Here is a 51,807-nt window from a genome sequence, read left to right on the forward strand (position 1 = left end):
TTGGTGCTTCACCTGTAATTCCAGTCCTTGAAAGACTGCAGCAGGAGGATTGTGAAGAGTTAGAAGCCAGCCTGGGCTACAGAGTGAGTTCTAGGCCAGTAGAGGTCATAGAGTGAGTTCCAGGCCCACCTGGACTGTAGAGTAAGACCCTGCCTCAAAACACCAAATAAATGGGGCTGGGGGTGCTGCTCATTGTTAGAGTGCTCACCCAGCATGAACAAAGCTGTGTGGTCAGCTCCCTAGAACTGTACAGTAAATAACCAGATTGTTGATACCTGTAAATCTGAAAGCTGCCATCCTAATAACCATTCTGCCTACTTCTGTGTATTTTCTAGAGGTTTCATTAAGTTGTGTGCTCGAACATTACAGTTAAGTGTGCTTCCAAAAGTAGTGCACTTGTAAGATTGTGGTAAAGCCAGGCAACTCTTAGCCTACAAGGTATGAACAAAGAGGAAGTACAACCACCCCAGATGTTGTGTGCCCAATTACCCTAGTGTGTCCCACAAGGATGTCGGGGTTATTTACTGGGTAATTTAGTGACAGGAATAAGAATGTTATTCCAGTAGAAAACGGAAAGTTATAAATGAGCTTCCCTCTTATGTGGGGCTGTGAGAGGCTGGTCCAGGGCAGCGGAGCTGGCCTGGTGTCCCAGCCATGAGATGCTGGAATGTGACCCTCAAGGAACTGTAGCAGCTGAATCTTTTGATAGTGTCCAAAATCATCTTTGATGATGCCTGGGTTCCACACTAGCCCTTTTCAGCATACCCAAGAGCTGCTGTGATTGGTCTTAAACTGTCTTGGATTTTGCTCAGCTAAGATCCATGAAGAATTGAAGTCCATTTGATCCCAGGTCAGACAGGATCAAATATCGTTTTTTTCTCCTTGTGTTAGTTTATGAGCTTGAGTAAAGTAATTGTCTTGATGAGTCATGTACCTCTTATCAGTCAGATAAAAGGACAGAACTGGCGGTTTGTAAAATTTTTAAAAATAGTTATGTCAGGTAGGGGTTTTGAGCATAACTGCTACTTAAAGAAAATGTTGTAAAATATCAAATACTGAGTTTTATAATTGAGCAGGCAGTCACATCCCACATCAAGCATGAGCAATTGGGGGGGTGATACTTTTTGATAGTCTGTCCTTATGTTCAGAGCCTCTGAGCCAATGTGGACAGAGCAGAGGTCATCCTGTGAAATGATCCCTCCTCATGTTATTCTTAACCACAGACTGGAAGAAGCTCTGACTGACTCAGGCTGACAGGCTGTTTGTGTGACGGGGTCCAGGAGCTGCACTCAGCTTTATTTCTTGGAATGGCATCACTGAAGCTACATTTGAACTTCAGTGTGATAACTTGAGTAACGGCCACAAGAGGTGGTCTCATGGAGGGATGGGATGGGGTCCAGAGACCTGAGCTCTCCACCAAAAGCCCACTTCCAATCATTCTAACTTTATAGTCTGGGACAGTAAGGCATAAAGCAATTCCTATCATGAAGCCTTGAAAATGTACAGAGAGAAAGCTGGGAAACCAGTATGTAAATGTCTGTTGGTATCTTGGGGTAAAGATCACCAGGCTAAACAGTTGCATCAGTTAGTGTTGTTTTAGTTATCTCCACTTGAAATTCTAAGCATTGTGGGGCTGTTTCTTAGAACCTCAGTTAATGCTTGGTGGAAGGAAATTTTAATCCACCTGTTGAGGATAATATTCAAACTGTCATGTGCTAATGTTTTCTCTATATCAGGTCAATATTCTTCATAGGTTGATCTTCAAAAGTGGTATAGCACTGACCTGTTTCTCACAGAAGAGTCAATGTGTTACAATGTTAACAGTGTTAGACAATCCTTCAACTTGAAGATGTTCCCATCTCTATAAGCTTTCGGCTCTCTTTACCCGGAGCCTGCTTTCTGCTATGTTCAGACATTGAGCCAAAGACAAATTCTGTGGCTCTCATCAGTTAGAGCAAAAGCACTGGCACTTTGGGCTAGAGCATCAGCTCAGGTTGGGGAAGCCCATGCCTGGTGTGCACAAGGCCCTGGGTTTAGCCCTGCTGTTTACGTTTGCTGATTGGCCATCACAGTGGCAAAACAATAACCCTTCTGCTGGTAGTGGTCTTCAGATAGGTTGAACTGCCAGTTACTAGCCAAGCAAAGTCAAATGTCCCTGTGTTCTCCTCCTGCTGTGTCTTGGGCTGTATGGCACACACTCAAAACAGCCAGCCTGGAGCATGCGCGGTGCCTTCTGGGGTGGGTGTGAACTGTCCCTCTTTCTCCCCTGTGGGTCGTCTCAGTGGAGTCCTTTCTCTGATGGTCCCTTCCTCATCCTCTGCAGAAGGTTTTCTCTCTGGCTGGTACTGTCACCCATTTCCTTCTGCTTTTGATATCATTTCCCAGGGTTAGAAGGAACAATATCTCCCTTGGCTGACACAGTACCAGCCAGTCACTGTTAGTAGGTCTAAGTGCTGGTGAATTTCTCCTGAAGCCACACTGGGGATGGAGCACAGAATCCACCCTAAAGAATGGGCCAAGAACAAGCGAAGCCACAGCCCACCTGCCACTGGGTTCCTCACTGGTCCCTTACAGTCACCCTGGGCTCAGGCCACACTCCTTCCTGTTCTGTTGATGGCGCCGGCAGCCTAGCACAGCAAAGCCTCCACCCCTCCTGTGAGACTTAACCACACTGGTGAGACAGCCAGCCCCACAGACCTGTGTGAGGCACGCACGAGATGGCTCATTTCTGTGGTCACTGAGGAAGGGCCAGGGTGTGGGCCCCGCGCCCCATGCCGTTCTCTGTTCTCCCCACGGTGTTTTCACTGTGTACTGTGCCGTCAGTATGACAAAATGCCCACGAGAAACAGCTTCTAAAGAGGAAATGTTTATTTTGGCTCACAGTTTCAGCCATGTTAGCTCCAGGGTGCTTTTACCCTGTTGCTTTGGGGCTGGGGAAGAAGCAGTGCATCATGGCAGAGGAGAGCTGTTCATTTCATGGCAGCTGGGAAACAGAGACAAGGAAGGAAGGACTTGGGGTCCTGATACACCCCAATGGCATAACTTCCTCCAACAAGGTCCCACTCCAAAATTTCCACCCTCCTTCAGTTGGGGGCCAAGCCTTCAACATGGGAATTTTGAGGCACATTTAAGATCCAAATAGGACCAGCCATCACTAACAAGGATTTTTAAAAGATCAATTATATAGAGACTGTGTTGAGAGCTAACTGCACCCTTTCTAGGCAAGAGAGAGATGAGTATTTGTTACAGTTCCAAGCACAGGCAGGAAGCTCAGAGAAGATGCAAAAGCGTTTTTTAGAAGATGCAAAGTGCCTGCCGCTCCCCATCCGGTGTCCACACATAGCTGACCATATTTCCAAATAACTTGGCTGTCAGTATGTCTGTCCCAGGAGCCCCACCTCTGTCAGGTTTCGCCACAACTCCACTGGAGGGATACTTTGTCCACCCTGGAGCTGACTTGGGCCAAGAGAGGAGGGGCGGAATAGGAGAGTGGAGTGACCTCTTCAGTCTGAGCCGAGGCTGTAGACGTGAAGTGCCCCGGAGAGCCGGGCTCCCCAAGAACTTCTTCCAGCAGCGACAACTACTTGGTTCTGTAGAAGATACAACATAGACAGCATTCATGACAAATTCCCACCCTGAAGCAGACATGCCGTGCTCTGGAGATTCCTAGGAAAGCAATGCTCGCCAGACCCCCATAGCTCCGACTTAGGCCTTTCCCTTTGCTCATACACCACTTTCTTGATTTGTAAGTTCTGAAAACCACAGTTGTGGAAGTTGACCCCAGCCTCTGCCACTTGTAATTAAAAACAAACAAACAACGGGAAATACATGAGTGCGTGCTTATTCCAGAACCTCATGTGGTACAATGTAGACCATGCATCTGGAGTGGTAAGGACTTGCAAGGGGTTACAATCACACAGCATCCCTGCTGCCTAATGTTTTCAGGCCTGTCTTCCAGAATTTTTTTCAAAATCTGCTGCAGGTTGTGAAACATTTTAGTAAAGGCAAAATCTTCACAGTTTGCAGTTAAATTTGATTTGGGAGAGTTGCCAAAAGTTACTTTAAATCATTACTGGTAAGTGAAGTGTGGCTGGTCATGCTGGCGGCTAGCCTTTTAGACAGAGCAGGCTATGGCATTGATCTTGTTGGTTTCATTTTAACAACAACTAACAATCCCAGAATGCTGATAATGGCAGCAATGTACTGAGCCCTTACCATGTGTCAGATTCTAGGTGGAGCTCTTCCTGGCACATCCTAATACCCCAGTGTTGGCAAAAGAGAAAATCTTTGCTGTAACAAATGGTCATAGGTTCTGCAAGGCCTTCTAGACCTAGCCAGCATAGACAGCCACTGTCTTTAGCCCTGGGTCATTGTACATTGATGCCAAAGGTCTTGGCTGCTTTTTGTCCTTCTACCTACACTGTGAGCGGGAGACGAGGCCATGTCTCACTGTTCCATCTACCTCTCGGCTGCCCAGGGAAGCACCACAGTTAAAGGTTCTGCTGAGGCTCACCACATGACATGGGCAGTCTTAAGAAAGCACAGAGACAGTGTTTGTTCCTTAAGTATGTCTCCAGACTGCCAATCCCACAAGGTTCATGAGTCCTAGGAAGGAAATCTGACTTGAGAGTCCTAATTCAGGTCTCAGGGAAAGGCCACTCTGATGTTTTATGCTCACTGAGCCTTAATGCCCTGTCTCAGGGTGAGTCAGAAAAGTGGGAGGGGGTGGGGGGGGTGGGGGGGTGTTAGTACTGACACAGGTGAACTGCAATTAGGCTAATTTGTAGAGATGCACAGACCAGAATTAACTGTGAAGTACTTTCATCTGGCCTCTATCACCACTACCCTTGGTCGGTGTTCTTGATAATGTCTTAATTTTTTGAAGATGCATAAAATTGTAAATAAAAGCCCCATGTATCCTCTGGAGAATCCTCCCATAAGTTTAGTAATTGCTGTTTCTAGTAGCTAACCGTATTCATCAGCCTTGCTGTGCCAGCGGGAACACTTGCCAGCAGAGGGCAGTTTCACCATGAGTCTCAAGCAGGCCCTGCATCCCAGCACTTCCCAAGCCTTCCCAGACTGCTGTCTTCCAACACTTAGGACTCCTGCTCATTCTGCCTGTAGTCCTATGCCAGTCTCACGGACCTGCCTTCCCTGTGTGTCTTCAGGAACAGTGACTGTCTCATCTCTGTATTTTATAACCTAGCACAATGCTGTGACACCAAATCCTGAAGTGAATGAACCGTTTAGTGGTTTAGTTTGGTTTCTTTGTTTTGAGGCAGGGTCTCATTCTAACCCAGGCTAGCCTGGCCTCAAACTCCTACCTCAGCTTCTCGTGCTGGGATTACAGGCATGAGCTACCTACCACACCTGGCTCTGTAGAGTTATATATTAAGGTAAATTTCTTAATTCTATATTTATTAAAATGTAATGTTAAATGTATGTATCCTCTAGCAGTCCCACTGCTGTGTTTCTCACAAGGATATTTGCACAATTATGTAAAAAAATACATAGTTATAAGAATGCTCAAAACAGCATTGTCTGTAATAGTTTTAAAAAATGGAAATAATGTAAGTATGGGAATGTAATTGAACTGAATTATGGAATGTCCAGAGAATAAAATATTGTGTGACTCCTGGGAAGGATTAAATGGTGCTGTGTGCTTATTGATAAGAAGTGAAGGTGCATAAAAAGGCAGCCATGGCATGTGTGTCTGTCTAGACTCATTTGAAGACTTGACAGGGCAGCCCAGGATGTTGCTCATCAAGTCAAGGTGCTTGCTGCCCAGCCTGCCACCCTTCATTCAGTCTGTGGGACCTGCATGGTGGGAAAAGAGAACCAAAGTTCTCATGTGGTCCTGAGTACCACAAGTAAGTGTACTGTGGCACATAAACATACATGTAACACACAGAAAACAAACATTTAAAAACCCAGCAGTCTGGACAGAGACAGCAGAATCTTAACAGTGGCTGTCATAGAGGGCGACAATCAGCAAAGGTCAGGAAGGGCCAGATGCTCTCTGAGGCTAGAGAGAACTCAGTCTCTTTAGCTAGAGTTGCAGTGTTAACAGCCACAGCCAGATCAGGAACGGAAGTGCCAGGCTGGGCCCTCGGCACCACGTAATGAACACCCTTGAGTCATGGACCCTAAAACTGGAACTTCGTAAAAATGCCATGTCAGGAAAAATTCTCTTTTTTTCACTATTTAAATATGACAGCCATATTTAAAAGTCAGATATAGTTGGTCCACAGGCTACACTCTGTAGAGTAGGAGTGAAGGGGGGCACTGAGAAGTGGAGGTGAGTTCAAGTGTTACTTTTTTCCCCTAAAACTGAAGAAGTGAGATTATCAGATCTGGTGAAAGCATGGGTCCTTTACTCACCCTTTCCTTGGACCTCACAGAGACCAGCGAGCTCCCAAACCTTGAACTTGCCTGTAAAACACACACAGCATGGTTGTTCAGCAGTTGAAGTAAGTACAAGGAGCTGGGGTTGGAGGGGTGGTCAGACTTTGGGGGTGGACTACTTACCTCAGGAGAAATCAATACATACTGTGCCTGGAAAAAAGAAGAGCAGGGAGGAGACTGTTAGCAAGACTTTGTGATCACCGTTCATTAAGAGTCCATCTGACTGCTCGTGCTCACATTTCAGTGTTTCCACATTCTCCTTACAAGTATGCATGCCCTTAAACCCTAGAAATTCCAATTACAGGAGCTTAGATCCTAAAACATAAGCTATTGTATGAAATCATTTATTTACATGGGAATGTTTGCCCTGTGGATTGTAATAGAATCAGCCAAAGTGACTAATGATTACCACTTTAGGAAGGTCAGTTAAATGGATTTATTCCAAGATAAAATAGTTGGCAGATAATAGAGCCCCAGCCCCACCCCATCTCAGCAGGCTCCCCTGTAATCCAGGCTTCCTAATCCTCCTGCCTCTCCCTCTGGGGTGCTAGGATTACAGGATTACCACGATACCCCATACCGCTCTAGAACAATGTGAACTTTTTTCCCATAAGGTGCTATCTGGTTTTTGGTTTTGTGCGTACACATGTGCCAAGGCATGCATGTGGAGGTCAGAGGGCAACTTTGGTGAGTAGGCTCCCTCCTACCATGTGGGTTCTAGACCCTCAGGCTTGGCAGCAGGCTCCTTTACCCACTGAGCCACCTCACTGGCCCAGCAATGGTCTCCATATATAATGAATACTCCTTATCCAGAATGCCTGGGTCCAGAAGTTTGGATTTGGGATCTTTCTGATTCTGGAGTATCTATAGATACATAGCGAGATCTTCAGAGATGGGCCTGAGACTAAACAGAGGAAATATCTTACACCCATAGCCTGACAGTTCTGTACAGTATGCTAATGACTTTATACATAAGACCAGCCTTCTATTGTACAATTTCCACTGGTAACATGTCGGCTCTCAGGAAGCCTAAGCTTTTGCAGCATCTCAGATTTCAAACTGGGGATGCTCAACATGCATACTGTTTGATGAAAACCCAGCACTTGGGAGGGAAAGGTGGGAAGATCAGGAGTTTGAGGCCAGCCTGGACTCTACTTTAAAAAAAAAAAAATTAAGTTAAAAATTGTGAAAATTATCACACATGATGTGATCACATTGGTTAACAAGTTTGAGAAATGGGCCTTAGGTCAGGTCCCGCCCTGGCTGCCATTTGCTGTGTGACTTGAACAGAAGCCCTCTGTCCTTCAGGCTCTTTGTCACTGGCATCAAAGTAGCTTCATAGCTTTGAGGTGGATTCAGCTACACAGGGTGCTTATTGTGTGCACACTCAGTAGGACAAAGCACTGCTAGCCTGTAATCTGTACCAGTGAAACCGAGGCAGGGGGACTACCACAAGTTCCAGGCCAGATACGTCTACATAGCAAGGTCCTGCTGTTTAGGTTCAGCCCCAGCCCCCACAACGGTCACATTTCAAAGTGTAGAAAATACTAGAATATGTACTCCGGCTAACAGGAAGGTGCTGTAGAACAGAAGTCTAATTAGGTTCGTTTTAATGCTTTTGCTTGTGTTTCTCTATTTTCTACATTCTTCACACTAAACTTTAACTCATTTTGCAATTTAAAAAATATTTTTTTGTTGTTTATTTTTGAGATAGGGTCTCACTTTGTAGCCCTGACAGGGAACCATGCTGGCCTCAAATTCAGAGATCCAACTGCCTCTACCTCCTAGGTGCTGGGATCAAAGGCATGTACCACTACACCTTAATTTTTAAATTTCAGACAGTAACTATCATAGCCAAGCTAAATGCTTGGAAATATAGGAAAGCCATCAGAGAAAGGAGTAACACAAAGCAATAAACAAGAAAAGGTGTAGGTTTTGATGAGACTCCAATGGCCAGAACCCGCTTTTAGTCCCACATTCCCTGGGCACCTAATCAGGCCATGGCCAGCTGTGAACAAGTCCAACTGGGCTCCAGCTCCAGAGGCCCAGCACAGCTGTAAGCACATGGGCAGCTAGGCAGCACACCCTTGGCAGATGACTGAGCCCAGGACTTGCCAGCCACATCTGGACCTCCCTCATCATGGAGTGGAATCCATAGACCTTCTCCTTTACCTTCTCCTCTGGACATGGAGTCATCCAGGATTTGCATTTGCCTGTCATGTCACCCAGGGTGGTGTGCTTGCCATTATAAATGTAAACTCGCCCATCTTCTCCTCCTAGCAGTCCAGAAGTAACGTCTGTTATCCTCAGTGGGGCAGCCATGATGATTTCATCTGTAAACCACAAGTGGGCCGAGGCATTAGCCTGCTGGATCCTGAGCCTACCTCCCACAAGTCATCAGCATGCCCTTCAGTCTGCATGGCTTCCTCCAAAGTCAGGTAGAGGCCTATGTTCCCTCTTCGTCATCCATCAATAGTGGACCTGGTGACTCTCCCGCCAAGTCTTTAGGAAATGCAGACTGCTCTTGTGCATCCAAGTTCAGATCTATCAGAAGCCCTTGAACCCAGCTGTGGCATACACATGTAGTGCCAGCACTTGGGAGATGAAGGCAGGAGGATCAGTAATTGAAAAATAGCCTTGACTACATGAGGAGCTGGAAGCACACCTGGACTATGTGAGACTTTGTATTTAAAAAAAAAAAATTGCCAGGCATTGGTGGCGCACACCTTTAATCCCAGCACTTGGGAGGCAGAGGTAGGCGGATCTCTGTGAGCTCAAGACAGCCTGGTCTACAGAGCGAGATCTAGAACAAGCACCAAAACTCAGAATCCTGTCTTGGGGGGAAAAAAAGTAAAAAAAAAAAAAAAAAAAAAAAGCCCCTTGGGCCACTGGACTGTCAATCAGAGGGCAGAACCTTGGCCATCTAACTGGGACACAGGTCCACTGGGTATGAAGGGAGTGACTTTAGCTAAAGACACTATTCACACCTTACCTAAGCCATCATCATCCAGGTCAGTCAGGTGTAGAACGCTACCAAACCGAGAAAAGCGCCGGTCTCCGCTGAAGGTGCTGAGCAGAGCAGGCTGTGTCCTCTCCAGGGCTAGCTCGTACATCCGAGTGGCTCCACCCTGGTGCAGGGTCATGGTTAGGAATGCCATTTTAGACACGTCATCTGAAACAAGCCACAGCGTCTCCTAGTGTCATAGAGTAAAGGTAGGATCCCCCCAGTATCCCATTTGTCCCTCAGGCACGTGCACTTTCAGGGGACACAGGACAGTGAGTGTTTCCTGGGGTGGTTTGCTCCAGCAGGTTGGAAGATGTGACTAGCAATGCATGGGCACTGAGGTACATGCAGGCAGCTGGGTGATCCTGGCACAGAGCTCCTGTGATCCGCTCCACCACTCAAGTACATTATTGTCTACCAGACCAGCTTGTCATCTTTTCCTACCTTCCTTTTTTATTTCCTTTGAGACAGGCCAACCTCAAACTATCTCGCTGAGGATGACCTTGACCTTGACCTCCTGATCCTCCTGCCCCTCCCAAGCTCTGCGATTATAGGTGTGCATCGCCTATAATGAGAATTTTTTGCTTTCTATTGTGTTTCTTTTGTTTGTTTGTTTGTTTTGTTTTTTCGAGACAGAGTTTCTCTGTGTAGTTTTGGTGACTGTCCTGGATCTCGCTGTCCTGGATCTCGCTCTGTAGACCAGGCTGGCCTTAAACTCACAGAGAGAGATCCACCTGGCTTTGCTTCCCAAGTGCTGGGATTAAAGGCGTGTGCCACAACCACCCGGCCTCTATTGTATTTCTTACTAAAAGCAATTTACCAGAAAAGTCTTGGAACCTTTAACTCTCAGCATCTAATAGAATCATAAGAAAAATAAAATGAGGGGCTGGAGGGATGGCTCAGTGGTTAAGAGCACTGGCTGTTCTTCCTGAGGACCTGGGTTCAATTCCCTGCACCCACATGGCAGCTCACAACTGTCTGTAACTCTAGTTCCAGGGGGTCTGACACCTTCACACCATTGCACATAAAATAAAGTTAAAATTTTTTTAAAAAAAGAAAATGAGTGCTGTGTGCCTAGAGAGTTTGGAAATGACTTCCCAGAGAAAGGACAGAGAGACATCTTTGCAGTGCTCTCTACAGCATGTTCTCACATTGTCCTGTCCCCAACCACGCAGTGACCATGCAGCCAAGTCTTTACCGGATGCACGTTTACCCCTCAAGTCTCTTCCCCTCTTAGAGTAAGCGATCACTCAGAAATGACTATCTGGCACTGTGCAGGGAAGGTCTCAGGGAGACTGGCTCTCTAGTCTGGGAATCTCCCTGAGGTGCCCATTGCGTGAGAAAAGTAGCCCATCATTTCCCCAGCTCTGGTTTCTATGCCTAAGCCCCTCCTCCAGAACAATGTCACAGTGACACCTGACTGTTTCCCTCACAGGATAGTGGCAGGTACAAGTGAGAAAAATACAATATATGTAAGAACAATCATATTTCTGAAGAATATTTGAAAAAGAATATGCTCACAATAAGATATAAATACATTTTTTAAATTAAGAATGAAAATTACAGCCAGTCAGCAGTGGCACATGCCTTTAATCCCAGCACTCAGGAGGCAGAGCCAGGCAGATCTCTGTGAGTTCGAGGCCAGCCTGGTCTACAGAGCGAGATCCAGGACAGGCACCAAAACAGAGAAACCCTGTCTCAAAAAAAAAAAAAAAAAAAAAAAAAAAAGGAACATAAGGAAATTGCTGGTGAATCTTCTATCCCACCCCCCAACCCCTACACACTTCAAGTGGCCAGCATTATTAAAGGATTTGACTATGCTAAACCTAAAATAAAATAATAAAAATAATTTAAAATAATTTAAATACAAGTTAAGCCTTTTAAATACTTATTCTCTCTGTGTGTGTCTTGTGTGCATGAGTGAGTGCCTGCAGGAGCCAGAAGGTGGCAGTTGTGAGCCGCATGGCATGTGCTGGGAACCAGAGTGCACCTGGCTCTTAACTATGGAATCATCTGAGTTTTAGGTGTGTTTGTTGGTTGAGACAGTGTCATGTAGCCCAGGGTACTCTCAAACTCACTATGTAGCAGAGGCTTGCCTTGAACTCCTGACCTCCTGCCTCTACTTGGCCCACAGGAGTGAGAACCAGCAAAGTCAATTCAAACTTTTTGGGGAGCCTGGGCTAAATAGCATCTCAATAACAAAAACAGAAACAAAACAGCTCTTCCCTAGCTCTGGGGTCAGTAGCGTGGGAGCTTTAGACACACTTTCATGCATCATTTTCAACAACTTTTGAAATAAATACTATAACTCTTTTACAGATAATGATATAGGAGTTCAGAAAGGTTAAATAACTACCCCAAAGGTACACAACTTGCTACTTGTGATTTTTAAAAAAGAAATATTTAAGTCCACTTGGGCCTGGCAAGTTCCCTTGACTTTCTGCTAAGGCAATATGGTCAAAGAGCCTTACGGCATGTTATTGCAGGATATTTGATTGCACTGTGATGCCCTGAGACTATGTTCTTAAAGTTAACCGCTAGTCATGGGGCGGAGCCACTGACTAGTTGACAAAGAGAATACGGAGGACCCAGGATAGGGATAGAGAGGCACAGGAAGGAGTAAGAAAGGACTTGGAGATTCTTTCCACACTTTGGGTCTGGGAAGTGTGGAGAGAAGGTCATCTGGTCACTCCTCCACCACATCTTTGATCTACTAGGTGTTCACCCAATATCTGACTCCTGAGTCTTTATTGGTAATAGAACAACTGATAAAAACAGCAGCTTGTGGTGACCTACCACGAGTCGGGGCTCCAACCAACAGCACTTGTGTTAGGGTCCCGTTCAGCCTCACATGGCCACTTGACAGGGAGGTGCCCAGCTTTCCCACTGCCTGCAAAGAACAATTGATCATCACTCACCAACCAAGCTACCTGCAGCACATCTTTGAGAGGGAGACGGCGGTACCTTATCTCCTGAGATAGTGATTGCACTCTGGGAGTTCGGTGGAAAGTAGCCGTACACCCTTCCCAGGCTGTTTTTCTCATGGTTCCTGTGGCTTGAGCGTGCCAACCTGGGGAGAACACAATGGTTAGTGGCAGGTGCAGGATGCGGAGCCCCGAGGATTAAGTGTCCAGGGAAGAAGCTGAGCCATCATGCATCCCTTGGGCTCTGTCCTGTGATCCCGGACTACATTAGCACCTATGAAGTTCATCTCACCAACATGGAGGCTCCCAGGTCTCACATCCACCCTCTACCTCCCCACTACCGCAAAAGCAGGATGCCTACTACCGTAAGTGGTCGAATCCCACTCACTGCTCACCCCACTGCGAGTGTCCCTATGTGCAGTTCCTGACTGCCAGTACTTTACAATCAGACTGTATTGGAGACAGTGTCTTTAAAAGGGTCACCACGTAAAAAGGGGAACACTGTAGAGAGCCATAATCAAATACGACTTAGTCCTTATAAAAACAGATTAGTACACAGACAAACCAGAGGGATGTGACATTCCCAGGGCAGAAATGATTGATTTGCTTCCTGAGCGCTGTAATGCTGCAGATCCAGAACCAGGTTGCCTTTGGCTACTTTCGGTTCCCTCAATAGCTGCCCGTCAGTGCCCGCTTCTGTATCTGACCTAGCATCTCTGTGACTCTCAGGTAAAACCCTTTGAGAGTCATAGACAACTATCTTCCCCCCAACCCAGAGGCTCAGAAGCCTCTGGAGCCATAGCACGGAGTCCTTGTGGTTCTGTAACCCACCTAACTGTTGTTTCCACCAATTTATTTGGGCGGTGGGTTGGGGGGAGATTTTATTTCTTTCTTTTGTTCGGTAACTAAAATAATTTCAAGAAATCATTTCTTCATTGAAACATGTTATTTGAGCAACCTGATTCTGTGTTCCTGTGCTATAGTCACTCCTGTTTGGCTCAAGAATAAACTATTTCTGGGGTTGGAGAGATGGCTCAGCTGTTCAAGAGCCCTGGTTCCTCTTCCAGAGGACTGGAGTTCGATTCCCAGCACCCACATGGTGGCTCACAACTGGCTGTAACTCCAGTTCCAGGAGATCCAACACCCTCTTCTGGCCTCTAAGGGCCCTTTACACAAGGATTTTAAAAAAGAATTAAGCTATTTCTTATTTCCTTTGCAGTGAGAGCTGTGTCTCGTTAGGTGAGTCTGTAAAGACAGAGGGAAGGCGGTTATACAAAAGCCAAACGGAGGCTCCAGAAGAACCCTGCCTACACTTGGATCTTGGACTTCCAGCTTCCAGGACAGTAAAATGAAAGATTTCTATGTTTAAACTCCTGGGCTGAGGAATGTGTTGCTGTGGTTCTTGCAAGCCAGTGTGCTTACCAGCTGCAGCCTCCAAGATGAAAAGTCTGCGACCTCCCTCCAGAGCTGGGGCCGTTCCTTCTAAGGACAACAGCCACACCCCTTTCTTTGCACCCCACACTTAAAGAGGTTCCGCAGTAGCTGGCACCTGCCTCTGTGTGCATTGTCCGTCCCCCCACCCCCCCCACCCCCCACCCCCGCCCGCTGTCAACACTGACCTGCTGACATTCTTCCAGGTCGGGCTCCCAACCAGCAGCAGGGTTCTGTTTGTCACTGTAACCCCATGAAGGGAGTATCCAAACCAAGAGTAGTCCTCCTCACCGTTCACCTTCCAGTCAGCTTCCTCTGCCGTCAGTGTTTCTAAAGAAAACCGGTCTCCATCAACCAACCAACCGATCACCAATCAGTGACACCCAGTCCCAGTGAACGGACATGAAAGAAACAAAGAAAGGTGTGTTATGGGCATGGTGATGCACATATATTATCTCAGAACTTGGGGTGTGGAGGCAGAAGGATCAAGAGTTCAAGGTGATCCTTGGCTCTGTGCAGTTTGAGACTTGCCTGGGTGGCATGACATGCTGTCTTAAAACGAAAACCCCTACATGACTGACTGAATGGTACCCATTCCCTGTATGAGGGAGGACTTGGAATTGAAAGGATGCATCTTGTTCATGAACATATGAGGACCAGGCCCCTTCTGAGACCTTGCCAGAACCCTTTTGTCATATATGGATCCCAGGACCCCAGCATCAGAAGTAGATGTCACTCTTCAAACAAGAAGTGTGACTCTGGAGCTCATTTCCAAAGGGTGAAGATGCTATTTAGAAAGGTCTTTCTCAGGGCAGTTGAGACAACTGGGATGACTTTGGCCTCAGCCTTCATGGCATTTTATTTTACTCTTTAAATCTGTAAGAATGACCTCTTCCACTGGGGCCATACTGATCTGAGTAGCCTGTGCCACCCTGGGCCATGGTGTCACCCAGACCCAAACTTTGGTCAAGGGCCATGTCTGGGTCTGTGGCCCTACTACAGCCATCTATCTGTGTTGATGTCCATGGCTCCTGTTACCATCGAAGGCCGTGTGGATGCCCAGGGTTGAGGCCGCCACCTGAGGCCATGTTGGTGTCTGAGGGTCATGCTGCAGCCAGGGCCATACAGATCTGAGTGACCTGCACTACCACACAGGGCCATGGTGACATCGGGCCCGAGCTGTAGCTGAGGACCACATCTGGGTCTGTGGTCCTACTACAATTATGTTGATGTCTGTGGCCCATGTTGCCACCAAAGGCCATAAGGATGGCCGAGGTTAGGGCCACCACACTTGGGAGAGATGTCCCCACTCCTCACCACAGGCATGGGAGAGCTGGCCCTGATGATATGGGCATAGAAAAGCTGGCTCCACCCCTCACCTGAGGAGGCCGGTCCCAGTGGCCAGGACTGACCAAATCAGCTCTCACCCAGACCCATATAGGCTTTGAGTTGGCACACCCCAGCATCTACCCCATCTATGAGTGCACGAAGAGACTGGCCCTGCGGAACCACAGCCACAGGCTCTCCATGACAGGGGCAACAGCAGGAAATCTGAGAGGAGTCTTGGTGAGGGTCCAGCATTGATGGTGTACCAGAAGCCAGAGGACTTGAACCTGACCAACAACTCACACAATGAACATTTGCAAGTAAAGCTGAGTGGACAAAAAGGCATACTTCTCAACACAGCACAGCTCCCAGTGCCACTAAGACGAGTGAAGAGGAGTTGGAGAGGCAGGAAAGACAGGAGTGAAGTGAGTTTTTTGTTTGTCTGTTTGCTTGCTTGCTTGCTTTGTTTTATTTTTAATTAATTTTTAAAAAATTTTCTTTTGGGGGGGGTTGCTACAGGGGTGAGGGGCAGATATGGAGAGACTGGGAAATGAGCGGAATTGGGGTGGCACATGATGTGAAATTCCCAAAGAATCAATTTTAAAAATTATGTTTAGCCGGGCGGTGGTGGCGCACGCCTTTAATCCCAGCACTCGGGAGGCAGAGCCAGGCGGATCTCTGTGAGTTCGAGGCCAGCCTGGGCTACCAAGTGAGTCCCAGGAAAAGGCGCAAAGCTACACAGAGAAACCCTGTCTCGAAAAACCAAAAAAAAAAAAAAATATATATATATATATATATGTTTAAAAAAAAAGAATAACCTCTTGTCTCCTTTGTGACTTTTTGTATACTCAATGAGCATTAATTTTTAAACATTGTGTGTGTGTGTGTGTGTGTGTGTGTGTGTGTGTGTGTGTGTTTGACTACCCACATGCCATGACATGCATGTGGAGGTCAAAGAGCAACTTTTGGGGAGTTAGGTCTCTCCCTCCACTCTATGGACTCTGGAGATCAAACTCAGGCTGTCAGGCTTAGCTGCAAGCCCCTTACCCACTGAGCCATCTCACCTGCCCTCATTGGCGATTTCTTCCCCATCTCTTGCCAGTACCTGTCAGCATGAGAGCCTGTCTCTTAGCAAGTGACATGAGAGCACATTCCAGGAAAAGGACATGGGCCCATATGCAGGAGATACCAGGGCAGCCACAGTCAAGCTGGGCCCTCCGCCCCTCCCCCCACCAGCCTCTACCTTGGTCACTCTGTCTGGGGTGTGAATAAAAGGCAGCCACCATCCCTCTCTGCTTCCCTCCGCCAGGTGCGAAGGGTGAGCTGATCACCAGGTCGGGTTGGCCATCTCCATCCACATCTGCTGCCAGGAGGGTCCAGCCCAGGTTACAGTAGGTGTCCTTAGGAGGTAAGCAGGAAAGCAGAACCCGTCAGCCCCAGAGGCCATGGGGCAGCAGCTGAGTGAGTCCCTGACACAAGGCAGAGGCGGAGGCGTACCTTGCAGGAGATGGTGACATTAGGGGAAGAAGCCAGCCTCCCTTGCTGGGAACCATAGTAGACATACACCGCACCCTAGACAAATACAAACAACACTAATAAGCACACACCATAATGCTTTCATGGTACCAAGAACCCTAGACGACAGCAAAACAGAGGAGACTCACTATCCCCAGAAACTCAGTCTGGACACTAGAGTTTATTATTGTTGTTTGCTTAACACAGGGTTTGGCTATGTATTTATCCCATACTGACCTGGAACTCACTATGTAGACCAGGCTGGCCTTGAACTCATGGCTATCCTCCTGCTTCAGCCTCCTGGCAGTGACTACAGTCATGCATCACCATACCTAGCTATGTTTCTTTTAAACCTTCACTTCCATGAGACTTAAGAGAGCCCCGAACCAGGAAAAACAACAAAACACAAAAACGGCCATTTTATCCCTGCCTCCCAGTCTGTAGCCACTGCTGTGCATGGCAGAGGACCTGACCCCGCTCTTCCCCAGAACACACTTCCTCTCGGTTCCTGTCTCCTCCCTGCCAGGCACAGTGGCCCCCGGCCCTGGCCCCTTCCCCACCTCTGCCTTCTTCCCAGCCTTACGTTGTAGGTGAGCTGCCCCGAGCCCACGGAGGGGGCACCCACAGCCAAGTCAGGCAGTCCATCCTTGTTGAAGTCCAGCACGGCCAAAGCTGAGCCAAAGCGACCTGAAGGCTGAGGAAAGACAAGTGACTTCTCTGGGCTCAGCATGGCCTCCAGACTCCCCGTGTGGAGAGCCTGGGCCCCAACCTATCGCCCACAGGCTGAGTCCTAGAACCTCACTGCTCAGTGGCACATTTGGGGCACATCTGGGTAGCTCTGCCTTAGGGGGACTTTGGACAAGTCTGTCTGTCTTGAGAAGAAGCTGAAGTACAAGAAAGCAGACAGTCCTTGGGAGCTATAGATGTGTAGAAATGGTCTTGTGTGCACTTCAGCCCACACTACAGCATCCTGCATGTGTGCTCTGTGTGTGTGTGTGTGTGTGTGTGTGTGTGTGTGTGTGTGTGGTGCTAGGTGTTGAACTGAACGTCTCACACATGCTAGGCAAGTACTCTACTGTTGAACTATATCCTCAGCCCTTTTTGTATTTTGTTTTTGTTTTGTTTTGTTTTCTCATTTTGAGATAGGGGGGTCTCACTAAATTGCCCAAGCTGGCCTTGAACTCACTTTGTAACTTAGGCAGGCCTTGAACTTGTGACCCTTCCTCCTGTCTCAGCCTCCTGAGTAGCTAGGCTGGCAGGCCTATAGCACCAGGCCTAGCTGAAAGTTTCTGAAGTAACAACTACAAACTAACAGCAGCAGCCGCTGACTTCTGTCAAACACTCATGACGTGGCGGCAGAGCCGTACTGCCTGGCAGAGCAGTTTCGGGCCTAAGAACATGGTGGCAGAGACGTACTGCCTGGCAGAGCAGTTTCGGGCCTAAGAACGTGGTGGCAGAGCCGTACTGCCTGGCAGAGCAGTTTCGGGCCTAAGATGGCCATACATTTCAATTTAAAGCAATTAATACAAAACTTGTCTCCCAGCTGCAATGGTCCCATTTCGCATACACAAACACCCATTTTCGATGGTTCTTACATTGCAGAGCACAGATGTGGAACCTCCCCATCGTGGCAGAAGATTCTACCGAGCTTTACATGGATTAAGTTAGGTGCTTACTCACTTAAGTTAGTTGTTGCTAACCTCACATCCCTTTTATAAGGAGAAAACTTGTTCTATTCCAACATAATTTGTTCCCAACATAGTTTCTCTCTATGGATATTTTTCCTGCTCCTGTCTACAATCAGCCTAAACCTGACTCATCAGCTGCTTCTCTGTGCCTTCCACAGCTTATACCACAGGGAATTGTCTGGTAATGGTGATGGTAATGTTGCCACATCACATATGGCCCAGTGCCCCATATATTATCCATTGACTAATTCCTATGGTGTGTGCAAAGCTTTCTGTGGCATCTGGCCTTTTGAAATGATTCAGGAACATGACAAAGGACAGGGGATTACTCCAGGACTGGATGCACGCTAGGGTTGGGTGAGGACCAGTGACGAGCTGAGCCTTGCCCTCTGCAGACAAGCTGTGTCACGACTCCAGCAGCTGGGCTGTTAAGCCCTGTTGAGATCCAGCTATTCGTTCACAGAAGAGCACAGAGTAGACCTGAAACAGCAACCCTCATACTCCATGACAGCCAAGGACAAAGGGAATGTTCTTGACACAGGGCGGGTTTCCAAAGTCTAGTCCATGCCTCCTTCTGGCCATCCTCCAAACTGCCGAAGGTCCCAGGGGAGGAGGGCGTTGTGGAGCCACTCCTCCCATCCCATGTGGACTTAGAGAATGCATCGTGCAGGAAGCCGCTGCCCAGAATGTTGGACTTTACCCACCAGTCTAACAGCAGTGACTGTGCAGCAGTAATAGAGGCGGGGACGGCTTGGCTTATTTTAGAACTATGTCATGTGGTGTCAGAAGGCTCCAGAAAATGGAACAGCCTCTAGAGTGTGACCCCACACACTGGGTAGGCAGCTCACTTCCACATGGCAGGGCAGGACTGCTTTCATCAGAGCCTAAACTAGATCACAAACCCATGGCACTTTTGATTGTTTTGTCTTTACAGACAGGTGTGGTGACGTCTCTTCTCCCCACAGCATTCATAACTAGCCTAGTCAGACAGCCACCATTGGCCCTCAAATCTAGGTTCCTAACCCCAGGCACCTGACACTCAGAGATTCAGGGTCAGCCCAGTGCCACCAAAGCCTCTTCTGTGACCAGCAGTGAGGCTCTGGTGTCCTTCCTTGCTACAAAAATGGCTAATGCTTTCCAGGTCCACAAAGCCCTCCAGGGTCCTAAGTGCTCCCAAGAGGAATGAACACTCCGATTTGGTGATAAACATATACGGTGCCTGGGTTTCCCCGAGTGGTGAAAAACTCCTCAAAGCAAAGCAATGATATCTAAGCAAAGCCTGGAGTCCAGATGGGCCGATGGTAGGTTGTTACTTTGATAAACACTCCATAATTATAGAATACTGTTACGCGAGGGAAATGATGAAAAGCATATGGGAAGTCTGTGTTCACCACCACAGCGCATCATCGAGAAACCACAGCTCTTCACAGTACCAACCTCGGTACTTGGAAGAACAGGCACTGAGGAGTTCAAGGCCTGCCTGGGCTACACAGTGAATTCCAGGGAAGCCTGGGCTGCAGTGTGAGACCCCGTCTCTTAAAATAGAAAAGAAGTCAAATTCCACATGTCCACTTGCAGCTGGTGTACACAGCATGCACATTTGGGGAAGGCATTGCACTTCCTACTTGAATAGTAACAGACTGAGATACAGGAAGTGAAGGGGACTGTGGTGACGAAAGGCACTTCATCCGTGTAGGTGGCACTACACTCATTCTCCTCACTAGTGACTCATCTGGAGAACTTGTCTCAAAATGTGCTGTGTAAGACTGAGGGCAATGGCTCAGCAGTAGGGTGCTACCTAGAACCCCTCCAGTGAGAGGCTGGGGACATGGCTCAGTGATAGAGTACCTGCCTAGACTCCCCAAAACAAGGGCTGGGAGTACGGCTCAGTGGTAGAATGCTGACCCAGAATCTTCCAACTCGGGGAATGTGGCTCAGCAGCAGAGTGCTTGCTTAGTACTCTCTTTGAGGAGCTGGGGTCAGGGCTCAGCAAAAAGAGTGCTTGTTTAGTAGCCGGAGTGAGGGGCTGGAGTAGGGCTCAGTGGTAGAGCAGTTGCCTGATATGTGAGAAGCCCTGGATTGAACCCCCAGTACCAGAAAAACAAAGACAATGAAAACATACCAGAATGTCAGCCATGGCTTACTCACCCCTAAGAGAGGAAAGATATGACAGGAGGTCTCACCTGGAAGCCCTGCAGGATCCCGTGGGCCTCCTTGTCTAGGTCTAGGTCAATGGGGGGCAGGCCCAGATCGTTGCCATAGATGATGTATACCCGCCCAATCTGGAAGCGGCCAGGGTGGCTGTAGCCCGGTGCCCCCACCACGAGGTCACTGTGCCCGTCCTGGTTGAGGTCAGCTGAGGCCATGACCCTTAGAGAAGAAGATAACTGAGGTCTACAGTAACACTCCTGCTCTCCTTTCCAGAACCCAGCAATTCAGCTTTCCCAGCTGACTACACATTCTGCGTGACTGCTGGGAACATTCATTGGGGGAACTGCTGCTGGGAACACTCATTTGGGGGGCTGTATCATTTGTAGAATTCAGAGTCACTCTCCATACAGGGAAACAAAACAAAAATGGACAGCTAGAGGCATTTGGGCCTTTCTGGACCATAGAACCAGAGTAGGGGAAGAGCAGCCTCATAAAGGTGTTTGTCCTACAGTCACTGAGATCCTGAGTTGGCCTGTTTGGTCCACTGTTACCCTACCGACACAGCCCAGCTTTTATGGCATAAAATTGGGTAGCCAACGTATTTACTGTGTGAACTGATATTCCTAAAGGGGAAAAAGCCACACCTGTGTTCAAGATTCTACAAGGGTTACTGGAAGTCTCTGATTGTGGAGAGCTGGAATGTTGCAAATCCAGAGCCAAATTATCTTGGATCATTTTTTGGCATCTCAGTGGCTATTAATGGCCCACCTGTGCCTGACCTCACTTCCTTGAGATGAGCAGGGAAATCCTTCAGGGATGTATTAACAGACCTCTAACTTCATCCAACCCCAGAGCTAAGAATGTTACAGAGAGCATCTGAGGCCTGTAGCAGACATTTTACCAACCTACTTGATGTTCCCACCAATATATTTTGTTATTTGTTTGTTAGTTTTGAGACAGGGTCTCACTATGTAGCCTCAGCTTGCCTGGAACTCACTATGTAGACCAGGCTGCCCCCAAACTCATAGAGATCTGCCTGCCTCTGCCTCCCAAGTGCTGGGACTAAAGGGATGTGCCATCATGCCTGACCCACCAATATATTTTGTAAGTGTCTTGATTTATAACTTCTTCTGTTATGTCACTATAAAAACTTCATGAAACTGTTACCTCACTGAAACACAGTATTTGGGGTAACCCGAATTTGTGTTCTTGGACCATGGTCACTCACAACTGGCTCCAGAATACACTCTATCTTTGAGATGGGAGCTGCATTTTTGTATCAAGTAAATACTTCTAGGTGGTACTTGTGACCAACTAGTTATAGAGATGACAGTCAATGGTTCACATGTTACCCTAGGGCTGAAAAGAACAAAAGCTATGCTAATTCTAGCTCATATGGTCATGGAAGGAACGAGTAACAAGGCACAGAGAGAAAGGACAAAACAGTTTCTAAGATACACGATGTAAGGACAAGGGCCAGAGCAGAGTCCCTGCAGCTAGGACAAGCCAACAGGTAAGGTCCTGCTTCTTGTGGCTGCCAGCCCCGCAGCACCCCGCCTGTGGCTCCTCAGCGAAGTGGCTAAGAGCCTTTATTCACACATGACTGACAGCAGAGAGGCAGGATTCACCTCCCAGTCCCCTGTGTTTGCTGCATGTATCAGTGACCCCCAAATAACGGGCCATCAGAAACCACACTGAGGAGACACAGCATTGTGGCCAAATCACCCTGAACAGTCACTTTCCTGCACGTGACTAGGTTCAAAATCAAAAGAACCCCAAACTCTCTCAATAAACAAATTATTCTTTTCTCTTTCAAAAATGGAGGCATTTATGAACCCATTTTCTGAGACTGGCAAGAGCATTTGCACCAGGCACCCACGTGGTGGCTCATAACGGTCCATAACTATAGTTCCAGGGAATATGATGCCCTCTTCCTGGCCCTCAGGGGCACATGGTGCACATAACATATATTCAGGCAAAACACTCAAATACATTTAATTTTTTTTTAATCTTAAAAACATGTTTTTAAAGTCCCTGTGCTGGTTGGTTTTTTGTCAAGTTGACACAAGTCAGGGACATCTGGAAAGGGAGAACTTCAACTGAGAAAATGCCTCCATCAGATTGGCCTATAGACAAATCTATGAGGCGTTTTCTTGATTACTGATGGAGGTGGGAGGGTCCAGACTACTTGGGCAGTGCCACCCCAGGGCAGGTGGTGCTGGATTGTCTAAGAGAGCAGGCTGAGCAAGTCATGAGGAAAAGGCCAGGAAGCAGCTTCCTCCATGACCTCTGATTCAGTTCCCACCTCCAGGTCCGTGCCCTGTTGGAGTCCCTGCCTTAGTTTCCCCTGATGAGTGACTATGATCTGGAGACATAAGCCAGGCTGCTTTGGGCCATGGTGTTTTATCACAGCAGTAGAAAGCAGGCCAAGACAGACACTTCCTCAGGCTGGACTTGCACAAAAACTCTCTAACAAAATGAAGGCAACTTGGGGCCCAGATCCACTTTCCCCAGGAGAGGAGCGGGGCACATGTCTTAGAGTTAAACTGACTCATGTTCCAGCCTTTGTCCCCAACCTTCTGTGAGATAGCCACAGACCAGTAGGAAGGAAATTAGATTTCTTTTTGTCCCCAGTTCTCAAATTTTAACTGAATCCATCTTTCTGTTTCCTAATTTCTTCCAAACTATAGAGAAAGCAAGGTTTCACTGGTGACACAAGTGGTGCCACCCCGAAGTTGATGAAGGTATACAACACCCCCCATCTAATGAACTCATCCTTACCAGCCGAGCCTGGCATAGGGGACAGACAGGAAGTAGGAGGCAGAGGGGCTGGAGACATGCTTTAGATGAGTCTCGGAGCTGCCCATGAACATCGTCCTCAGGTTCCTCTCCAGAGTCTGGTACATGAAGGTTACGGATTCCTGAAAGGAAAGGGTATTTTAGGTGTGAAGATCCGTGGCATCGTCAACGGGAAACACGGGACTCTGGCAAATAAAATGAGTTCTCTCAAGTGCTGACAAATGTAAAACATCTGTTCATTTCGATGTGCTAGCTTAGCCCAGACAACAGGACAGCAGAGTCACACTGAGAGGGGCTGAGGGGTGATGGCAGGAAACAGCCTGAGACGATGGGCTACAGGAGAAGAGTCGCCTATGACTTCCTCAAAGCCAGCAGTCTGCGTTGATTTGAAGATTCAAACCCAACAAAAGATTTTTTTTCTTTTTAGACATCATATCGCTGTAAGGCTTTGCTGGCCTAGAACTCACTGCATAGACCACGCTGGCCTTGAACTCATAGAGAGCTGCCTGGCTCGGCTTCCCAAATGCTGGGACTTAAAGGCATGCCTGGAAAAAAGAATTTTTACAGACCAAAATTTTAGGAAAGGCAAGCCTGTTCAGTCCAGAACCAGGATTACGTTTGTAAATAAATAGTTCATTTTTCTTAAACAAATGAACTGGAACAACACCAGGATTCTAAAATTTCCTACCCTCTAAGTAAGGGGTTCTCAACCTATGGGTCGTGACTCCCTTGCCAAACCTCTATTTTCAAAAATATTTGTATTATGACTATATTATGTAATTATTTGTATTATGTATATATTATGTAATAATATATGTATTATGTATTGTATCATAACAGCAGCAAACTTACAGTTAGGAAGTAGCAACTAAATGTGGCTGGGGGGGGTCACCACACATGAGGAACTGTATTAAAGGGTCACAGCACCAGGAAGGCTGAGAACCAGGGCTCTGAGCCACACCCACAGTGAGATGCTGACTATTTGCTTTGACTTCCCTAGGTGCCTAGGAAACAGGAGTGGTTCTTCACAGAGCTGGAGGTCTGTGCCAGGGAACCTGGAGACAACCGGCTGCCAAGCTTAGAATTCTAAACTGTCCTTTTTCATGTACTTGGGTTTGCTTTTGCCTGGGGACAGCATCTCATTCTATAGCCTAGGCTAGCCTCAACTCATGGCAATCCTCCTGCCTCAGCATCCTAAGTAGTGGGATCACCAGTGTGGGGCACCATATACAGTGTGAGGCTACCAAATTGTCTTGAAGTTCTGACTGCAAAGACACAAGCCCAAACTGGGGAAGCAAGCTGAATAAACACTTCATCCATCCAAGTTAAGGGAACACAACTCTAAATTCACCAAAGGGTGACATAAGACCAAAGAAGACTTTATAGGCTCCAGCAGAGGACGGCAAAACAGATCCAGCTGAGAACATGGAAGCATGCCGGCCAGTCCAGGCTCAGGGGAAGCACTGATATCAGGACCTGCAGGTGGGCAACATGACTTCTGTCTTCCCTGCTATCAACCTGCCAGCAGGCTGTACACAGACCGCTGAGTCCGATGCCAGGCTCTGGCTTGCACAGTCATGCAGGAAGCACTACGTCATCTACTGTCAGGTATCAACCCTCGGGACAGACCCTGGGAAGACCAAGTCTCTGTGATGTCCATCTTTATACACCTTTGCGGGTGTCTGTAAGGGCATTTCCAGGGAGGTTTAACAGGGGAGGGAAGACCTACTCTGAATGTGGGCGGCACTGTCCTACCCGCTGAGGACCCAGACTGAATAAAAAGGAGAACAGGAACTGAGCTGGGCAGCCCTGCCCTCTGCCCTCCTCTCAGACTGTGAAGATGTGAGCAAGCAGCCTCACACTTCCGCTGCCATAGCCACAAGCTGCCATGTTTTCTCACTGTGATGGACCTTTGCCCTCTCTAACAGTGATTCAAAATAAACCTCCCTTTCCCCGAGCTGATTTTTTCAGGTTTTTACCCCAGCAACAAGAAAAATAACGAGTGCAGCCCACCCCCTCAGACATTTCCCCCTGAGGAGACAACTACAAGAGCATCTATGTAAAATTATCTGCACTTCGTACGTTAGCAGGAGTTCCCAAGCTCGGGACCAAGCATAACTTGTGGAGCCTAGTGCAAAATCAAAATTCACCAACTAGTAAGAATTTGACAGTAGAGTAGGCAGCTATGGGCTCTTTTATCAAACCTAGCAAGGGACATTCCCATGGGTCTGTGCAGGTTGACCCCCAGGAAGCTGGCCCTGCCACAGCCCTTGCGCCATCATGATGTGTGGCATTCCCATTGTTGTCTAAACCCTTCTGGTCTTGGGAACAACCACAACCCAGCACCTACCTATTTCCAAGTCTTGCAGCAGTCACATCTCTGTCCTGAGTTCCAAGCAAATCAAACTACCTGACTCTCCAAACATCCTGAAACTTCCCCAGCCCACCACCACTTTCTTCAGCTGGTGAAATGCTATTCACTGTGAGAGTTCCCCTCAGTGCCCCTCCTCCATGATGCCTTCCCCAGTGGCCTCTGAGGTAAAAATGGCCTCCCTGCCACCCTCCCTCCCACACACCACAGCTTGTATCATATGCTACCCACACAACAGCTACCATTGCTTTTGTTGCTCCCGTTAGGACAAAAATTTCCCAAAGACAGAGGGAGTCTCTTTCCCTTTCATTTTCATCCCCACAGTAGCATGACTTCTAAGATGACCCCATTTGATGGGGGACATTGTGGCACTTGCCTGTCATCCTAGCACTCAGAAGGCTGAGACAGAAGGACCAAGATTGCCACGAGTTTAAGGCTAGCCTTAACTATGAAGTAAGATTTTTGTCTGGGGGGAAAATGACCCTAGGGGTGTATTTCACACGCAATGGTGTCTGCCAGCATGGGACTATGTAGGAAACCTTCAACGTAGCAAGCACGCTTGCCTGAGGTCAAAGCAGGGCTGGTCTAGATGCCCAAAGCCCCTGTGACTAGCCCATATCTCTGGAATACAGCACATTTAGAGACCAAGGACATTCGCTGGCCTGGCATGAACCCAGATGACTGTACGGACAACAATATGCAGGGACTCTCAAGCGAGTTGTCCTCAGATGTGGTCCATCCTCCTTCATTGGTAACAGGAAGTTCTCACCGGGGCCCAGGAGCCTGTGCTGTAGAAAACGCCTCTTTCTGTGTAGTTCAGGTTTTTCCTGATATCTTTTCTTATGAACAAGGCCAGATTCCTGTGATAATCATTTTTCTGCACTTTTGAGCTGTTGAAAAGAGAGAGGAATGAAATGATCAAACCCAAGAAGACCACCAGCCCCTCGAGGTACTGAGCTGAAGGTACATGTTAACACTGGCTGATGAAGATACACGCACATTAATGCTGCCTGAGATACTGGTATTTTAACATCTACAAGTCGACAGACAGCAAACATAACTTTAGAAAAACCTTCGCTCCACAAAATCTTTTGGTGAGTGTATATCTAAGGCTTAGAAGTCAGCCCTTACAAAACTTGATGTTTCTGAGGCTATGGGTATAGCAGAACATGCACTTGGCATGTGCATTGGTCCTGGGTTCAAACTCCAGCACCAGAAGGGAAAAAGAAATGTATTATTTCCTGTGGTTTCAGAGATCACGGTAGGAGTAAAAGTACTTCTCCAATACCAAACTACAAATGTATTGCAATATTTCACCAAAGAGGTCAAGACAGCTCTCTACCTACTGAGGATGGCAGCATGTAGGTGGACTGACTCATCCATAAAGACATATGCTAGAATCAGTTATCTAATTAAAATACATTTTCCAGTTCAGAGATCTCAAACTGGGTACAGCTGCCTGTAACTCTACCACTTGGAGGCTAGAGATAGGAAAATCAGCAGGTTAAGGCCAGCCTGAGCTACACAATGAGTTAAAGGCCAGCCTAAACCACAGGTGCCTACAAGAGCCACCCAGGCTTCAGAATGCTTATGGATAAGGGAATGATAGGCCCTAGGGGAGACACAGACAGCAAGCTTAACCTAAAGATGCTCATTTTTAAAAAAAGCAACAACCAGACTTACTTACTTTAAATAAAGTAAACAACAAAGACTGGGTGGAACCCTTCTTTCAGCTTTTAATTCTCTCAATGCACCAGAATCTCCTTAGGATCTTTCACGGTAAAACCCTCACTTAAGTATCTAGAATACTTAAGGTTTTTGCTCTTAAATATCTCATCGGTTCTTCGGGGGAACTCTGCTGGGCCCTGGTTGGGCCACCACGGTCTATTCCCAGATCAGAGGGCCCTTCTCTCTCCAAGGCTCAGCAATATTGACAGTGACGTGTTCAGTACCCAGACGGCTGTCAGGCCACGTGCTCTGAGTTCCTGGTACAATGACTATCTCCAAGTACTTTTATTATTTATGTTACTGTTTTGTTTTATTAACAACAGATGGTATTCCCTTTGATTGATAACATCATGAATTGGAGGTTGGTTCCTGGCTCGAGCAGGAGACATCAGCTCTAATAACATAAACCAAGCATTCTGACTTTTCCTCAGAAATTTTAACCGAGCATTTCTTCCCTCCTTGTGAATGGAATGCTTTTTCAGGATGGAGCCTGGGGAAGGTTCCTCAGCCACAGAAATGGTGATATTCATTAAGGATACCAGTGACCACTTAGAGAGCAACTGGTTACCTGCGTCTGCCTTAAGCCCTTTATCACCCGCAGCCCATGCCTCTATCCCAGCTCTCTACATGTGGTTTTCTCACTGTCAGAAGGAAGAGCTGTAGCTCAAAAACATTTGCCAGTGTGTCTGGAAGTCACCCAGGTGTAAATGGCTCAGCTAGAATAGGAACCTCGTCTGTCTGTCTGTCTGAAGACTCCTTGCTCCACCCTCGCTGGGGCAGGCCCTCTTGGGGAGGCATTCTTTTGATACGAATGATTCTGGACCCACTTACCCGAGGGTGTGGTTCCTCCGGCCGTCACAGGTGATAAACAGAGGGTTCTCAGGCAGGTGGCAGTCACTGGGAAACAGAGGAAGGGGTTAGGCATTGTTCTTCCTTCTCTCCAAGCATAATTTTGATAGGGAATTAGCGACACACTTTAAACCACTCTTGGTGTTAGAAATCCAATGCACTATCCATTGTGCAACACAGCTGCCTTTAAACCACCCTCAAAGCTTGAAGAGTTCACTGCCTGGCCATTCAGATAGGCAGCCCAAGTCTTTCTAGCCAAGCCTTCCTCTGTCCTCCTGGCTCCTCTGCTAAGCTTACATGCAAACATGAAATGCCCAGAGTCTGAGACTATGATACAAATTGGGCCCCAAATACAGCACCTTTGCCCAATTATGCCCGTTACACCAAGTAGACTAGTTTCATAATGACACTTTAATTCATATCTATCGTGTACTGAGACCAAAATCAGCATCCCATTTCTCTTTCCTCCACTTCCCTTCTCCCCTCCCACAAACTCTGCTTCTCCTCCTAATAGTATATGGTGTGTGTGTTATCCAGGCTCTACATGGGAGAGAAAACTTGACATTTTGAGTCTGGCTTGTTTGGGTTAATATGATTATGTTCAACTTCATTTCTCTACAATGATGTAATTCCATTCTCCCTGCTGAGTAAAACTGTGTGCACATTTTCTCTTATCTGTCATGCCAACTCTGAGCTGAGGAAAAGGCTTTCTCTTTGCATCCTCTTTGTTCCACTGTGGGGGGTCAGAAGGTCATCTGACAAGGCTAGCACTAACTCATCGCACATCCTTGAGGTGGGCAGAGTTCTGGCCGGACATAAGCACCATTTCACTGTTTCTTCAGGAAGCCTGCTGTAGGTTTCAAATAAAATGAATGTACTTTAAAAGGTAAGTCTCTGTCTCTGTCTCTGTCTGTCTGTCTGTCTGTCTCTCTCTCTCTCTCTCTGGTGTGTGTGTGTGTGTGTGTGTGTGTGTGTGTGTGTGTGTGTGTACATGCATGCCCGTGCGTGTGTGTAATCAGTTTCCATGTTGGTAAATTAGAACGGAGACAAGCACTGTGCTCCTCTCCTGTTTCTTCCTAGCTGTCTTTTCTTAGCTATGTACAGAACTGGTCTAAAATGGGGCTGGGCCTGAGGACTGTTGCATATGGCAGAGAGAGGGGGTGGGGAAGAAACGGAGGTTACTCACTCTACTGTGACTGGGCATTCTGAGTTCTGCCAATAGAGAGCTAACTTCCACCTAACAGCAATCATGATAATGAACCAGCACTTATTAAGTGCTTGCTTGCTGCATGTTCAACCTTCCGCATGAGGGCTCTCGTTGACGCCTCACATCCTCATTGAGATGCAATGGTGAGTGTCCCCATTCAAAAGGAAAAGAAGGCTTAGGGAGGGTTAATAACTGGTGGCACAAAACTCAGCAGTGAGAAGGAGGTGTCTGCAACTCCAAACCCCGCCCTTTCGACATCTAGGTTGGCATGCACCTCAACTCTCAGCCAGGCTGGGAAGACGAGTCAGTCGGTCCTCGCAAGCATGAGGACCTGTATTTGATTCCCAGCACCCATGGCCTGGCATGGTGGCCTGCAGAGTCAGGCAGACCTCTGGAGCTCGGTGGCCAGCCTGTCTAGCTGCCTAGTCTAATCAGCAAGCTCCAGATCAATGACAGACCCTGTTTCAAGAAACAAAGTAGAGAGCACTTGAAGAATAGCAGTCCTCTGGCCTCTGTATGTACACACACACACACACACACACACACACACACACACACACACACACACGCACGTATGCATGCACGCACGCGCACATGCACGCACGCGCGCACACACACCCAAACTCCACTGCAAGGGCTTAGCGATCTAACTTGAGGCTTTGCTAACTATTGAAATAACATTTTGGAGCTGGGAAAATCACTCAGAAAGTAAAACACTTGCTGTGTAAGTGTGAGGACCAGAGTTCGGTTCCCCAGAACCCACATGGATGACAGATGGGCATGGTAGCCAACCTGAAAATTCAGTGCTCAGAAAATGGTGATGGGAGATCCCCAAGTGAGCTAGCTAGTCAGACTATCTGCAATAAGGGAGCTTAGAATTCAGCAAGGGGCCCAGTCACAAGGTATAAGGTGAGAGTAACCAAGGAAGACACCAACATCAACCTTAGATCTCCACATGCATGCACGTGCACACACATGTAATCATGCATACACACATGAATGCACAGCACATACACACAAAAAGTCAAATTAAATAAGATTTATATTAGATTGCTAATCCCTACCAAACCATCCCTCCTTGAATCTTTCAAGTAAGTTTGATGCAGATTAGGCTGAAGTCAATCTTAGCACCAAGGAGAATTTCGTTTCAAATTAACACCGTGTAATTATGATTAGCAATATGTTTTTAAGAACACATCACATAATATTCTGGAGCTGCAAGTGTGTGGGCACTTCAATTTATCAACACCCGTGCTCCAAGTTCCTGACCTGGAACCAGCTCTGGAGAATAGCTCTTGCATAAAAAGCCTGCACAGCTGGCTGGGCTGACCCAGCTAACCTCCAGTGTCTCCCCTTCTCTGCAGTGGGAGCTGTGCCAGTTTCCTGTCCTTCCTGTCCCCAGCACCCCAGCAGCTCAGCTGGGGCAGTGGTTTCTCTGATCAACAGACTTCCCAGACCTAGGGACAGTTCTTCCTGAAGACCTACTTCCTGTTTGCTCTGATGATGTTTCAGAAGGAGCTGAGCCACAGTCCCACCCATGCTCTCCATCAGACTGCTCCCACACCCTGTGCTTGACAAACAACCCACTGGTGATTTGGTTTTGGAGGACAGGGGGAGTTGTGTATGAGATACTTCTCAGTGATCCCAAATTCTGTCATGTCTGCCTGCCTCTCTGTCCCCCTGTCCCTAAAACTTGAGAGGCATTCACCAAGCCAACCAGATGCCCGCCCCAGCCAGGTTTTAGAGAGGGCATAGTTTCCATTGTTTTCTCTGTGAACCGGTTCAGACCACACTTCTGAGTTGTTTTCCTTTGAGTTTGGCCTCATCGGCTGAAAACGCTGAGCATTATGTGGGAAGGTAGCAAGGCAAAACTCACCTGGTCCCGTTCTCCAGCATAAAGCTGGTCAGACGGTAGATGTTCGTGGACCAGAACGCCATGTCATCCAGTCCTCCGAGGAAATACTCTTGAAACTGCTCCACCAGAAATGGGGACTTGGTAGAGTATGTGGAATAGAGCTGCAGCAGAGGCAGGAGACGTGAGGCACCGCCCTGTCTGCACAGTCCTCTAGCCAACACTCAGAAAAAGCAGGTCTTTACCTTGGAAACAGCTAACATCTCCCCGTGCCTGCAACACAAACAAGAAGCGGTATGAGGTGCACTGTCTATAGAAAAGAGACGCAAATAATGAAGAGACAGTTCCAGCCCTGTGTCTTCTGTCATGTGACTGCCGTCACAGAAACAAAATCCATAAATCCAAATGCACCCCTGGAACTAAAACGTGGGAAAGGGTGCTCAGGAAAGCCCCATAAGTCAGCTGCAGACTTCCCTCAGGCTCACACTTACATTTCCAAGAACTGAAGGTATGTGCAGTCAACAATGACATTTTCGGGGATGGCTTTTCGACCATAGAGATTATCGTAAATTCTCAGAAGATCTTTGATGGGCACGTACCTGAGAAATACGTTAAAATTAAAGAAAGAGACACTTGGGTTCTGAAACTGAAGGGAACAGTACAACTGCAGGAATTCCACAAGCTCCCCGCGGCCCGTGATTGACTGTATATATCAGATATTTGATAGTCTTTTCCAGCACTGGTTTTTAACGCTGCCAATGACACTTGGTGACAATCACCATTATATTCCCATTTTATATAAAGAAAACTAAGTCACGGGGACAGTAAGTAGTTTTCTCAATGATGCAGAACAAAAAACTGGTACCTTAGTCAAATATTTATGAAAAGACATTTAAATTTCAGAAATTACCAAGTATAAAAAGTGTTCAATTTTGTGAATTCAGAGGGTGTGTGTGTGGAGGGGAGGGGTTGAAACTGTCTTATTCTGTAACCAAGCCTGGACTAGAACTCACTAGGTATCCTAAGCTATCCTCAAATTTGCAGTGGTCCTCCTGCCTCGGCCCCCTGAGTGTTGGACTTACAGGCATGAGCACCAGATATGGCCCCTCTCTCCAATGAGCTAATTTTAGATGTACAGGAGAAAGCACCAGAACTCCAGGCCCAGCTTTTGGTTCACAGACATTAATTATTTTAGTTGGAAGAACAGCAGTATCTTAAAATCAGATTTATAGAGTCATTTTTATTTCAATTTCAAAATCCTCAGAATAAACAAGAATATAACAACCAATAAAATCCAATTTTTATAATAAGATGAAACAAACAAAAATGAAAGAGAAAGGAGATTTTAAAAACTGATTTATGTGTATTTACAAGAAAGAAGGGATTAAGAAGTCCATTTTTAAAAAGCTTTTAAGAGCCCCTATGACCTTCTCAATAAAAGTAGCTAAACAGGCAAAAGAAAATGAGAAAAATATTTGTTTTAATGAATCACTAAGCTAACAAGAAAGTAAAAATAAAATAAAATTCCAAAGTCCAAACCCAAATAGAAAGTAGAACCTTTGGAAGGCAAGCAAGGAAAGCCAGCTTTACTTTATTGGCATCTACCGAACCTCAGAAGCTAGAGTGGGAAGCACAGAACGTGGTTATGGAGCCATCCCCTGGACATGCTCAACCTGTTAGGGACCACACCCCTAAAGGAAACTCCTCTCGCAGCCTTCAAGTGTCAATGATTCCTTAGCTATGAGTGGGTGCTCAAGAGCCCCTCCCTCCTCCATGCTGGAATGCTGACTGGCTTGATCTTGTGCAGGCAACCACAGATGATGAGCCTGTGAGGGCATTCGTCCTGAGCGGTCCTCCCACAGATGCTGAGCCTGTGAGGACATTTGTCCTGAGCAGTCCTCCCACAGATGCTGAATCCGTGAGGGCATTCGTCCTGAGCAGTTCTCTGCAATCTCTGGCTCTTACTATGTTTCCACTCCCTCTTCTGAGAAGGTCCCTGAGTCTTGGAGTCAGAAAGATCCAGATGTCCCTCCCAGGCACTTCCTCTCTACACTTTGACAGCTGTGTGACTCTGTGTTAACCTTCATCTACTGCTTGGACATGCTTCTCTGCTGAGGACAGAGCTGTCCTATAGAATCAATAAACTTTCATCAGAATCCCAGCAAGTTTTTCCTGAAACACATCAACCTGATCCTAAATTTCATCTGAAAGAGCAAAGACAAAGGTATCTTTGAAGAAGAAGAAAGATGGTTTGAATGAGAAAGGCCCCCATAGGCTCATATATTTGAATATTTGGCTCCTAGTTATTGGGCAAAAGCCCACCCCAGGCCCAGTGTCTGTCTGCCTCTCTGTCTGTCTGTCTTTCTGCCTCTGTCTCTGCCTCTCTGTCTGTCTGTCTCTGTCTCTCTGTCTCTCTGTCTCTCTCTCTCTCTCTCTCTCTCTCTCTCTCTGTCTCTCTCTCTCTCTCTGTCTCTCTCTCTGCCTCCTGCTTGTGGATAAGATGCAAGCTCTCAGCTACTGCTCCAGCACCATGCCTACCTGCAGTGACACTCCTTGCCATGATGGTCATGGACTCTGAAACTGTAAGCAAGCCACTCATTAAATACTTTCTTTTATAAGTTACCTTGATCATTCAATGGTCACTAAGACAGAAGACAAACAGGAAGCTCTGCCCTTACAGAAGCAGACATACAGCAGAGTCATGGTAGGGGAAGAACCAGCGTTCCAAAGGGACAGTCTCTCAGACCAAGAGAAGAGAAAGGAAGCACATGGGTGGTGCTGTAGACCAGTGAGGAAAGAGTGGACCATGGAAACATGGTTCTAGAACACCCAGCTACCTCTACAGAAAAAAAATAATATTAAATTTATACTTCATCTTACACAAAAATCCGCAGATAAATTAAATGTAGAAAGTCTTCAAGGAGACCCAGGTTTGGTTCCTAGCACCCACATCAGACAACTCACAACTGCCTGTAACTCCAGTTCCAGGGGATCCAGTCCTCTTATGGTCTCCAAAACACCTGCATGTATGTGTTACACATATAGGCAAGCAGGCACATACACACAAATAAAAATAAATATTTTTAAAACCATAAATGTTTTAGAAGACTACAATGGAGAATAATCTCATGCCTTTAAGGTACAATATTTCTTTTAAAAGACATCAGAAGTACACATAACTAAGGAGAACAGATATATCAACTACTGTGGATTAACAAGTTCTGTTCGTCAAAATACACCCTATGTGAAAATATGTACTACAAACTGCACAAAGATAATTTAAGAAATAATTTAACAAAATGATAAGAAATTAGAAATGATCTATTCAAACACTATTCAAAAACACTAACAAAACCCAGAACTAGTCACACAGACCAATAACTCACACTGCTTAAGAGGCTGAGGAAGGAGGTCACGAGGCTATGAATGAGATCAAGGCTAACCTGAGAGACTCAGTTAGACCCTGTCTCAAATTTTAAACAGAGAAGAAGAAGGAGGAGGAGGAGAAGGAGGAGAAGGAGAAGGAGGAGGAGGAGGAGGAGGAGGAGGAGGAGGAGGAGGAGGAGGAGGAGGAGAAGAAGAAGAAGAAGAAGAAGAAGAAGAAGAAGAAGAAGAAGAAGAAGAAGAAGCAGCAGCAGCGGCGGCTAAGGACTTAGTTAGCAATAAAGTGGTGGCCTAGCATTCAGAAGGCCCTGGGTTCAACACCCAATACGTAGTAACAAGGGTGAAATTACAACAAGAAATAAAAAAGACAAACTAAGGGGAAAATAAGCTATAAACTTAAAAAAAAAAAAAAGCAAACTCAATAAGAGCCCAAGTCATAAATGTCACTGTGGCATCACATATTTAAAAGAAACATTGGTCTTACCAGCGCCGGGAGAGGTAGTTAAAATTAAATTCAAATTGGCTCAGCACATCTCCTCCTACAGCAAGAGAAACATATTTACAATCTGTGGGCTAATGACAAGACACTTCTTACACATTCCCACAAACCAGACCTTTCCCATAGTTATTCATTCTCTGTTTTAGATCTGTCTTGAAGAAAAAGCTATCTTTCAAATACCTTAGCTAGTTAAATGTATGAATTAAGAATCATTTGTATAATAAAACAATTCTATTTTCTCTTTGTTTGTTTAACAGGGGTTCACTGTGTAGCTCTGGCTGGTCTGGTACTCACTGTGTGCTTAATGCTGGCCTTCAACTTGCAGTAATCCTCCTGTCTCAGACTCCCAAGTGCCGGGATTATAGATGTGTGCCACCACACTCAGCTTTGGATTTTTTTTACTTTGAAAAAAGATAGACTACATAGGTCCTTTTAAATAAATACTAACTTGTATATTTAAAGAGAATTACTATAGGAAAAAAGAGTTCACCAATTGAAAGCTAAAATACAGGTGACTAAGACTAATCTATCAAATGGATTTTAATCCAACATATAAGTGAAAATGTTTTAATAAAATTATACATCAACAACAATATATATATATATATATATATATATATATATATATATATATATATATTTGTTTTGTTTTGTTTGTTTTTCGAGACAGGGTTTCTCTGTGTAGCTTTGCACCTTTCCTGGAACTCACTTGGTAGTCCAGGCTGGCCTCGAACTCACAGAGATCCACCTGGCTCTGCCTCCCAAGTGCTGGGATTAAAGGCGTGCGCCACCACTGCCCGGCAAAATATATTTTTTTAAACAAAAAATATATTAACATGCCCATTTAGAAATGCATCTCTGTGCTGAATGAACTGTGTTATATTCTAAATGAACTTTAGCATTACAATCAGAAAAGTACTTAACAATGTATAAGGTTGTCAGGATGGCTCAATGGGTAAAGACACTTGCTATATAAGCCTGGTGACCTGAGTTCAATTCCCAGAATCCACAGAAAGTTGGAGGGAACCTTCACACATGCACACTGTGGCTCAGCACACACACACACACACACACACATATCATGCACATGAGAGCACACACACACTCACACATACACACATACATGCATCACACTAATAAATAGAAAAGTAGTTGGCATATGAAAAAAGTGAATAAACAGTACCAAAATCACCAGCTGAATGAGCCTCAGAATAGGAGTCCTGAAAGTCAATCTGAGGAGCAAAGAGAAGCACATGGTAAATGTCCCAGATTGTGACCTGGAATGCCACCCCAAGTCAGACAAGCTGAGGGGAGGTGACAGCCTGACCCAGGGGACTGGAGGAGTGTGTTGTGGTAGATTTGGTCTTCACACTGACGTTCTCCTTTTTGTCTGTGGTGGCCATTGAGTTGGGTAACAAGATTGCTGCAGACAGTTGTGCCTCCCTGGGGTGGACAATGTCTCCAATGGAGTCCAAGATTACAGGTCCAATAGGATGGAATTAGGGGTGACTGTGGGACAAATATGAGCAAGGTCTCCTGACACACATATGAAAACATCACGATGAAGCCAGCCCATTATCTTATATGTTAACGAAAAATTCAATTAACGTGCAACAAGCAGGCTGGAGTGATGCTTCAGTGGCTGCCCTTCCAGAGGACCTGAGTTTGATCCCCCACAACCACGTGACGGCTCACAACTGTAACTCAGACCCAGCCAGACCCAAGCACCTCTTCTGGCCTCCGCAAGCACTGAATACACGTGGTGCAGACACACAACATGCAGGCAAAACACCCATACACATCAAGTAAAAAGAAAGATTAAAATCTTCATTTAAAAATGCCAAAAGTCTCCGGGCGGCGGCGGTGGCGCACGCCTTTAATCCCAGCACTCGGGAAGCAGAGCCAGGCAGATCTCTGTGAGTTTGAGGCAGGCCTGGTCTATAGAGTGAGTCCCAGGACAGGCTCCAAAGCTACACAGAGAAACCCTGTCTCGAAAAAACAAAAACAAAAAATAATAATAATAAAACAAACAAACAAACAAACAAATAAATAAAAATGCCAAAAGTCAAATAAAACAACTAATAGCAGGCCCTTTCCGCTGTTATCAGGAGAGACTGCAATTCTCTGTTTGGGAACTATCAATGCTGAGCAGAGCCAAGTGGCAGATACTCCTTTCCTTACTCGGACACAGCCTCAAAGTCACTGCAGACAAGCCTGCCCTGTTTCCAGCATGTTAGTTCACTCGGTTTTTGTGGATGCATCTTCAGAGGTGGTAACAAGGAAAGGAATCCATTTAAAAAAGACAGAACTCTGACCAGAAGCCACTTTGGATAAGAAGGCTAATTTGCACAGGGTGTGTGAATAACCTCGTTTTCCTTTTCTTTAAGATAATCCAGTCTTGTCTGTGGAACTGGGGATCAAACCCAGGGCTTTGTGCTTTAAGCAGGCATTCTACCTCTGAGCTCCCCCACACCCCAGCCCAAGTCCAGCTTTGATCTGGGTGTGGCAGTGGCACTCTCATGGCGATATGCACTCACGGCTCCCATCGTCCTGAGGAATCCTTGTTCAATACCCAGGCTGTGCCAGCTGACATCAGCAACCATGTGTGAGGTGATTCCAAACAAGAAAGCCACCAACTTCTCTGTGTCCTGGCAGAAAAGAAAATCCAAGTCTTATGTGTTGGGTTACATTGATTCCCTAAAAGGCTTTAACAAACATGAACTAATTTCCATGATTGAGACTTAACAAAGAATTAGAAGCAGATAAATTATATAGCTTCTAGCTACAGGGAAGTTCATAGGATTTTCTGAAATGCTCTGTCTTGGAAGGTTTTCAGATTCATTGGCATTGGACTGATAATCTCCAAACTTTTCTTTGGTAACTTTATTTCTGTATTGACCAGGCATCTGCCGTGTGCCCGTCGGTGTGCAGGGCACTGCAGGTCAAGTGATAATTAGCTATCCCAGTCTGGGGATCAGAGATTCCAAATGGAGTGATCCAACGGTACTTGTCAGCGCAACAGTGAACTGATGCGGGGTTAGAGGGCACACCTACCTTCTCCCAGGGCAGAGGGTAGTTCTCCCGAATGTAATGAATGCTAGCATTAAGAAAGGGAGTCCAGTGAGTCCTCTCAGATACATCATGGTATTTTCCTGATAAAACAAAAAAGTAGAGCTGTGGTACCTAAAAAGTCGAGTCTCCTCAAATTTCCCATGACCACCCACTGTATTGCTGGATCCTTTTATTTCCCCTCCAATACCTTGTTTCCTCTGTTCTTCCTCCAAGGACATCTCATGAGCAGACAGACCGGAAGAGTCACTCAGAGGATACTTGCACAAGGATGTGCCTATATTCCAACATCTTATCCCCTGTTACTCTTCTTTAATTTATTTTTATTACTGTTATTATTATGTTTGTTTATGGTGTGTCTGTTTGTGTGTACATGCACACTGCATCACAGCACTCATATAGACATCAGAGAACAACTTCCAGGAGTCAGCTTTCTCCTTCCACTATGTGGGTTCCAAGAATTGAACTCAGGTCATCAGACCTGGAAGCAAGTACCTTTACTAACTGAGTCAGTTCACACACACCCTCCCCACTTATTCTCTGGAAGTTACTTTTCTCTGCCACATACTTGTCCTAATCTTTACATCACACAGGGGAGTATAAACTGTCTTATGAAAACATGGAAAGCCAAACATGGTGACAACACACTTGCAATCCCCAAATTCAGAAGGTGGAGGCAGATGGAGGAGGATCAGGGGTTCAAGGTCATCCTCTGCTGCATGATGAATTTGAGGCCATACCTAGGCTACACAAGACTTTATCATGAAAAAAAGGGAATGAGGGAAGGAGAGGAGGGAGGAAAGGAAAGATAAGTGATTTATAGATAGATAGATGATAGACAGATAGATAGATAGATAGATGAGGATGGATGGATGGATGGATGGATGGATGGATGGATGGATAGTTTTGATGACCCTGTCCACACTTCTCAGAACCATTGTTGTGTGTTTTGTCTGTCTTGAAGGCTAGTACACGTTGAGTAGTTCTTCTTAAATTTAATATCAAAATATTCTTTTCTCTTTCTCATATGTAATGTTTCAAGGGACTGTCAGAATATCAAGGGACAGTGGGATTACCTGAATGCTGCTTAGGAAATGCAAAGTGAGAAATAGTAGGTTAGAGATAAGGGCTATGACCCACAGGCAAAAACAATAGTAATGAAGAATGACAGACTGAGAGAATATGGAAGTTTGAATGTAGCTGGCCCCCATAATCTCACAGGGAGTGGCACTATTAGGAGGTGTGGCTTTGTTGGAGTGGGTATGGCCTTGTTGGAGGAAGTATGTCACTGTGGGGGGCAGGCTTTGAGGTTTCCTATGTAAGGATACTGCCCAGTGTCTCAGTTGATTTCCTGTTGCCTGCAAGATATAGGACTCTCAGCTACATCTGCCTACATGTTGCCATGCTCCCAGTCATAATGATAATGGACTGAACCTCTAAAACTATAAGCAAGCCACCCCAATTAAATGTTTTCTTATAAGAGTTGCTGTGGCCATGGTGTCTCTTTACAGCAATAAAAACTCTAAGACAGAGGAAAACAGAAAGAAGTATTTATAAATACAAGAAATGCCAAACTTAGCTCTCTGCAATCCTGAACACAGAAGACAGTAGCACCTTAGCATTTCACTGATGTTAAATTGAGGGGTTCCTGTAGGTATCATACAGGGAAGCAAACTCCACAAAAAGAAAAGAATAAAAACCTGGTGCAGACTGACTTCGTCAACTTGGATCAGACTTGGGGGAGTTAATAACAGGCAGTTTATTCCTAATGTATTTAAACCCAGTACAATTTGAAAAAAGTTTCCTGATGTAATACAATCTGCTTTGCACAAGGAAGTGTAATTCCACTGAAACTCAACTCGGTGTGATTGTTATTTCCACCAAGAAGATGGGTTCTAAGGATACCCTAGCTGTACTAGCCTAAGGGCATAAGGTCCGGCCTGGTCTCGGACATACAGATAGCATAGAGGTCATTTGGGCTATTAGCCACCTCTGGTCCTGGTTGTGGGAGCTGGGGGGAGCCTATTTCCGGAAGGATCATTCAGATTGCTAGCCAACTCCTGTCTCTGTTGTAAGAGCTTGATATGGCCTGGCCCAACAGATAACACAGATCACCAGGCAGTTAATCATTGCCAGTTCTCAGCTTTCTAGATGGTAGAACAGGTTTTTCATCCTTCCCATTGGAAAGACAATCCTGTATATTTAACATTTCTGGTTTCTCTGGAGATCTGTGGGTTCAGTGATCTTCATGCTATGCTCCCAACATTAAATGTCACCATGAGATTGTTAAGAAAAGAGACTTAAAACAATAGATTATCCTGAGGCACCAGAAATGGTTTCCATGGTGACCTGATGTCCCAGTGAAATGGAAGACCATCCTTGCAGATTTCCTTCAACACACTTCCGCCTGCAGGGTAACTCCAACAGTACCTGTTTCAGGCGGCTTCTTTGTGCCCTGGCTTGGGATGGGTTTAGTTGGGTTGGGATTGGCTGATGGACAGACTAAATTAGGAGATGAGAGAAAAGGAGGAGATGGGAGGTCTGGGTATTTACGTTCTCAGTTCTTCTGCTGTAGGGTCCAAATGGGCTGGCGCTGACCCTTAGCTACAGACTCCATTCCTGTCGAGTGGCCCCCTCCATGAAAGTCTCCCACCACAATGCAGCAATCACTCCCCTGCACTGTCTCTGGTGACTCCTTACACCTGTCCACACCTTTAGGAAAGGTACTCTCATTAGATTCCCCTCAACATACGCAGCTAGCTTAGATCTTCATAGCACTGGGCAGTGGTCTCAATACCAAGAACAACCCAGGAAGGAGGCTGCTTTAGGGCAGACACAGAACTGAGACTGTAGGGAACCTTTGAAAGTCACATGCATGCTGACAAACACAGCAAGGGCTACCACAGAGCACAAAAGCAAGCAGAGACATCTAGACCAGGTATCACCACAAAGCAAAGTTCCAGAATTTCTATGCTCAAGCTGAAAAGTCACCGATGAACAACCATTTTACATATATGTGTTTAAATATAAAGTTATATTTTATTTTTAATTATGTACATGTGTTTGTCTGTATATGATGTACATATGAGTTCAAGTGCCTGTAGAGACCAGAAAAAGGTGTGAGAAAAAGTCCAAGTTACGGTAGTTATGAGCCACCTAACATGGGTGCTGGGAACCAAAACCCCATTTTCCGAAAGAGCAGTGTACATTTTTAATCACTGAGCATCTCTCCAACCCAAGAAACATACTTTTTTTTTCTTCTGAGACAGGATTTCTCTGTGTAGCTTTATGCCTTTCCTGGAACTCATTCTGTAGCCAAGGCTGGCCTCAAACTCACAGAGATCCGCCTGTCTCTGCCTCCCAAATGCTGGGATTAAAGGCGTGTACCACCACCACCACCACCACCACCACCACCACCCATCTTTATTTTTAAAGTCAAAGCCAATCCTGTTCACCAGTAAGTGTGACGTCATTCCTCTGAAAACCCTCTTGTACCTCTTTTGCAGATGCTAGGGTAAAAGGCATCAGGAAACACCGTCCCAGCCTGATAGGCGTCCTGGTGTTCTAAGAGTAGCTGAGGAAGAAGAGAATGCAGGCATTAGAGGGCAGGGACCAGCAGGCTGGGAGAAGTCAGCCCCGTGCATTTGTAGCTATGAGAGTCTAGAACCATCCTGGACAAGGGCAGCGTGAAGGGAAACGTGGGCAGGAGCAACTGTTAAAAGCCCAGGCATACTTTACCAGAGTACAGTAGGTAGCATATAAAACTTCAGGCTCTTTCCTACATGACAGGCCTGTTTAGACAGTAGCAAAAACTGTGTTTAATGTTACTATCTTCCATTTTCTATTTCTGTTTCTCTAATGGAGTAGAATCCCCCTAAGACGATTTTAAATTTTTATTTCTTTGTATGTTTTGGTTTTCTGACACAAGGTCTCCTGTGGCCCAGCTGGCCTGAACTTGTTATGGAGCCAAAGATGACCTCGAACTCCTGAGTCTCTTGCCTCCATCTCTGGAGTGCTGGGGTTACAGGCTTGGAACAGCCACCATACCTGGCCTTCCCTAAGACTATTCAGCTGATCCAAAATTGGTTTAGGACAAGACTTTTAATGATCTACAGTGAAATAAGAAAAATACAGACACACACACACACACACACACACACACACACACACACACACACACGTCTGTGATTTAACACAAATGTATAAAGTAGCAACAACAAACTGCTGTGTTTGGTTATGTGCAGGGTTATATCTCATGGGCTTTAGTTCATCCTTCGTCCTTTCCTTCCTCCCTCTCTCCCTCCCTTCCTTCCTATTTCTATTTTCCCTGTGCTTTAGAAAGTTACAAAAATATTCTTTCCCTTTGAAAATGATGTGACAGCGGATAGCAGGGTTTTTCTCTAGAACGTCTTTGTTGAACTTGCAAGCTCAGACCAGAGGCTAAGAAACAGACTGAGTCTCCAGCGTGCTTGGCATGGCCCCAGCTCTGCCATGGAGCCCTCCTGCTTCTCTCACTAGCTTGGAAGCCTGCAGGTTTTCTGCAGCAGAGATGCAGAGGCTCCTGGTGGCACACCAGCATTGCTCACAGGCAGAGCACAGGACACCAGGTCCACCGGGAACACAGGCTGAGGTTACAAGAGCCTGTAACTAGCGCTCAAGATGGATTTGCATTTTCCTCAGCAAGACTGTTGAAGTCTGTTGAATCTGCAGCTAGCCAGCAGGAGAGTGGCTGTGACAACCAGCACACAGGCAGTTTCTAGTACCACTGTTTTGCATGTTGTTCCTGGAGGCCTTTCTAGACATTTCTAGACACCGCTGGAGCTGTTCCTCTGACTCTCACACAGGTAGGACAGCCAGTTCCTTAGCTCCTGGCTTTTACAATTGTTTGTTTGTTTGTTTTGTTTTGCTTTGTTTTTGTTTTTCAAGACAGGGTTTCTCTGTGTAGCTTTGTGCCTTTCCTGGATCTCACTCTGTAGACCAGGCTGGCCTCGAACTCACAGAGATCCGCCTGGCTCTGCCTCCCGAGTGCTGGGTTTAAAAGCCTGCACCACCACCGCCCGGGCGCTCCTGGCTTTTAATCCCTCTCTGTCTACGCTAGATCAAGGGGCTTCTGCAAAGGGGCCGTGAAGGACACAATCCACAGTCAAGTTTGGTGGTACAATTGTTTTCTTTTTCAAAAAATAAATTTGATGTATTATTATTATGCATGTGTGATATGGGTGTGTGTGTGTGTGTGTGTGTGTATGTGTGTGTGTGTATGTGTGTGTGTATTCACCTGTGTGGATGAATGTGTGCTACAGCATGTGGAAGCAAGAGGGCAACTTTCAAGAGCAAGTTCCCTCCATCCCCATGGATCTAGAGCTCAAACCCCGGTCATCAGCCTTGATACAGAGTACCTTTACCCAGTGAGATATATCACCAGCCAAACAAATAAATAGCAAGATTTAGAGACAGTTCAGTGGTTAAAGGCTCTTGTTGACCAGAGTTCAATTCCCAGTACCCCCATCAGGAAGCTCACAATTGCCTGTAACTCCAGCTCCAAGAGATCTGATGCCCTCTTATGGCCTTCACAGGCACGTGCTCACATGTGGCACACATACAAACACACACACACACACACACACACACACACACACACACACACATAAATTTTTAAAAAGCATAAATAATCTTATCAGCTTCTGGTTTAGGAGCTTGATGTGTGTTAAGCCTTTCTTACATATCAAGGGGAAGGTAATCATTATAATAAGCCATTATCAGACATAGGCAATTAACAGATGAGGCAACAGAAAAATTTCTACTCTCTTGAAATATATTGAACCTTATTAATAAGTTAATAATTAAAAGGCTCAGTTAAACCTAGAATGAAATACCTTTTGTGAGACAGGGTCACTCCTAACCTAGGCTTGCTTTGAGCTCACTATATAGTCAAAGGAGACCTTGAACTGTCTTCAGCCTCCCAAGCGCTGGAATGGTAGGTGTTTACCACCCTGCCCAGCCCAATTTTGCTAGCAAGGGGGAAAAGAATAAAAAGTAAACCATAAAAACAAAACCTCTATCAAATCTGAATATTTATCAAAATTTCGAGTAAAACACAAAAGGAATTAAGGCTGTTTGTGTTTACGTGTGTACTATGAAGTACATACACATGAATGTGATTTTTGTTCATGCTTCCTGACTCAGACCTTCCTCCAAAAGTGGAATGTAAAAACTAGAATTTCCCTGCCCCAGGTAGGTCCCAGAAACTCAAACTTAAAGGTGGGGACATTTTGGCCTGAGTCTAGCCCTAAAGAAATGTTACCCTGTCTGATAGGGAAGGACAGTTGAGCAACACTTGCTGGGCTTCCCCATCCATGATAGGAATGTTAAATCAGACTCATTGATGATGCTGTCCAGCTTCAGGCCACACAATGACACCTCCGTAGAATTCCAGAGAACAAGGCTACATTTTATGGACAGCTGGGTACAAAAAAGCTTGAAAGAATGTAAACAATACCTCATCCTGAACCAGAGAGATGGCATGCACCTCCCCGCAAAACACACACAAGATAGATAAATATAATAATAATAATAATAATAATAATAATAATAATAACAACAACGTATTTAAAGAACTCATTGTGAAACTAGGAGGGGGCAGCCCCAACACAATGGGGAGAAAGTGCTTGTGTTTGGGACCTTTCCAGAACTTGCTGCATGCTGTGAGAGCCAAAGTTACATTTTAAGTTTTAATTGCTATGCCTTAGAGATCCATGAAACAAAAAAGATGCCTCTAATCTACAAGCCCCTTGCCCAAGGACAGATAGTTCCTGAAATGCTGGAGGCTACTGTTTATGGGAGATTACAAACCACATGTTCCTGAAGTGCTGGAGGCTACAGTTTATGGGAGATCACAAGCCACATGTTCCTGAAGTGCTGGAGGCTATTGTTTATGGGAGATCACAAGCCACATGTTTTTCACTCCCCTAAACACGTTTGTTTGACCCATCTGCACCAGATGTGCTTGATCACCTGCAGGTGGGACGTTCACAAGCAGGAAATAAGTCAGGATGTACACTTGCCCCTGATTGGATATAAGCTGGAGGTACATCAGGATACATGCTTGCCCCTGATAGGACCTGATGGGAAATACTTAAGCTACTGTAAAACTTTATTTGGGGCCATTTTTTTTTCTGGGAAAACAGAGATGGACCTGGCCAATATTTAATTAAAGCTTGTTTCCAATTTGGCTTTGAACTGTGGTAGTGGTCTTATTCTCGATTGATAGAATTAACAATGCCTGTCTGTCCACCTGCCTTTTTTTACATTTAGTTATTTGTGCATGTGTGCCATACTCCATATGTAGAGGTGAGAGAGCAATTTTCAGAAGTATGTTTTTTTCCCCTTCCACTGTCTGGGGTGTAGGGACCAGATTCAGGTTGGCAGGCTCAGCAGCAACCACCTTTACCTGCTGAGCCATCTCATCAGATCAATGATCTGAGTCAGTTCTGATGTCGCAAGAGATTGCTGACCACTGCTATCAATGTCAGTCTTTAAGACTCATCTTTGTCACAAATGTTAAGTATTACATTGTTTATTATCATTGTTATGATTACCATACAACTAGGAGCAGTGCATAGGGACACAATGGGTTAAACGGACTTCAGGATGGCCACAGGTGGCCCATCATACAGTCCTACAGGTGAGAGGAGACACAGAAATAGCACACTTCTTCATAAAGACCTCTGGCTTCTGAGTTCAGGCTGAGGCTACAACTCTTATCTAGAACATGTATGGCCCTGGGTTCAGTTTCCAGTGATACACTCTAGACACACACACACACACACACACACACACACACACACACACACACCACAGAAAGAGACAGAAACAGAGAGAGAGAGAGAGAGAGAGAGAGAGAGAGAGAGAGAGAGAGAGAGAAGGAAAGAAAGACTTCCTGCTCTTCCTTCTGATGATAAAGATGTGGACAACACACAGTGATAAAAAGTAGAAAATGAATGAGTGATTTCTCTCAAGTAAGACCTCTCTTTATAAGAAAAAAATTATATAAAAATTATTTCACCGGGCGGTGGTGGCGCACTCCTTTAATCCCAGCACTTGGGAGGCAGAGCCAGGTGGATCTCTGTGAGTTCGAGGCTAGCCTGGTCTACAGAGCTAGTCCAGGACAGGCTCCAAAGCTACAGAGAAACCCTGTCTCAAAAAAACAAAAAAAACAAAAAAATTATTTCAAGGGCCAGGGATGTAGTTTACTAGTAAAGCTATTGCCTAGCATGCACGAGGCCCTGGATTCTATACCAAATATTGCAAAAAGCAAAGAAACAACATGTTTTCAAATTATGAATTATATTACCTAAATATTTAAATTTTAAAATGTTTAAAATTTAAATAAACATATATATTTGTGGGTTTTTTTGTTTGTTTGTTTGTTTTTCTGGAGCTGAGGACCGAACCCAGGGCCTTGTGCTTGCTAGGCAAGTGCTCTACCACTGAGCTAAATCCCTAACCCAACATATATATTTGTATACATACATATATAATATCTGAGTGGCACTGGAGGAGATGTGTACCTTTTAACCACAATGTTAGTTTTATAAAGATATAAGGACAACTCTTAAGATTAAAGATATGTTTAGACCTTTGTTTGACACCCACAGAGGGAAATGTATGTACAATCAACAGAAATCCAGAAACTCCCTACCTCTTTGTAGTTAATGAGTCCATCTTGAAGCTGAAGAAACTCCAGAGCCCTATGTCCTGAAAGAAATGAATACCATACGAGCTAAGTTCAACTGTACTTACCAGAGATCTTATTTTAAAAGATTTCTTTTAAATTGTGTGTGTGTGTGTGTGTGTGTGTGTGTGTGTGTGTGTGTGTGTTTATATGTACATGAAAACTCATGGAATCTAGAAGAGGGCATAGTATCCCCTGGAGCTGGAGTTACACACAGTTGTGAGCCCTCCAGCATGGGTGCTTAGAAGTGAGCTTGGGTCCTCTGCAAGAGCAAGAAGCACTTTTACTTGATGAACCATCTCTCTAACCCCGCAGAGATCATTTTTTGAGGAAAAGAGAATTTTTCAATTGCAAACTATGGAGAAAACTGGAAATAAAAAAGTAAGGTTGTATTCACTTGAGGTTTTCTTTAAAACCAAAAACCAAACTGTTATTGGTTTGTTTGTTTGTTTGTTTGAGACAAGGTCTCTCTGTTTAGCCCTGACAGGATGAAACTCTGTAGACCACACTGGCTTTGAACTCCCAGAGATCCACCTGCCTCCTCCCAAGTGCTAGGATTAAATGCATCTTTCACCACGTCTGGCTAAGGCATAACTGTTCCAAAAATATTTATATTATATTATTATATTAACCGTAACTGTATCAGAATACAAATCAAACTTGAATGGCGATTTAAAATTTCTTCTTAACTAACTATGACCTTGGACAAGTTACCTAACACTGTAGACCTCAGTTCCGGCCTCTGTGAAATGAAAACAAAATGCTACCTTACATGTTGGCTGAGAGAACCACAGAAAATAAATACTGAGTGAGGACAGAGTAACAGTCATTTGGGAGGAACTTGGGAAACAGAAACTATCATGGTATTTGCCTCAGAACTAAGTAGATAAACCTAAACACAAAATACAAGAAAAGTTCAAAGCATAGCTAACAAATGATCCTCAAGTGCAATTCATGATTGAAATAATTCAGAAGGACGAGGTTACCTCGGAAAGTTGCCTATTCCATCCTCTACACACAGACACATAGAGATCCAACCTGACCTTACCATCAGAGAAAGGGCTGACCTTCCTGGGAACACACATTCAGTGGCAACACGTTATTTCTACTGCGAATCACATTCACTTTTTTAAAGATTTATTTTTATATATATGTATGGAGTTCTGCCTACATCTATGTCTATGCACCACATGCATATGGTGCCTTCATAGTCCAGAAGAGGGCGTTGTATCCCTAGAGTATAGACAGTAGTGAGAGGTCATACGGGTGGGTGTGCTAGGAATCAAATCCAGATCCTCTAAAAGAGCAATCAGTTTTATTAACTGCTGAGCCATCGCTCCAGCCCTGAATCACATCCATCTTTTTTAAAGTCATATATCAATTAAAAAAAACCCACTCCTCTATTATATTTATTGACACCCTAACAATCAAGTCATAAACCATGCAAATAATCCAGACGCAGGATTCCAGTGTTTTCCCAACACAAACCATTGAACAAGGATAACTCTAATAACGAGTTGACATAAATATCAATCTTCCACTCAGGTCTCACATAACAACTGAAAAAAATGAACCAGCTATATCATCTAAGTTGTTGGTAAATATAAGTTGGGATTTCAGTTGCCTTTTATATGAAAAAATCTTAGAATTGGTGCAGGTTTTATTTCATGTATGTCTGTAGACATAGATCATTTTTTTTGAAAAGGGGTTTCACTCTGTCATCCAAGCTGGCCTAGAACTCACAATTATCCTCCTGCCTCTGCCTCCCCATTGCTGGGACTACAAGTATAAGCTACTACAACCTGATTAGGTATTTTTAAATATCCATTAGAATTTACCTATCCATTAGAAACCAACACAGAAACTCTGAAGGGTTTTGTTTGTTTGTTTGTTTGTTTGTTTGTTTGACTCCAAAGATTTTTAAAAAGTTATTCTCATTTACCTGTATTCCCTTTGAGCTTCTGTTGCTTTAGAGTTGGAAAACCCTTCAGAATTCATTAGCTTGCCCTCTCCCAGCTTAGTGGGACACACAGGCACCATGGGTTGCTCAGAACCACATACCTAGTTTACAGCAGGACTGTCTAATCGCTGAGAGGGTCCCTTTCCCACTGCTTCCTGACTCTCTTTAGGTAGTAATGTTGGATAGAAAGAACGGCAGACTCACGGTCAAGACACGAGCGAGCCAGAAACGGTAGGATCCATTTCCTCATCTGCAAATCCAGCCCTCTGTGTCCCTTTCACTGGCAACTGTGATCTTAGGGTCCTGCCTGCCATGGCTCAGAATCTAGATTTCCTTTGCAATGGTAAATGTTCCTATTATATCTGTAACCTTGTCACTCTTTGTAACTAATAGAGGTGGCATAAGTATTAAATAATGTCATCCTCATTGAAATAAAACTAAGGGCATCAAATCTACCTAAAATTAATCTTAAAATCACTGTAGAATGCACTCCTATTTTAATTGTATAATGAATTGTCTTATATTCTCCACATGTTAAAAAATTTCATAAATACATTTCATAAGAAGCAAATCCCTTTGTTAGGAGAGACCCACACACATGCTTAGGATGGTAGCTATGTAAAGTGATGAGGGCTTTAATTAGATTATCAACGTATCACATCACATATCTTAAATTTATACAATTTATTCTTGTCAATTATACCTTAACAAAGCTAGAAAAGGTAAATCTAAAAAACCCGCCTGTTTTCACTTATCTAAATCCACTATCTATGTCCTACTTTGATTTCTGTTTCGGAATTAAACACCATGACCCAAAGCAACTTGGGGAGGAAAGCTTTTACTGGCTTACACACCCCAATCACAGTCCTTCATTGAGGGAAATCAGGGCAGAAACTCAGAACAGGAACTTGGAGGCAGGAACTGAAGCAGAGACCATGGAGGAACAGTGCTTGCTGGCTTGTTTGCTCATAGCTTGCTCAGCCTGTTGTATTATACACCCAAACATCTCCTGCCCACAGTGAACTGAACCTCCCCCATGAACCATGAATCAAGGAAATGCAGCACAGACTTATCTACAGCCTAATCTGACAGAGGCAATTGTCAGTTGAGAGCCCCTCTTCCCAGAACTGTTGAGTTGACAATGACTAGCCAGCACTAGATAACAAGTGTACTCTGGATCACTCTGCCTCTGCCTCCAAGGTCAGGCACACTGGAGTGGGTGGCCTTCTCCTGCAGAACTCCTAATGCTAAGCTGGACTCCTGTAATATTAACAACCACCCAGCTTCATCAGTTGCCTTAACCTCCCTGAAGCCAAGCACCTTAATGCCCATAGGTAGCACTTAACCCCTGAGAAATAATTTAGGTCAGTGATGGAAGTGAGGGTGGACCTCAAAGCTCAAATGATGCATCATGCTCATAAGAACCATTAACAGCCACTTGACTCAGGGACCCATTCCCATGGCCATACTTGGCCCTTTCCATCTACCTGGAAATGCCTGTCCTTAGAAGTGTAAAAAGCAACAAAAATAATCTCACACCCCTGCCGTAGCACCCACAGTCCTTCTCTCCTAGTCCTGTGACTTTCTTCAGATCCTTGCTACCCTGCCAGAACACCCAGTGGCCTAGCATAAAGGGCCTTGGCTCTCTTACCTACCTATCCCTCCACCAAGCCCACCTGCCACTTCCTAGCCCTGGACACGTCCAATCTTGCCTCTCTCTTCTCCACTGTCAGGCCATTTCCCACAGCAGGGAGAATTGTGCCAATATATGGAATAGATCTTCAATCTCTTTCTCAAGCTTACTGACAGATTCTTGTCCTTTTAATAACACACACAGAGGGGAGGAGAGATGGCTCAGTTGTTAAGAGCACATACTGCTCTTGATGGGGACATAATTTGGTCACCAGCACCCATGTTGGGTAGCTCATAATTGCCTGTAATTCCAGCTCCAGAGTGGTCTGATGCCTCTGACCTCCAAAGGCACCTGTATGCATATGCACATACCTACACACAAAAACTTAAAACTAATAATCTTTAAGAACTAACACAAAGGGCCAGGAATGATGCAAAACACCCACAATCCCAGCATTCAGGAGAGGTAGGAAGATCCCCTCAACTTGGAGACCAGCCTGTTCTACACAGTGATCTCCAAGTCAGCCAGAGCTCCATCAGGAGATCTTGTCTCTAAAACCCACGGAAAGACAGAGAGATAAATAAGGCCCAGTACTTACCTATTTCTACATGTGTTGAGAGGCCACAAGCTGAACTTCTAGAGCAGAAAAAAGACAGCAGGAGCAGCAGGCCAGACCACAGCCTGCCAGCAGACATGTTGTTATTTCTCCCCTGGCTGCTCTGCTAATGTGGAGACAATCCAAGCTGTAGCCAAACTATGACTCCAAAATCCAGATACAGACTCCGTGTGTTCCCTCTACACAGGTTACTGACACAGGAAACCAAGCCTCGTTTCAAAATAGTACTGTTTTCCAATCAAGTCCACGGATCAACTACTGTTTAGCTTTTCCAGAACAGCAAACAGACACCTGGGAGGGGAGAGAAAGCAATCTGATGGATCTACAAAGCCTGCTGATAGAGGCTTTATCATCTCAGCCACCTAGACTTTCCCTCAACACACAATTTCACAGCAAACCAAACTTGCCTTCAACTTGCCTTCAACAAGATACTCGCCTGTGCCAGCTGATGGTCACTCTATTAGACTGCCTCCTCGTCTTGGACATCCTCTGCTCACACTTAACAGAGTTTCCTCATCCTCCCAAGCTCCAAGTGCATGCTGGGAAAGCTTTTATGGTGATCACCTAGAACCAGCTTCTCTTTTTATATTTGGCAACAGATACTGACACTTGTCTGTGTTACACAACCCCAGCCACTCCTGGCCTTCTCCTCTGGCTCTTCCAAC

The 51,807-nt window shown here is 45.5% G+C and overlaps 1 protein-coding gene across 1 annotated transcript; it reads right to left on the reverse strand.

Annotated features, from left to right (window-relative positions):
* Window positions 1-2,795: 2,795 nt before the first annotated feature.
* Gpld1 (glycosylphosphatidylinositol specific phospholipase D1) lies at window positions 2,796-51,421 on the reverse strand. The gene is made up of 25 exons (XM_059262359.1): window positions 51,125-51,421; window positions 46,901-46,956; window positions 41,698-41,776; window positions 38,188-38,285; window positions 37,671-37,781; window positions 36,317-36,365; window positions 35,119-35,173; window positions 31,742-31,849; window positions 31,496-31,523; window positions 31,275-31,414; window positions 28,174-28,239; window positions 26,384-26,504; window positions 23,226-23,365; window positions 20,477-20,663; window positions 17,189-17,299; window positions 16,588-16,662; window positions 16,334-16,490; window positions 13,953-14,094; window positions 12,374-12,479; window positions 12,206-12,299; window positions 9,398-9,577; window positions 8,578-8,738; window positions 6,529-6,555; window positions 6,382-6,432; window positions 2,796-3,590 (listed from the first exon to the last, which is right to left on the reverse strand). The coding sequence occupies exons 1-25, from the start codon at window positions 51,219-51,221 to the stop codon at window positions 3,504-3,506; spliced, it is 2,526 nt and encodes an 841-aa protein (XP_059118342.1). The 5' UTR covers window positions 51,222-51,421; the 3' UTR covers window positions 2,796-3,503.
* Between the last annotated feature and the right edge of the window lie 386 nt (window positions 51,422-51,807).

Source organism: Peromyscus eremicus, chromosome 5, assembly GCF_949786415.1.
Source record: "Peromyscus eremicus chromosome 5, PerEre_H2_v1, whole genome shotgun sequence".
NCBI lineage: Eukaryota > Metazoa > Chordata > Mammalia > Rodentia > Cricetidae > Peromyscus > Peromyscus eremicus.

Excerpts from the sequence above, each read along its gene's own strand:
- Gpld1 (XM_059262359.1), bottom strand. The coding sequence starts at position 51,221 with ATGTCTGCTGGCAGGCTGTGGTCTGGCCTGCTGCTCCTGCTGTCTTTT. Across the intron at positions 20,664-23,225 it reads CCCTATGCCAGGCTCGGCTG|GGTCATGGCCTCAGCTGACC; the intron begins GTAAGGATGAGT and ends TTCTTCTCTAAG. Across the intron at positions 3,591-6,381 it reads CTGTGAGGTCCAAGGAAAGG|AACCAAGTAGTTGTCGCTGC; the intron begins GTGAGTAAAGGA and ends TATCTTCTACAG.